At 48.8% G+C, this 65052-nt stretch overlaps 3 protein-coding genes across 8 annotated transcripts; 1 reads left to right on the forward strand and 2 right to left on the reverse strand.

The window, feature by feature from the left end:
* Positions 1-1307: 1307 nt before the first annotated feature.
* Rtn4rl2 (reticulon 4 receptor like 2) lies at positions 1308-18403 on the forward strand. Its single transcript, XM_020167636.2, has 3 exons — positions 1308-1713; positions 7685-8166; positions 15022-18403. Exons 1-3 carry the CDS (start codon positions 1683-1685, stop codon positions 15769-15771), a joined length of 1263 nt encoding a protein of 420 aa, XP_020023225.1. The 5' UTR covers positions 1308-1682; the 3' UTR covers positions 15772-18403.
* A 4014-nt stretch (positions 18404-22417) lies between these two features.
* On the reverse strand, positions 22418-44609 carry Slc43a1 (solute carrier family 43 member 1). 5 transcript variants are annotated; one of them, XM_074045827.1, is made up of 16 exons: positions 44169-44599; positions 43536-43693; positions 42726-42892; positions 35754-35931; positions 35599-35654; positions 35398-35474; positions 33157-33249; positions 31222-31355; positions 30135-30316; positions 28730-28876; positions 28608-28643; positions 28266-28404; positions 26755-26896; positions 26369-26442; positions 24334-24457; positions 22419-23196 (listed from the first exon to the last, which is right to left on the reverse strand). In XM_074045827.1, exons 3-16 carry the CDS (start codon positions 42877-42879, stop codon positions 23050-23052), a joined length of 1683 nt encoding a protein of 560 aa, XP_073901928.1. In that variant the 5' UTR covers positions 42880-42892; positions 43536-43693; positions 44169-44599; the 3' UTR covers positions 22419-23049. The 5 variants fall into 5 exon arrangements, with proteins under 5 accessions (XP_020023221.1, XP_073901939.1, XP_073901928.1 ...); XM_020167632.2 differs by having other exon boundaries at positions 22418-23196; positions 42726-43693; positions 44169-44601; XM_020167634.2 differs by lacking the exon at positions 43536-43693 and having other exon boundaries at positions 44169-44598.
* A 10157-nt stretch (positions 44610-54766) lies between these two features.
* On the reverse strand, positions 54767-57419 carry Timm10 (translocase of inner mitochondrial membrane 10). Of its 2 annotated transcripts, none has more exons than XM_020167617.2 (3): positions 57267-57419; positions 56709-56821; positions 54767-55053 (listed from the first exon to the last, which is right to left on the reverse strand). In XM_020167617.2, exons 2-3 carry the CDS (start codon positions 56777-56779, stop codon positions 54852-54854), a joined length of 273 nt encoding a protein of 90 aa, XP_020023206.1. In that variant the 5' UTR covers positions 56780-56821; positions 57267-57419; the 3' UTR covers positions 54767-54851. The 2 variants fall into 2 exon arrangements, with proteins under 2 accessions (XP_020023206.1, XP_020023207.1); XM_020167618.2 differs by having other exon boundaries at positions 57207-57374.
* Positions 57420-65052: the final 7633 nt, after the last annotated feature.

Here is a 65052-nt window from a genome sequence, read left to right on the forward strand (position 1 = left end):
AATGAGAGATTATGGTAGGAGCAGAGAATGAATGGGAAGAATGAGACCAGCATTTACAAAGCGCCAACTGTATGCCATGCCCTGCATTGGACCCCTGGCACAGATAAGAAAGGAGCCAGGGAATGAGGCCGTGGGGCGAGGGACCCCTCTGCTTCGCTCGTGGGAGTGGCCGCTCAAGGCTCGCGTGCTGCGGCGGGCCGGGTCCCACTGCGGGCAGATGGCCCTGGCATCCGCCGCACCAGCAGACCCAGCCCTGCCGGCGCCGCTTGGCGACGGTCTCCCAAGCGACCCTCTCGAGGGTCCCACGCTTATCGTCCGCCGGAATGGCTCTCAAGGGCCGAACGCTAAGCACCTTGGGCTGGGTCAAGACTAACACAAATGGCAACGAGCCTCTGTAAGGAGGCGCTTAGGTCACGGATTGGCTGACATCGCCCAGAAAGAGGCCGCTAGGGGCGCGAGGGGCCCCTGTGAAACCAAAATCCACCCCTCTAAAAGAGGTAGAAGTTCGCGAGAAGCTAACAGCCTCCTTTCCATCTTTGGGTCCTCTCTTGACTTTCGCGTGAAATGAGACATCCCCTCTTGGACACATCACATAAACACACACAAATTTGCACGCGTGCCCAAACTTAACCTGTTTGCAAATGCTTTAAGAGGCACGCACATACTGGGGCGCGTATACCCTTGCCGCCCATCCCAAGCTCGCGCGCGCACAATTTCTTTCGCACAGCGTTTCCTAGACACGCACGCTGGCGGACACTCGGCGGCTCACCAGCGCACACACTCACGTGCCCCTCCTCCCCTCGCTTTTCTGGGCCAGTATAAAAGCTTTCGTGCCATCACTTAGGAGTCACACCTGCACAAGTGCACGTGCACGCTCTTGTGCTCTTGATCTTGCTCACACAAACTCTTGTATATACTATTCTTATAGTCGTACGCTCTGGGTTCGAGGTCTGGGGACCGAAAGGAAGGAGGAATCTTGGAGCTTTCCCAGGGGAGAGGGACAACGGAGAGGAACTTCACAAAGGTGGGGGGTGGGGCGACGGGAAATGACCCAGGAACCCATCTCCTCCTGGAAAGTTGGGTGGGTAAAACCGCAGAAGTCCATGAGGTTCCGTAACACTTACGCACCGCCTCAAGAAAGGTTTTCTCTAGTAGCATGGTGCCGCAAAAGCAATGTAGCACAGCCCTTAGGATCCACCAGGGTTGGTAGGGGACCGGAATGGAGTGGGCTAAAGAACCTCTCCCGCCTCCTAGTAGCCAGCAAAGGGTTAAGCCGGCAAGCTAGCAAGCGAGGGAGGAGCCAGCGAGTGCGGGAAGGAGGGGGCGGGTAGCGCTTCCTCGCTGTCCCCACTCTCCCTCGGCGAGCCGCTGGGACGCACGGACTGACTGACCGCTCCCTGCGGGCCGCGCTGCGGAGGGGGTGCGGATACCCGGCGTCCAAGGCCAGCCCCAGCCCTCCCCATCCAGTCGCGCCCCGCCCCGTCCCGTCGGGGCCGATGGCTCCTCCCGAGGCCCGCAGCCCGGGGGGCGCAGGGTAGAGCGCCGCGGCCAGGTCACTCAGCCCGGGGACTCCCGGGCCCTCCCGGAGCCCCGCGGAGTCCCCGCCGTCCGTTCGGCGGGCTAAAGGAGCGGTTGGGAGCGCTCTCCCCCCCGCCGCCCCCTCCCCCGAGCGTCGAGACAAGATGCTGCCCGGGCTCCGGCGCCTGCTGCAAGGTAGGGACCCCAGTCCGCGGAAAAGCGGGAGAGGGCATCCTGGAGAGGGGAACCCGGCGCCCCTTTCCCTGGGCGTGAGGGTGGGGCAGCTGAGGGGGTGGGGCGGCCTGGAGAGAAGAAAAGAGAGCAGGGGCCGCGCCTCCGCCCCCAGGGCTGCTCGCTGGAGGAGGGCACCCGACTTGAGCCCTCCTGGAGTGTGCCAGGAGCTCGTGACGAGGGGGGACGCGGGGGGCAGGCGGATCGGGCCAGAGTGGGGTAGGAGGCTCAGGTTCCGCTGTCCCGGCTCCACCTGCTCTGGGGGACGCTGAGGACTCGGGCCGGCTGGGGAAGCGCCGACTCAGCAACTCCTCGTGGCCGGTGTCTCAGCACTTTCCAGTCACCTGGGAGGACGAGCGATATGGGTAGGGGGCTGTCTGGGAAGGTAGAGAGCACCGAGGGAAATCCAAATGGCCCTCCCCGGTAGGACAGATGGAGGGGCTAGAAAGAGGGTCCTTCCAAGGATTGAGTAACAGACAAGGGTGTGGGCCAAAGACTGGGGGAAGGGTGGGCAGGGGTCCGAAGGAGGAGAATAGGGAAGGAAACTCAAAGAAAGAGAAAGTGTCTAGGGAAGTGATTGGGGGTGGGGGTGAGGGGAGGGATGGGGGAAGGGCAGAAGGAATAAAGGTTAGATGGAAAAGCTTTGAGGAAAATGGCATCCAGAGGAAGACCCAGGAAGGGAAAGGAGAGGGGAGATCAGATCAGAGGAGATCAGATCAGGGAAGGGGTGCATAGAGGACTAGGGACAGGCACCTAGAATGGGAGTACAGAGATAACGGGAAAGAGTGAAGGCAGGGGCCCTGGAGACCAGAATGGAATGGGGAGACCAGAAACCAGAGAAAGCTTGGAGATATGGATAGTGATGGGGTGTCAGAAACAGGGTAAGATGGTCAAGGGTGAGAGTCAGGATTAGGGACAGGAAACCACAGATGGGAGAACTAGGGATGGATCCGGATGTTAACAGAGGCTGGAGAGGAGGAAAAGAGAGAAGGGAGAGGGATGAGAGGGGTGGGGGCTGCCCAGGATGAGACAAAGAGGCTTCTGGTAACCACTTCCACGTGGGAAGTCCTCCATTCCAAAGAGCATGCCTGTCACATCCCTTCTCTCTCAGGGAGTGGCTGGTTGGGCCAGCCCCAGGACTTAGTTCAAGGCTTTAGGGCAACTGTGAAGAAAGGAGGGTGAGGACGTTCCAGCAGGGTGGTAGCCTCCTAGGGTGGGCACCCTAGTTGGCTCGGTGCTGCCATTTATATCCCAAAGCTCCGTCGTCGGATCCTTCCGCCCCACAGTGGCTGCTTATTTTGGGGTGTTACATTCTGGCAGAGTGAGAAGCTGTTTGCAGCAGCTTTAAACCTTCAGTCACTGGGCGTCAGTGCCTCCCCAGTCCCCTGCGTCAATGGCATCTCCACCACCTCCATCCTGCTCCCCAGCACCCATCTCCTCAGCCTTTGCCCCCTTCGCATCTGCCTGACAAGCCCTTGCTCCTCTCTGAAGCCGCCTATGAGGTGTGAAGATGTTGCTTCTCTCTGGGACTCTCCTTCCAGAGCTGAGGTCTGTCATCTTTCCTAGGGTCGCTGTACACCTGCTACTCTACACATGCATGGGCAGCCTGGCTCCTGCCCACCAGCTGCTCCACCTCCTTCTGCTCATGTTCTTCCCCTGAGGCCTCTGGTCTAATGGGTGTCACAGACTGAGAACTTTGTCTCAGAGCCCTGCTACTCTGATAGCCCAGTCCCTCCATGAATGAATACTTTTTGGCTGTGGGCACTTCAGCCTTCCAGGATCAATACCCTGTTCTGGCCTCTCTCCACTGGCCAGTTCTGGCCATATCTCTTCTTGATTCCCACATGTGTGGTCTCCTAGAGCAACCACAGCCTGCAGCCCAAAAGCCTGGGTCCCTTACTTAACCTCCACTCTGACCAGCCAAATAGCCAGCACTGTGATTGGCCTAGGCCTGGGCACCTGGATGCAATGTCCATCCTCCCTTTACCTCTAGGGTAGCATCTCTCATGTCCAGGGTGTTTTCTGTGGATGTTGTGAGAAAGGTCAGATTCTCTTCTGACATGAACTTGGCACCTGTGCCTTCTGATCTGGGTCCCACATTGTAACTAGCTACATGACCTGAGGCAACTCAGCATGACTCTAGCCTCCTTCCTTCCTTGTGAGATCATTGTGCTACTGATCTGATATGTTGTGATATGTGATATGTTGTATTCTATAGTTAAAGAAGTTAGTGTGTACAAGTACAGTGCCTGGCACACAGTAGGTGCTTACTATCAGTTAGTTTCCTCCCTTCCTGGCTCCACACTGCTTTGCAACTCTGGGCTCACCTGCTGAGTTGGGAGGGAAGTAGTGGGCAGACGGTAAGGGAGGGTGTCAGAAAGGGCTTTCCCCTTTCCTCTGCCTGGAAAGCAATGAGGGAAGAAATGAACACTTCTGAGAAAGGCACGTGGTCACTCAGAAACTTACCCTTTTGCTCCCCAACCCTCAATCTTGTTACCTGTGAAATGAGGGGTTTCCTGTAGATGTCTGTGGAGGTATCTCCCATTCCAGTTCTGATGCTTTATGCAGCTTGCCCCAGTCTCTGCCAGGAATTCACAGAGCTAGGACCAGGAGTGGAGCTGTGGTCCTCAGGGAGAGAGGAGGAGGTATGTCCTGGAGGGAAGGAGTGGCCTGGAAGAGGTGTGAGAAGCAGTGGGTGGGAAGGGGACATGGGGAAAGAAAAAGGACACACACACCACAGGAGGCAGGATAGAGGGCTGGGTAGGACAGAAAGGCCTCCCAGCCCCCACCTCGCCTCTGCCCACCCGCCCAGCCTGGGAGCAGAGAAGCCTGAGCCCCCCCCACCTTCCCCTCCTCCTTGCCTCCAGTGAGAGTGCAGTCTGAATTATGGATGAGGCTCCTTGGGTTACAGCTGCTTTGCATGGCAGTGAGGGCCAGAAATGGCAACAGAGTCACTGTTACGCAGCAGCTGTCATGGAGGGCCCCTGGCTCAGGGTCCCTCCTCAAAGAGCCTGCAGGGAATACCACAGAGGCTAGGGGAGGTAGACCATGGTTGGGGGAAGAGACAGGGACAACAGGGAGGCAGTATGAGGAAAGAGGAGTGGAGTGTCAAATGTGAGCAAGTAGAGAATGGGAGAGGCATGAGGACCTGGGCAGTCAAGGGCGAAAAGGATGGCAAGGGGCTGGCCAGCCCTGCAAAGCTTTGCCTCAGGCTGAAAGAGTCCCTGGTGACCCCTGAATCTGGGGCCTTCTGGGCTTGTGGACTTTCCCTCTGTCTCTCCAGCGATGGCAGTCAGCTCTGGAGGTTAGAGGGGACTGGTAGCCATCATAACTCACAGTCTTGTGAGTTTGTGGATAAGGCAGGATTAGGGGATCAGAGAAGAATTTGGCTTCCTTTGGTGTCCAGTTCTTGGAGACGCAGAGCTCAGAGGGTGACTCTGACAGGAAGGGAAGTGGCCTGCCTAGGCATCAGGAAAATCTTTTTCTGGTCCTTGCCCTGCACCACTGTTATGACCTTGGGTGACTGGTTTGCCTCTCTTGAGCCCCAGTTGCCACTTCTATAAAACAGAGGCCTAAACTACATGAACCTGGAGTCTTGGCATCTCTGGACCATCCAATTCTAAGGCCCAAACCTCAACACTCAGGAAACCAACCAGCGTCCTCCACTGTGCTCCCACAACCCACTCCTGCCTGGTTCGTATCAAGGGTGAGAGATATGCTTCTCCACCCCACGTGGTTCTGAAAGAAAAACTCGAGGAGAAAGTAATCGTGAAACGCCGCACGGGGGAGGGGGTGAGAAGGGCCGAGAAATGTGGAGGTGGTGTGAACGAATGGAACAGCCGCGCTGTGTCACCGAGTATTACATCACACCCAGCCTACACACGCACGGGGCCCGGCACTCACACACACGCGGAGGAAGGCCCTTCCCGCACACGCTCACACGCACTGTGCACAGTGCCGGGAGGGGCCTGGGCTGTACTAGGTGGTACAAGGAGCGAGAAACTGCACACGGGGCACGGGGTTCCCCACTCTGCATCCGTGTGCTGGCCCTGGGGAGGAGGCACATCCCAGCATCTGTGGTGCCAACGCTGCATGCGGGCCTGTCGTTGCTGCGCCGTGCGCACACACCTGGCTGCTCAGCACCTCCTGTAGTGAGCACCTGGCTCACACCATCACCCCAAATCACACACAGGCATGCATTCATACACACAGCAGCCTCGGGAGCGTGAGACATCGCACTCAAAACCACCTGAGTATGTGCAGTTCACAACCTCAGAGGTCTCACACCCAAAGTCACCCACCCCTCAGCCTTCCCCAGGGTCTCAACCTCAGAGGTTCTGGGGAACAGTAGGCCTTCTTCCTTTTGCCTTCCAAGGTCTAGTGTATTTATTGCTTGAAGCTGTAAGTGTTCCGTTGCTGTGTGCCCAGAGAATGGCTGCCTGGCTTTAGGGGTGCAGGCTCCCCTCTCTCAAGGGAAAGCTGCCAGAAGAAAATCCCAGAAACCATCTAGGAATGGTGATAGAGGTCAGTCTAGCTCCAGCCCAAACTGTTATGCTGCAGTGAGGGCAGGAAGGCCAGGGAAGGGATGGAGGAGGGGGCCCACTCTCCTTGCTATAGCACGGAAGTACAGGCACATACCTTCAACACTTAAGGCCCCTGCACCTTAGCTGGCATCTGTGTCATAAGAAGAATGAAACAGATCCAACCTTTAAAAATTACTTTGGGATGGATGTGATGTCTCAAGCCTATAATCCTAGCTACTTGGGAGGCAGAGATCTGGAGGATCTCCATTCAAGATCAGCCAGGCAAAGTTCAAAAGACCCCATCTCAACCAATGCCTGGGTGCAGGGGTGTGTGCTTGTCATCCCAGCTATAATACTGGGAATCACAGACAGGAAGATCACTGTCCAGGCCTGTCCAGGCATAAAACAAGACCCTATTTCAAAAATAACCAATAGGAGAAGAGCTGGAGGCATGGCTCAAGAGGGAGAGCACCTGCCTAGTAAGTTCGAGATCCTGAGTTCAACCCCAGATACTGAGAGCGAGGACTTTTAAAGGTGACTTTGGGAAGAACCTGCAGTATAGAATGCATATTCCCAGCCCCCTCTACCCTGAGAATCTGATTTGCTTTGCACATGTGGGGTCTTGGAGCTGCATTCTCTCCATGGCCCCAGCTGATCTGTTGCCTGCGGCTAGGGGCCCAAAGCAGAGACCTACTTTCCCCTGGTCCCTACAGACCCTCCCAGAGCAGAGAGGCTCCAGTTCTTCCCTGGTGAGGGAGGAGGACTGTAGCCACCAGTGGGCTGGGCAAGGCTGGACCCCCAGGTATCCAGAGGGTCATTTCACACTGGCCTTAGATTCACAGAGAATCTCAAGTTAGTCTCATCCTCGAGTGGGTGGGCTTTGCTCCTCAGAGGACATTTGGAAATGTCTGGAGACATTTTGGTTGTCACAACTGGGGGCAGGGTGCTGCTGGCATCTGGTGGAAGGAAGGCAGAGCCCTGCTAAACACCCTACAAAGGGCTTCCTCCACAACAAGGAGCTCCCCAACCCTTCATTACCAAGAGACAGAAACTCTCACCATTAGTTTTTTGACACTAACCTCAAAACAAGGTCAAACATACAACAGAAATGACAAGACACTCGCTGAACAAACACCTTTAAATGTGTCACAGTGCTTTCTACAGTGTCCTCTTGGTATTATTTTTTAATATACCTCAAAAAAGGAAGTTTGCAAACCTCAAAGGAGCCTGGAAAGTAAAGTGATGTGACCAGGCCTCTGGACACTCTGAGGTTGCATCTGAAAGCCCCTAGGTATCCTGGCACCAAGACTCCAGGCCTTAGCGGGTGAGTAACAGCCCCTGGCCAACACTCCTGCCTCACAGCCCACCCAGCAACCACCTCCTGGGGAGCCTTCACTTCCCTCTCCTGACAGGTCCTGCCTCAGCTTGCCTGCTGCTGATGCTCCTGGCCCTGCACCCGGCGGCCCCCAGCTGCCCCATGCTCTGCACCTGCTACTCGTCCCCACCCACCGTGAGCTGCCAGGCCAACAACTTCTCTTCAGTGCCGCTGTCCCTACCGCCCAGCACACAGCGACTCTTCTTGCAGAACAACCTCATCCGCACACTGCGGCCTGGCACCTTTGGGCCCAACCTGCTCACCCTGTGGCTCTTTTCCAACAATCTCTCCACCATCTACCCGGGCACCTTCCGCCACCTGCAGGCCCTGGAGGAGCTGGACCTCGGTGACAATCGGCACCTGCGCTCCCTGGAGCCTGACACCTTCCAGGGCCTGGAGCGGCTGCAGTCCTTGCATCTGTACCGCTGCCAGCTCAGCAGCTTGCCAGGCAACATCTTCAGAGGCCTCATCAGCCTGCAGTACCTCTACCTCCAGGAGAACAGCCTACTCCACCTACAGGTGAGTCCCTCCACCCCTCACCCCAGTCCCCAGCTGGACTCTCTCTCTGCTGCTGTGTCTATGTGTCCTTCCACTCTCCCCAGGCCACTTTCCCTGTCTCAGCATCTCCACCTCTCTGTTTCTCTATCCCATTCCTAAATGTCTGACCCTCACACATTCTCCAGAGTCTTTACTTTGTCTGTCTTTCCCTTCCTGTCCCTCTGCCTCTCTCCCTAACTTGCCTCCCCCATCTGTCTCCCTCTGCCTCTTCTGTCTGTCTCCCTTCACACACCCACTCTGCACACTCCCCCATGTCTGTCTGGGTGTGTGTGTGTTTCTTTCTGTGGTCTCTCCTTTCCCCATGTTTGCATTCTAGGGCCTCTGCCTTTCCCCAGCCCCCTGCCCCCAAGGCCTTTTCAAATGCTCTTCTCATCCACCCCAGAGCCTGCCCACCTCAAAGGCAAGCAGAGCAAGAGAGCAGAGCCACTGTAACAGGGGTCTCACAGAATGTTCCACCTTTTACAGCTCACTGGGTAATGGGACAAGGGAAAACCCTACCCTTTTTAGATTTCCATTCCCCACACCTGTCATCTCAGTGCAAGGGAATGCAGAAAAAAGGACCAAACTCTGTAATACAGCTGGAAAATGGATGTTTTCAAAACTACCAAAGGAGTAACAGTAATTGTTATTTATTGTTATTATTATTGATCTAACTTTTGTTTATTATTGTTGTTATGCTGACTGACAGTCAAATCCTCCCATTCCATTTCCCCAGGAAGCAGTAACACACCCTCTAAACCACCCAAGGAGAAAGCCTTCCTTGGTTTCACAGTCTCTGACTGGAAAGTGGCAAGGATTTTTCAGTCTCCACACCATCTTAGCCCCAACCCCCACCCACCCCACCTGGAGGGCATTGCCTCCTCCCCACCCAGGGCTGATTCCTAATGGTCACCAATCTGCTGGCTGGAAAATCAGGTTCATGTAGATTATGCTCATGATAATAGAAATTGTGATCATTTAACACACATTTATTGAGCACCCGGATGTACATGTACTTGGTGCTAGGAATATAGAAGCAGACAGAACACTCCCTGCCTTCACAGGAATTGAATGCTAATGGAGAAGGCAGGCAGTAAAATGCATAGTGTGTTGGAGTTACATTGCATAAGCAGTGATCATAACTGAAGCAGCACTAGCATTTAGTGGGCACACAGTGTGTCCAATACTGTGCTGATCACCTGATAGGTATTAACCCTGACACTTCCAAGTGTGTGACATTTTTAACTGGGTCCTCAGTTTCCCATCTGTAAAATGGGGATAATAAGAGCACCCATCTCCTAGGGATTTTATAAGCATTAAGTGCATGAATAATTTGTGAAGCACTTAGAATAGTGCCTGGCATACGTTAAGCACTATATAAATGCTTGTTAAAATACTGTTTAGAAAAAAAAGAAATGACCTTATTTAACACTGGTCTCAGTGAAGTGCCCTGTCTTGAACTTCATCCTAGAGATCTGGGTCAAGTTCAAGGATTATACTGAAGCCATGGGTGGGTTCCAGAACACCTTCCCTTCCTGTTCTTCTTAAACTTACCTAGAAACACCTGGTGTACCAAGTGCACACACCATCTCATCTCATTCCTATTGTTTTCGCCTCACTGTTAACAATCAAGAAGGGAGGCTGGGCATCTTGAGGACTTTGTAGATATGGCCCTAAATATAAATCTCCAGGGGAATGCTACCCCACAATACAGTTGAGTGAGCTGGGGTTTGGGGAGATTTTGTTTTGTTTTGTGGTGCTGGGGTTTAAACTCAGGGCTCTGCGCTTGCAAGGCAGGCACTCTACCACTTGAGCCAAGCCTTTAGCCAGAGTGGGCTTGTTTTTGACAACACATGCTTTGCAGTCTGCCAGACCAAGGTTCAAATCCTGTCTCCTGACTGGCTCTGGAAAAATTCCTGCCTCAATCTCCATGTCCTCATCGGTTAGTTGTCAATCACAGTAGCACTTAATAATACTTATTTAGAAGTTTTTTCAAGGATTAAAATAGAGGGCAATCAGCACAAGGCCACACTCCAAGATGTGGGCACTTTAGTTATATTACAAGTTGAGTGCTCTTATGAAATGCCGGGGAACAGAAGTATTTCAGGTTTCAGAGATTTTCAGACTTTGGAATATTTGTACAACATCACAAGATATCTTGGGGATGGGACACGAGTCTGAGCACAAAATTATTTATGTTTCATATACACCTGTAATACAGCCTGAAGACAGTTTTACACATTTTAATAATTTTGTTCATGAAACAAAGTTTTGTGTTGTGGGATTCTCCACTTGTGGCATTGTATCCATGTCCCAAATGTTTCGAATTTTGGAGCATTTCTGATTTCAGATTTTTGATTAGGGATCCTCAACCTGTATTTTCTTTCTTTTTTTTTTGTGGGATTGGGGTTCATGCTTGCAAAGCAGGTGCTCTACCGCTTGAGCCACACCTCCATTCCATTTTGCTCTGGTTACTTTTTGGTTTGAACCCAGCTTCACACTTGCTAAGCAGGTGCTCTACCATTTGAGCCACTCTGCTAGCCCCTACTCTAGTTATTTTGGAGATAGGATCTCACAGACTGTCTGCCTGAGCTGGCCTCAAACCATGATCCTCTCAATCTCAGCCTCCCAAATAGCCAGGATTACAGGCATGAGCCACTGCGCCCAGTTCCACCTGAATTTTTATTACTACCACTACTGCTACCAGTGTGTGTGTGTGTGTGTGTGTGTGTGCGCATGTGTGTGTGTGTGTGTATGCTGCTCATTATTTAACTTTAGGTAAGTGGTTTTCCCTCTTAGGACATCAGTTTCCTCTTCCATAAACTGGGAATAATAAAAACAACTTTCCATAAAGAGTGGCTGTAAGGAGGAGATGAGTTAGTGTGTGTGAAGCACAGAACTCAGTGCTGAATAAATTATGTTATCAAGACCTGGCATACATCTGCTCTTGGGCCATGAACAGAGATCCAGGCCTGAGGTCAGCAAAGACCCAAACTGAGGGGGTCCCTAGTGGCTACTGGGGTCTTCTGAACTAGGAAGCATTTTTTTCTGCACACCCTTGGCATGAGTGGTACTGGGTATCATGGGAAGGAAACATCTTCACACCTGGCCCTTTATAGAAAAGGAAAGAGACAGCCTCCTCCTGTGAACTGCCTGGCGGAACTAGGCTGGGAGATGCCACAGGTAGGTGAGGAAACGTGGGCTGCAGTGAGATCCACAGGGTGTAGATGTGACCCAAGACAGGACCAGGCCTGCCCTAAGAAGGAAGCATTGGAGGAGGCTCCCTGAGGGGTTGTGGCAGGGAGATAGAAATGGGGTGGGGTGGAGGTTCTCACATGCTGTCTTCTGCGTGCCAGGCACTGTGCCAGGTGAGTTCATTCACCAACAGATATTTACTGAGCACCTATTTCATGCCAGGCAGTGTGCAGGATGCCAGGGATTTGGGGGTGAACAAAAACAGTATCCCTGCTCTGCTGGAACCTATTTCCTGCTGGAGGGCAGCCAGATGATAAAGATGCTCATTCTTTCTTTTAGTCATCACAGTGGCCTGCGTAGTGTTTAAGAGCAATCCCTGTGCTCAGACAGATCTGAGTTTGAATCCCAGCCCCACCACTGATTTGCTGTGTGGCTTTGGATAAGTTACTTAACCACTCTGCACCTCCATGGATTCATTTGTGAAACAGAAATAATGGCCTGTCCCTTGGGACAGGGGTGTGTAAGGATTAAAGGAGACGCTACTTGGAAAGGGCTCAGTCCATTGTCCAGTACAGAGTTGATATGCAATGAATGGCAACATCACTGATCACTTAGCAGCAAAGTTAAGGCCAGTTTGAGGTTACCAGCTAGTAAGGAACACAGCCTAGAATTGGCCCAGATCTGGCTGGCTGCAGAATGCTGTTGTTCAGAGCCCTCTCTGGAGTCCATGTTCCACTTCTGTTAGCTGTTGGGCTCTGGGCAAGTTACTTCCCCTCTTGTAGCCTACCGCTCCTAATCCAAAATGAAGATAATCATAGCATCTATCTCATGGGGCTGTGATGATTAAGCTGCTATACAGGATATGTGCAGCACAGGGCTTGGAACATAGTGAAAGCCGGGTAAGTCATCTGCCTGATGCTGCTGACGCCAGTGGTGATGATGATACCCACCATGGACGGGTAAGCCCCATGAGTGGAGGTGCTTGGCACAGAGCATGCACGCATGACAGCTTTGCTGAATGAATGAGGTCCATTCCAATGCTCACCAACTCATAAATAGCAGATGCTGAGGGGACCTTAAAGATCAACCACCCCCACGGCACTTGTTTCACAGATGAACGCACTGAGGCCCAGACAGGTGCCAGGAGCTATGCGAGGTCATACAGCCTGGCTGCTCTACTAGGGCCAGGAGCTAGAAGGTTGAAGGGAGGCAAGGTTAAGAACAGGATGCTGTCCAGGGAAGAGGAAGGTGGGGGGCAGGGATGCTGCGTTAAGATTCCAAATGGATGCAGAGAGCTATGAACCATCCAGGCGGGAGGTGAGGGAGATGTGGTTTTTGAAATGGAAGAGGATGACTTTAGCAGAAGCTCTCAGCCCAGAGGGAGGGAGGGAGAGCAAGAGGGTGATGGGGGAGGGCTAGGGCTGTGAAAGTCAAAAGCTTATTAATGCACAGGAGGAAGGACCGGATTTAAGAGCTGCAGCCCAGGAAGGGTGATGGGATTTGGCAACAGCTTAAATGGGGGAAGGAAGGGAGTGGATCCCAAAGCTGAGGCTCAGGGAGGGGAGGGGCAGAACAGTTTGTAGAGAAACAAAGAGGAGAGATAAAATTTGGGGCTATGGATCAAAAGCACCTGAGATCCCTAGGGTGCCTGAACCTTAGGTCTTCCCTTCCTGATCTCTTGGGAGTCCCCAAAGGGCTGACCACCCCTCTTCCCTTTCCCATATTGATCCTCTGACCATATAGTTCTGGTGCATCTTCCACTTGCTGGCACTCTATGAAAAAGAGAAATCCTAAGTAGGTATTTGAGTGGAAGGATTCAGAGTCCACTCTGGGTGGTCCTGAAAGAGAAAGACAAGGGCACCAGACTAAAGATGAGCAAGGCTGAGGCTAGGGAGGAGCAGGGAGCCATTTGAAGTGGAATTCTAGATGGTGGTGTGGTGGAAGGTTGGGGGATAGCTGGTGTCAGAGGCAGTGAGAAGGTTGAGGGGGACGGATCTCAATGTGGCCAAGTGGAGGGCTCTTGGCAGGCTCAGTTCCTATAGCAGAGAGGGCGGAAGCCAGATGGGAGGGGGCGAGAGCACAAAGGAGCACAGGAAGGTGGAGGCTGTGGGTGTGGGCTGGGACTCAGTGCCCTCCCCCCACCTAAGGCCTCCGACCAGGCTCCTGGGTGATGTGTGGAGATGATCTCCCCAGGCAGTGGAAAGAAGAAGGGAGAGCTACAGTAAGGTAACAGGACTCCAGGTCACCTGGCATAAGCATGGAGCATGCCCACATCCCTGAGAGTCAGACATCCTGGGACCTAAAGAAAGGGATGGGATGAGGGAGGGCCCTCAAGGCAGGCAAGCCCTTCATTCTTTTGGACCTCACTGTACTCTGTTGAAAATAGGTTGAGCTAGAGGATCCCAAAGAACTAGCTCCCAAGTCAGCTGATCATTTAGAATTCCTGGCAGAGTCCACCCCTACCTCGGGTCACACCCGCACACCTGTTAATTCTAAACCATAATTCTGTGGTCTTTCCCGAACTCACCAGACTCCTCCACCCCAGGAAGGTCAGACAGCTTCTCTAAGGAGGCTAGTAGTGATGCAGGGTATCCAACAAATCAGCTTCTTCTCTCCCTGCTGCCTCTGGTGGGGGAGGAGAGGTGGAGCTGACACCTGGTCCCCTAAATAACCCAGCCCAATAGGAGAACTTCTGGTCCCCAGGGAACTCCTCTTTTAGAGGAAAAGAAATGGGACCTAATTCTAACTGAGCCCCTACTGTCCTGACAACCATGAGTTATTGATGGTTGGCTAAGCTTCTGTCAGATAGTATACCTTCAACAGCATGGTATCATCTAACCCTCTATTAGGGAGGCATTTTTCCTCGTTAAATATACTAAGGAAACTGAGATTCCATGAGGTTAAATAGGATGCCCAGCAGCTAGGGAAAAGGCAAGCTGAACTTTGAACCAGCACTCCAACTCCAACTTCATCACTGAAATGAATATGTGTTCCACAGGTCCTGTACTTAGTACCTCACTCATGTAAACTTTATATTAACTGCTATCCTGATTCTCAGAACAGACTCATGAAGGAGGTACACTCATCACCACCTAAAAATGAGGAGACAGACTTCCAGAGATTACTGACTAGGCTAAGCTAACAAGAACGGCCAAAGTAGAATGCCAGCCACATGGAAACTTCTTCCAAGCACCCTAATACACGATGCTTCAACTGATCTCCACATTTTACAGATAAGAAAACTGAGACACAGAAACAGAGTGCGTTATCCAAGGTGGCACAGTTAATGGAGGATCTAGGATCTGAAATCAGAAAGTCTGGCTCCCCAGTCGGCATGCTTAACCAAATCAGAGATTCTCATTCTCAAAGTTCGGTCCATTAGACAATCCCACCAGCATCATCTGGGAGCTTGGAAACACGTGCAGATTCTCAGGCTGCACCCTAGACCTGCCAGATCAGAAGCACTGGGCAGCACTCAGGGATCTTAAGAACCACTGACTGTATAGCTTTTCCTTCAGCAAACAGATTAGAGGAGGCAGGATTGAAATACAGGGCTTTCCCCTTCCTCTCCTCACCCAGACCCCGGGATGGAGTCCCCACTCTGCCTCAGTACTGCTCTCTTCTTTTCCTTTCCCCACCCAGGATGACCTGTTCGCGGACCTGGCCAACCTGAGCCACCTCTTCCTCCACGGGAACCGCCTGCGGCTGCTCACAGAGCACGTGTTCCGCGGCCTAGGCAGCCTGGACCGGCTACTCCTGCATGGGAACCGACTGCAGGGCGTGCACCGCGCGGCCTTCCGCGGCCTCAGCCGCCTCACCATCCTCTACCTGTTCAACAACAGCCTGGCCTCGCTGCCGGGCGAGGCGCTGGCCGACCTGCCCGCGCTCGAGTTCCTGCGGCTCAACGCCAACCCCTGGGCGTGCGACTGCCGCGCGCGGCCGCTCTGGGCCTGGTTCCAGCGCGCGCGCGTGTCCAGCTCCGACGTGACCTGCGCCACCCCGCCCGAGCGTCAGGGCCGAGACCTGCGCGCACTCCGCGAGGCCGACTTCCAGTCGTGCCCACCCGCGGCGCCCACGCGGCCCGGCAGCCGCGCCCGAGGCAACAGCTCCTCCAACCACCTGTACGGGGTAGCTGAGGCTGGCGCGCCCCCCGCCGACCCCTCCACCCTCTACCGAGACCTGCCCGCCGAGGACTCGCGGGGGCGCCAGGGCGGGGACGCGCCCACCGAGGACGACTACTGGGGGGGATACGGGGGCGAGGACCAGCGAGGGGAGCAGACGTGCCCCGGGGCTGCGTGCCAGGCGCCCGTGGACTCACGTGGCCCCGCGCTCTGTGCCCGGCTCTCCACCCCTCTGCTTTGCCTCCTGCTTCTAGCGCCCCATCACCTCTGACTGCGGTGCTGAGACTGAAGAGGCCAGTGTTCAGTATCCCCTTCTCTCCAGGCTGAGCTGCGGCTCTGGCCCCATCCTCATCCCCATCCCCACCCACCACCCCTAGCCTGCTGACTTTTTTTTTGCCCTCCTTACTCCTCTCCTCCCTGGGATCAGGCAGCCTCTCCTTGCCTTCTGGGCTCTTCTTGGCAGTCCCAAGAGGGTGTGTATGGTGACTCGGTTTTACTCACCCTAATTCTAGCCATTAACTCTTCATCCCCATCCCAAAGCTGGGATGGGATACCCCAGGCAGCCGCTGACCCCCTCTCTCTAGGACCCACAGTGGACTCAGAGGGGCTTTGTCTGCAGAGCATCTTCCACCAGCAGAGCCTTTGGAAGCTCCCCCCAGGGGAGCCCCACCCAGGACCCTTCGGAGGGATGCCTCAGCGAGGGCCAGGCTGACCGTGGTCCCTGCTTATCCTGGTCCCCTCAGCCTCCTGACACTGGAGGAATACTTTTCTCCTAAGTCTACCCAGGACATTTTTTAGGGCGCCTGGAGAGTGGGTTCCTCTCCATCATGGCCCCTGTGTGGTGAAGATCAAAAGAAATTGTTTGGGAAAAAAATTTATTAAAAAATTCTATTATTTTATCTCCTGTAAGATCTTTTGGCTCAAGATCTCAAAAGTGGGATGAGGGCTTAGAACTGTAAGGATTTCAGGGCTGAAGGGCTAGAGAAGGAAGAACCATATCAGGCCATCCAAGAGCCGCCTGCTCGTTGGAGCTGGTGTTTGAGCTCCTGTTTGACAAGAAGTGGAAACCTGGAGAAGATTAGTGTGACCCCCGTGTTCCAGCAAGGTAAAGTCTGACAGCCAAGGATGTGTGCTGATAGCACCTCATCTCATTTGTCCAGGAGAAGCAGCCATAGTCAATCCTGAAGTATCTGGTGGCTGAGGAACTGAGCCTGGAATGGGCCACCAGCCTGGCTAATGGCACCTTCAGGAAAGAACGGTTCTCAAAGAGAAGTAACTTAGATACCCACAGGCACAGCCAACCCAAACAAGGCTTGGGCAAATCTGGAGAAGGCGTCTCTTCCTCAGGAGAACACAGTCACACACCAGAGCAAACACCTTAGTGAGGAGACTGGATTTCAGCTTGCATTTACCCTCTCAGCTGAGTGTCCTTGTACAGTGCACAACCTGAACAGGTATACACAGTGGTCTGGTAGACATCTAGTCTCTCTCCATTAGTTCCTGTGGTATAGAAGCTACTAGAGATGGACCAGGTGAGAGAAACAAGGTTAAAAAAGAGGTCAAGGGGTGAGGATAATCAGAGGGACAAGAATCCTAAATTAAGGTGCCTTGCTAGCTTGAGTTGTGATGTTTTGTCTTTTCTGCATTGTGAAGGAGAAGCTGAGGACCAGGAAGAGAACAGGCTAAGAAAGAGTAGGTATTCAGGTTTGGACTTGAATCATCAGTCAGAATCAACTGAAGCTTAGTGGTTGGAATTTAGGGTTAAGGGTCTAGCTTGGGAGGTGGGAATGGTAAGGCAGAGAGATGTGGGTGCTTAGTAGATGCCAAGATTCTGTGACTGAGGATGGTGAAAAGAGAACATGAAAACAGAAGTTAGCCTCTAAGGCCTGAGGCAGGTGGACTTTGAATATGGGTACAGGGTAAATGAAGGGCTAGTGAGGTTCAGGAGTGAGTCTGGGGTATTTTGGGGGACTATGTCAGGCCAGCTTTGAGGAGACCCAGGAGTAGGATTGGAGGGCAAGCCAGGCTACAGTTCTGATGGAGGAGGGGCTGCTAAGCCTGGGCAGGGTGAGGGAGATGCTGGTAAATCAGAGGCAGGCTGTCCAGGTCACAGAATTATCGTTGTGAAATATTCATGGGCCTTGCAAGGGTCCAGATGCTATTTCAGAACAGTGAGAGCAGGAGGAGTGTGTGAGCCTCAGGAAGAAGCCTAGAGCAATGCTGCTCTCCACCAGCCCCCACCGCTGCCACCACCAGTCCAGACAGACCCACGGACGCCCATCACGTGCACACCCACACTCTCCAGCTCCCACTAGCACACACTCATACTAAGCGGAGCTACGCAGCACGTGTAGGCATGCCAGCCACCCACGGTTCCCACAGACAGATGCACCCCAGATATGGACATACATGCATACCCTCTCAACCAGGACCCAGCACGGAGACCACCCCCAAAGATCTCACATGCACAGACCCCCACCCTCTCCAGACAACCCAGATTTACAACTTTGAGCCACACACCCTGAAATAGAAGGGACGTTCAAGGCCATCCCATTCAACCCCCACTAATGCTCCAGTGGTGAAATTGAGAGAGGAGAAGGGACTTGTCCAACACTCTCCTACCTCCTGAAAGAAACAAAATTCATTCACCTCCCCCGTTCTGGGAGGGTGCCCCGTTCTGCATTATTTTCCTCTGCCAGACGCCTAGTCTAGTTGTAGTTAACGCCTCCCTTTCTCTAATCTCCTGGATCTACTTGATTACCCAATGCTCTTCCTGGCCCTAGTCCATCCTCTCCTTCCTATTCCCCCCACCAGCTCCCTGCCCCACTACTCATTACCTCATGCCTAGAATATAAAAGAAAATAGCATTAATCTCATTGCTGGTTTTCTTGCACTCAACTCTCCCACCCACCCAACCTGCCCATCATGACCAATTCATCTGCCAAAATTTGCATTATGTCACTATGTCACTCCCTCAGGAACCCCTAATGGCTCCCTGTTGCCTACAGGTTGAAGATAAAATGCCTTAGGAAAGCATCAGAGATCTTTCAGAGTCCAGAACCAACTGCTTTTTTCACCTCTTCTCTCATGGCCACAAACAAAGCCTAATCTCCAGTTAGAATGAGTGGGTCCAACTGGCCACCAGTTATTACACACTTGAAACCCACAAACCTACTTTGAAAGCTCTCTAAAGTTCCTTAATCTCGCCCAAACTAGGAAACCTCTCCCCACTTTCCTCAGAAGGGCTCCAGAGCCCTTCTCCGGGGCCAAGACTGCATCTCCCTGACCAGACACTGGGATTCTTTACTGTCCTTCAAAGCAACAGACAGAAGCAGGGCTCTGGCTCCCTCCAAGTAGCCACCTGCTCCCTAGTGGCCACCTTGGAAAGCACAGCAAGCTTTCAGCCATCCTAAACTGAGAGTGAGCATCTAGCCGCCTGGGGAGAGGGATAGAAGGACGCCAGATGACAAGGTTTATAAGCCCTTAAGCCTGTAAGGTTCTTACACCCAGGGGGGTGGGGGGGAGGGTTCTCAGCCTGGCTTTCTGAGCGACTGGCTCCTCACTTCACATCACTAATCTGTGAGAGGACTCCTCGCCTATGAAATACAAAGACCTCCGACATCAGGACATTTGCCCACCAGATTCTGAAAGGCCAGAAGGCAGGGACAGTCCAGGTGGCAGGCCCGTGGTCCAGCTGGGGTCAGGTTTCTACATGAATTTTTAATGCCAACCAGACCTGTCAGATGTTCTGAAACCTGAGCATCCATCTCCTTTCATTTCTGTAAAAGACGCCCTCCCTCATCCCACTGCCCCTGGGGGGAGGGAATAGGGAGATTAGACCTGGACAGCTATCCAGTGGCCTTTGGAGAAATAGCTTGAGGGAGTGGACCAGTTAAGATCCAATTATTCTCTCATTTACTGTGTGACCTTGGGCAAGTTACTTAACTTCTCTGAACATCTAGCTTTAGGTTTTATTTGCTTCCAAAACTGGGGGCAACAGTGCCTGCCTAAAAGAGCCCATGGAAAAATGACTTACATGTTTGTCATTATTGTCTTTCCTTAAGTCCTGCTTCTTTCCTGTTTTCTTTCACCCCCACAGGTGTCTTTGGCTCTTTGTTTTGAAGGTGGGGACTTCAGTTGTTTCTGCCATCCCCTCCCAGGCCCAAATGGACTATTCCAAAATCCTTCCTGGAACTACAGAAGAGGAAGGAAGAAGGGAGGTTAATAGAGCAAGAGAGAAAATAGATGAGGAAGCTAGGGGAGGGGGAGGGAACTGACAGGGAGAAAGGAAAGGGAAAACCCTGCTCAGAAAGAGAAGAGCCAGGTGCACTCCTTTATCTTCCTTCCATGCTTGCTTCCTTCCTTCCTTCCACCTTCTCCATGCTTGGTACCATCACACCAGAAACAGAGAAGCCATACTGTACAGAGCGAACAGGGTGAGGCTTGGGGCGGAAGGAGCTGTGAGAAGTGCCCCCCACGCCGCGCCCCGTTTTTCCAGCCCATCCATCCCTTGCCCGGTGATTCTAAAAATAAGTGGTAGGCTCATTCCTGAGCCCCTCAACCCTTCTGAATCAGACTGCTGGTGGCCCTGGAATCTGTATTCCAACCAATAAGGTGGGTTATGAGCACTCCATAAAGTTTGAGAAATATCTGCTCAAAGATGGGGTGGTCGGTGGGGGCAGACAGGAAAGAAAGAAAAGGGAGAAAAGTTAAATCACCCTCCCCCAACTAGCGCACTTGGTGGAAATTGTACAGCCCCGTTGCATGAAAAGGCTGAAGCTAGGGTGGGAATAAAGGATGGAAGAAGCAAACAGGACCAAGCCCCATAGGGGATGGGTCACAGCCAAGCGGAAGCAGACACCTGCAGGGTGCGCCCTCTGCTCGCTTGGTAGCGACGTGAGACGCTGCAGTCCCGGACCCCAGAGGCGGAGTCCCCAGGTGGGTCCCACACCCCGTTTCTGGGGCAGAGGGTCAGAAATGAAGCTTCTCATCCCCAGAGACTAGCGATCCTCCAGGAGGTTCATCGCAGGCCTATGTGGGTCTACATGCACCACTCCCTACCTTGCCAGAGCCCTCCACCCTTGCCCTTGGAACTCAGTCCAGCACCCTTCTAACCTGCTCTCTCCCTCTAACCCCAACCCCCAGTCCCAGCTCATCTGCATAAAGTTCCAATTAACACGTTTTTCCTTAGCTATTTGTAATCCCTGAATTCGCTCTCAACCTAGGGCCCGCCTCCCACCGCCCTCTCGTCCTTGCATCAAGGCTCCCGTTAACCCCTGCGCCCCGGGTGGGGGGCACCCTGAGCCTCGGGCCCGCCAGCCTGCGGGGCCAAGGGCGCCAGCGGGGGAGGGGCGCGCGGGGGCGGCGGCTGCGCACGAGGGTCTGGGGTCTGCCAGAGCCCGGGGCTCTGTGGGGGGGGTGGGTTTGGGGGTGGGGGGGCAGCCACTTGTCCGCCCCTTCTTCTGGGAAGAGATAGGGAGGAGGGCTTCTCCTGAGAGTCTCAGGGCGTCGAAATTCCTCGTTCTTCATCCTCCGGCCCCCGCACCCCTCCTCCTCCCCACCACGCACCCTCTTCCCCTCCCCAGCCATCTGTTCCTCTCGGCAGCGCCGCGACAAACACGGCTCCAGCTCGCTTCCGCCCCTGCCCAGCCCCCTCCCCAAACTCCCCCCTCTCCGGGAGTGGGAAAGTGATGACACCCCTTTCCTAGCAATCCCACATGTCTGCCTCTATCTCCTACCCGGTCCCAAGCTCAACTGGGACAGGTTAGACGTCGAGACCCCCCTCCTTCCATGGAGGGGTCGGTGGGGCTGAATATAACGCTTGGAAGCTGGGGGGACGGGTCGGGGAAAGACTGGGGAGACATCAAAAGAGGGGCAGGGCAAGCCTAGGTGGTGTTCTGGAGGCCAAAACCCCAGAGTGTGAGGAGACACAAGGGGGTTTCCCTCCAGGTCGCGGTCCCCAGCCCTGGTCCCAGGCTGAGCCACCCGCAGACACGCAGCGCCGCCTGCTGGCCACACCGATCACCCGGCGCGCGCGGGCTTGGCTTCCTGCGCCTGCCCTCGCCCTAAATCTGGTGGGATCTGATAGATCGCTGGAGGTCAACCTACTCCAGACTTTTAGAAAAGAGAGTGAGGCACAGAGGATACAGTGACATCAGGGCAAGGCCTCTGCGAGTGGGCTGAAGCCGCTGGTGGCTGTTGTCCAATTCTGAGTTTGTATTGTGTGAAAAAGGCTGTGTTGAGAGTCCGGAATAGGTTCAAATCTCTGTAAACCTCTCGGCAGTTTTCTCATTTGAAAATGGGTCAGTCTGTTAGTTACTAAGTCCTCAATAGCACCTATAACAAAGGGAGAGAATATGGCTTATATGGAACGCTGGACTTAAGCATTAGCATTTGGAGGTCCTCCACTGGACAGGGACAGTGAGGAGGATGGATCAAGCCATTAGAGACCACTCTAGCTCTGAGAACTTGGAAGAAGGCTGGGACCTACTTTCTGCCACTTATGTTAAGTGTAAATATTTAATTTTAACATTAAGCTCAAAATTTGCATGAAGTTGGAAGACAGGGGACTACAAATAGGTGTTGCCTTCTGCAGACCTAAGATGCTCTTGTGGGAAAGTTTAAGTCATTTCTTTGCATTTTCTTCAGTATCCTACCCGTCCCCCGCCCCATACAGAGAAAGGCCAATTTCCTGATCTATCCCAAACCCTGGGAATGGGGGCAGGATTTAGTCTTCCTCTAGGCTCTAAGGTAGGGGAGCACATAATTGAGAACAGAGAGCTAGCCAGACAACCAGATCAGAGCATACTGGCACCCCAAGCATCCCACTTAACAGCGAGCTGAGCCCTGATGAGGAAGAGGGATTGGGAGAGAGGGGAGAAAATGATGCTTTCTGTCTCCACACACCCAAGGCACAGGAACACACCAGCAAGATTCTCATTTCCCTTTTTATTTTCTCTAAGACATGTAAATGGCAGCAGGAGTGCAGAAACCCACCTTCCAACCTCTAGAAGGGGCTTCACTCCCTCCAAGGGACTTGAACCCTCCCACACACCCCATCCAGGACACTGCCAGCACCAGCCCCTTCCTTCTGAGGGGAAGGTTGTCTCACACACACACACACACACACACACACACACACGTATGCATGCAAGCACCACACACTCTTGGCAGCTAGAACCTCAGGGTAACCTGGTCCGGTGACCAGCCCTTTGGAGGCACCAGAAGGCAGTTCCGTGAGACCTCTGGGACAAAGGCCTAAAGAAAGGGCAGCTCTGCCCCCTGGTCTCCTCCAATCCAAGGAAGGAGGATCAATCCTGCTAGCACAGTCGCTGTCCTCAGTCAATGGAGGGTTGCTTTTGGGGGATTTTTTTAAAAGAGTACTTTTTTTTCTTTTTGCAAGTCCCTACAAAAATAGAACTCCTCTTAGTATTTATAAATGCATGGCCCCTGGCTCTGCACACGTTACAGGTAGAAAGCCATCTGGGGCATTCCCTTTGGTTGCTCTGGCATTGGTTGCCTGTCATCTAGTTCCTTTAGTCTCAGGAGTCTATGTAGCCATCTTGGGGCCACTGAGCACCTTCTGTGGGCCTGGCCAGTTGTTGGCGAACTCCCTCTGGAGCCGGGCACGGTAGTAGAAGAGGTAGGAAGGTAGCAGGAATCCCAGAAGTGAAAGTAACAGGAGGCCCATGTTCACCTTTAGAGCAAGGAAAGATAAAGAAAGTCAAATGGGTGCTGGTTTGCCCTCATCCTCCTCAGGATCCTATCCTAGACTCCAACAGAGGAGAAGGCAGCCATTTCTTCTCCAGCTCCACAGCCAGAATGAGAAATACAAGCCAGCAGGTGGTGGGCACACTGTAACACCAGCATCTTATTAATGTTCGGCAGCCTGGCAAAGTGTCTGAGATAAGAAGGCAGGGTCTAGAAAACAGCAGAACCTAGTTGGTGCCCACATGACATGGCACTCTCTGGAAGGCAACAGCACTTGCACGTCTGGGCTGGTCAAGCTGCCTTTAAGACAGGACCTGCAGGGCTGGCAGATGTTGGCCAGTGGGACCCCATTCAGGAGGGCGAAAAGAGGTTCTCAGGCATGCTTAAAGAGCTGAGCTGGATGTACAGCCTGGAGGACAGATGACTTGCAGGACCCAGTGTGGTGGCCCTCTTAGGCTCACTCAGTTCACACCTCACTCCACATGACTCATAGTGTGACTTGGGGCAAGGAATCTCAACTCTAAATCACTCCTCACAACCACTGTAGCAAAGATTAAGTGAAAAAAGGCACAAGGTGGGCTTGGCACACAGTGACTGCTAGCTGAGCAGGAGTGGTTAATTCATCACAGTTCTCATGGAAAGAGGACTCTTGGTGAGGGTAGCCCCACAGGGCAAAGAGAAGATCAGTGTTAGGGAGGCAGACATCAGTTCAATGCAAGGAAAAGTGCTGCCTCCTGTACAGGTGGGTGACCTACCACTGAGGGCTCTGGACTAAGAGAAGAGAAACCCCTTTGAGGAGCACTGGAGAGGGTTGCCTGCATTAGGTTGACATGAATGGGACCAGTAGTTTCTGAACCCAGACCCAAAGATCATGCCTGGTCCACTGCACAACACCCAGAAGCTTATTCAAAAAACAGACCCTTAGGGCCAGGCCAAGAGAGGCTGATTCAAAGGTGGGGGTCCTGTGTTTTTAACACTCTGCAATGGGTTCTGATGGGTATTTAGTTTGGGAACTGGGACAACACAAGTGAGGGGTTCTATCACATGTAAGCCCCTGCCCTGCCTCTCCCCCTGTACCGAGGAAAGTAACTCTTGTTCTCCCCACACCAAGTCCAGCTCTCACCCAGAAGGGCTCTCCCTGCAGGGGTCCCACCATGGCCATGAAGAGTGGCTGCTGGAGCAGAGCAACCACAGCGCTGATGAGGGACTGCAGGCCCGTCAGTGTCCCAAAGTGGTTGGATGGGAACCTGTCCAAAGAGGAGAGGCAGAAAATCAGGGGCATGTGGTCCCCTCCTTGGACATCGCTCTGCGTCAGCTAGGTAGAGTGGTGTTTAGAATTCAGGCTCAGCATGTGCTCCTTGGTCCCTGTCCTTGAGTGTGTGTGCCATGACTTCAGGGCCAGTGAGCTGAGTTCTGGCACCTCCTGACTATCGATACTGATACTACCCAGTAGCTCAACCTCTCTGGGCCCCACTTCCTCCACTTACAATGGGGACAGCATGAACCTCACTAGTCTGCTCACTTTCTTCTTCCCATGTGTACTGAGCTACTACTATGTGCCAGGCTCTGCTCTAGGTGCTGTGATAAGGCAATGAGCCAAAAGGATACCTCCTGAAGGTGGCATTCAGATAGAGTGGTGGCAGTCAGACAAGAAGCAACATAAATGCATAGTCTGTTAGACATTTGCTAAGAGCTGGGGAGAAAAGCTAAGTAGAGAAGGGTGGGGGAAGGGGTTGCAAGTATAGACAGGATGGCCAGGGAAAGCCTTGGCAAAAAGAGGACAGCAAGGTAAAGACCTGGAGAAAGTGAGAAGGCCCTGAGCAGGGAACATGCTTGGGGTTTCTGAGGTACAAGGTGACCAGTGTAGCTGAAACACAATGAAGGATGTGGAAGAAAGGAAGGAACAGGGCAGAAAGATTCTGGGGCCAGATTTTATAGGGCCTTTTAGTCCACAGTAAATCCTTAAAGCCTTTGGGCTTTACTGAGTGAAAGGAGATGGAAAGTCACAGACTAATGAAGAGATTTAGATCATAAGTGGTGACCCAGCCCCTATGTTAAAGATAGACTGGCAGTAGGGCTGGACATATAGTTCAGTTGTAGACCACTTACCTAGCATGTGCAAGGCCATGGGTTTGATCCCCAGCATTGCAAATCAAAAAATAAATGAATAAATAAAAATAGCCAGGCACCGGTGGCTCACACTTGTAATCTTAGCTACTCAGGAGGCAGAGATTAGCCAGCCCAGGCAAAGAGTTCACAAGACCCCCATCTTGGAAAACCCTTCACAAAAATAGGGCTGGTGGGGTGGCTCAAGGTGAAGGCCCTGAGTTCAAGCCCCAGTATCGAAAATAAATAAGACAGAAGGGGCAAGAGCAGACTTGGAGACCGTTTAGAGGCTACTACAATGACATGGTGACAATGGCCTGGAGTGAGGTTGCAGCAGGAAAGAAGGGCAGGAGTCAGAGTTGGAGCTAGTGGAGACTGCTAATGAACTGCATGTGGAGTGTGAGGAAAGAAGAATCAAGGATACTGAGAAGTGATGGCTTGAACAGTGAAAGAATTGAAGGAGCCGTCCTCTGCCAGGATGGCTGCAGTGAGGTTTATACAGGTGTGGGGAGAGAAGAATGGGGGCTGGAGTGTTCCTGCCAGTGAGGAGGCCTTGGTAATAGTTAAGATTTTCTCATCACTACTGTAATCGCCTTTTTGACTCCCTCACCCACGCAGGGGAGTCCCTTAGCAGTGCCTGGCAGTGGAAACTAGGAGAAAAAAGGAACAGGGATCTGTCCAATGTGGGGAAGGAAGTCATCAGGAAGACTGCCACTGGGACATTCCTATCAGGCAGGCATGGGTAGGGAAGGAGGGCAGACAGCAGATACAGGTCCAAAGTGTCATCAGACCAAATATTCCAGCTTCCTCCAGGGAAGATGTCCTCACAGTGGAGTCTTCCTGCAGGGTCGTGGGCAGCCTGGAGGAAGTGACCTGCCCCCCATTAGTGGGGCTCTAAGAGAGGAGTGGACTAGCCAGCTTCCAAGATCCCCACTAGCTCTGAGATGTCAGCACTCAAGGCAGGGACTGGATAAGTGCATTCAGGGCATCCGGTCCTTTCAGCTCTGCTACGGGGCAAAGCTCAGGAAGGTGGCTCAGCCCAAATGACTCACACTGCAGCATAGAGCCCTCCACAGGCTGAGTGGAAGAAACCTCGCACCATGGTGTGCAGGACAAAGGTTACCAACTGAAACAAAAGAGAATGAAGAGATTAAGAAAAGGTGTCAAGGCAGGAGGGAGGGTGGACAGGGGAAGAGGGATATGGCCTCGATGGGTCACCTACACATTCCTACGCCTAGTCCATCACCCATCAACCCATTCGACTAGGAATACCTCCTAGGGAACCCGAAAGACAGTCAGATCCAGAGCAGCAGATAAAAACCATGCTTCCATGAGCTGGTGGAGTGGCTCAAATGGTAAAGCTCCTGCCATACAAGCGTGAGACCCTGGGTGAACTGTCCCCAGGGAGGAGTCCTCGGGTGGTAGGGAGAGTGAGTACCTGGAGGTGCAAGTTGTTGATGAGGCAGGTGATACCAAAACCCATGAGCAGAAAGTTGGTCAGGGTGAAGGCGTTGATGGCGTTAGTGAGCTTCTGGATCTTGAGGTAGCGTGGTCTAGTAGGCTTGGTGGCAGCCCCATCCCTGAGAAGAACAGGCAGTCACCAGCCACTGCCTCAACCTCCCTGTTTCCCAGCCTGGCCCCACTCTCTGCTGATATGCCTTCTGTTGGGACATCAGAAAAGGCAGAAAATTGTTTCTCCAGCTCTGTTTCTCAAAGTGTGGTTCCCCCAACCAACTACGCAAGCATCAACCGGGAGCCTTCTTAAAATTCAGATTCACAGGCCCAATCCCAGACCTCCTCAGAATCTCAAGAGTAAGGTCCAGGGAATCTGCATGAAAAATGCTCTGAGCATCTCATGCACACTGAAGCTTGAAATCAGTGTGCATGAGGATGAAATGGAAGGTAGAAAAATGGAGTCTCACGCCTCTCCCAGCAACCTGAACAAAAGAAGACACCATTCCAGAGATGGCTTGGCCCCTGTCTGCCCAGTAGTCTTTCTGGCATGATCAAGAACTCTGAGGCCAGCCCAGGAGAGAGGTCAGTAGGCTAGGGTAAGGGCACATGGCCCATGTGTCCTAGATAGATGGGCTCTGCCATCAGGAGCAGAGGGTAAAAGGGGAAAGCTGTGGCACCACTGGCAGAGAAGGAAGCCACTGGACTGTTTCTTAGATGCCTTCTCTCCTGGTCTTCCCCTTTCTCTCTGCATAAATAGGACTGGTTTGGATTAATGCAAAAACAGCAGAAGCAGCCAGAAGACCTGGGTTCAAGAAGATCCCTATTCCCACCTTTGTGTCATCTCCTACCCCATTATACCAGGCTTACTCTGTGTGATGGGCAGACTGTGAGAGAAGTGATGGTGTGTTACTTGTAAGATTATGTTATGAAATACAATGCAGTTTGCCTTCATCTGTCTCTCATCTCTCTTCCTCTCAGGAAAGCCAGCTACCATTTCACGAGCAGCCCTGAGAGACCAAGTAGGGACCTGGATCCCCTGCCCCCAGCCACACGACTGAGCTTGGAAATCACTCTCAAACCCCAGGCAATACTTCAGATGAGGCAGTCCTGGCCGACAGCTAGACCACAATCTTATGAGACCCCAAGTCAGAACCACCCAGCTAAGTCATTCCCAGAGTCGCAGCTCTTGGCAACCATAGGAGATGACACTGTTTAAAGATGGGGTGATTGCTGCACAAAGATTCCTAACATATCAGTTGTCCCTCCCACCACCCTAAGAAGGCTTTGGAGTATACCTTTTGTGACAGGAGTTCTGGAGCCTGCTATATGATCTTACACAGGTTTCTTAACTGTGTAACCCTGGGTCTCAGCCTCCTCATCTGCCAAGTGAGGACAATCCACCTCAGAAAGCTACTGTGGAACTGATAAGATCGCGCAAGAGAAAATGAAAAACACTGACTGTCTACTTGCAGTCACCATCACTATGTGGATCACCTGGCATCTCCAAGGGCAGTCCCCTCAGTCGGGGTGTCTACGCAGTCCTTGATCCGCCAGTCCATGATGTAGCCGATGAGGGGGCAGGTAAGAAGGCACAGCAACTGCATAGCCCCAAAGATGGAGGAGTAGAACCCGACTGAGCAGGAAGAGAAATGGGGTCAGGATACTAGCATCCCAATGGGTACAGCCACCCACTTCCAGCAGAGGACAGACAGGGCCAAAATTGCCTCCCTCTGATGAATGTTCTCAGATGCCCAGAGCTACGAGGTGGGTCCAGCCCCTGAGGAAAGGGCAGGGGTGGGGTGGATATGGGCCAGGGCCCTGCTTCCATCTCCCTACCTGTCTCTGCCACCTTTTGTCTCAGCTCATTCGTCTCTGTGGATGAAGGAGAGACATAATGAAGAGAGCTCAACCAGGTGAGCCGCCTACGTCCTCATGCCAGTGTCTCAGCAGAGCCTCACCGTGCTTCTGGCCTCGTGTGATGAGGTACTCCAGCATCTTGTTCATGGCGGCCATGTAGAAGATAACCCGCAACTGGGTCATGCCCATAGTGAGGAGACTCCACAGGAAAATGGGGGAACAGAGGCTCTTGCGGAAGGGGACAGACTCTGAGGAGACAGCACAGGGTACTCCCGAGCTCTAAATCTTCCACTTCCCCAACTGTCCCAGCTCATGAAGGTCTAATGGGGCTCTGACACTATGTGACTTTGGATGAAGTAGTGGTGTTTTGAGCAAGTATTATTATTATTGTTGTGGTACTGGGGTTTGAACTCAGGGCCTCAAGCTTGCTAGGCCTGTGCTCTACCACTTGAGCCACTCCACCAGCACTGTGCAACTTTAGTTTTTTCAGAGAAGGGAAGGTTCAGTCTTACTCCCTCCAAGCTCTGTAACTTTCTCCACAGAGCATTTTTAGGTGACCTCTGGGTATGTGCCCTATGCTTCATAAGGCAATAATAACAACAACCTTCTCTTTATGACTTTTTTTTTTTTTTTGAGACAGGGTCTCACTATGTTGCCTAAGCTGGGCTCAAGTGATCCTCCCGCCTTAACCTCCGAAGTAGTTGGGATTACAGGTGCACACCACTGAGTCCAGCTTTTTACCATATTTTATAGGTGAGGAAACTGCAGCTCAGAAAGACAAAAATGCCACAGGGTTGCAAGTGGCAGGTAGGTCTGACTCAGGCTACTATGGAGATGGGCAGCTGGGATAACTGCCTCAAGACTGGACCTGTTTTACTCCACACAAAGAGCTCTGGTGTCTGTGACATTCATCATCCAACTGTCACAACTATTCCTGTTGGGTGGGCGTAATTAGTGCTAGTTTAATTTTGGTGGGTGCTATTTGTGATGAGGAAGGCAGGAGCAACGGAAAGTGATCTACCCAAGCCACATAGCTTATAGATGGGAAGCAGGATTCAAACCCTATCTTCAAACTCTTAAGTCTATCCTCCTTCCCCTAACTGTGGAGCTGATCAGTCCCAGGATCTATAGCACCTTAGGAGGTGGCCCAGCAGGTGGTTGCAGCTCATTCTTCAGCCAGCAAAGGGTGCGACCCAGCCAGTAGATGCAAGGTTCAGCCTGCAGACTCCCTGGCCTGGCTGAGCCTGATGCAACAGATTGGGACATTGCTCCACAGGCCAGGGACCCTGCCCCATGCTGGAAGCTCCTCCTGCTCCTGCCCCACCCAGGGAATCCAGCAGGGTACCCTGAATCTGAATTACCCAGAATTCTTTGAGTGCTGACATCCCCCTCTCCCCATAAATAGGGAGTATGCCCACCACCTGTGCATGAGTATTGTGAGACCAGGGGAGAGACAAGAATGTATGGCCCTGGCCCCCAAGACTGGCATCTTAACCAGTCACTCACTCTCAGGAAGATTTTCTGATGTGCCACGAACATCTTGAGATGAGATGAAGGTGTCAGCCCCCTCCTCCAGGCTGGGGGCTTTCTGGCTCAGCCGCTGGCCTACATTGGTCACGTGGGTATAAAAGCGGTCACCTGTGACCTTGTGGTCCAAGGCCAGCCCGATAAGCTTGATCTTCTTCCTGCTGGCAGCCAGGCCAGAGCATGTGGGAATTAGCCACACAGAGTATGCATTCAACCTCTAGGCAGCTGTTCCAGTTTGTCCCAGGGGTCTCAAACACCCCTTATCTAGCATTGATAATAAGCTCCCTAGGTCAGGGCTCATCTCTGTTGCTCATAGTATCACTCAACAAAGACCCAGTAAATAAATGGCAGATGAATGGTTTTCACTTGGGCCATTCCCATGAAAGAGGCATCATTAAGAATTTAGTTTCTATGTCACCCTGACTCCAACCTTAGATTTCACCCCTTTTCAATAGTATGACTTTCAGAAAGTCAGCTTGTTCTCTGGACCTTTGTGATTAATGGAGTTAAAAACAATTTACATCATACAATTATTTGAGAATAGTGTGGGGGTTAAATACTGTGCGTGGCATCAGCAGGCACTGGATAAATGCCAGCTGTGTAGATATCACCCTATGCACATGGTCCTGGAGCATCATCCCTAGCTGCTTGCAGAACTGAAACAGGGTTAGGAAAAGCTGGCATTCAAGTTGCCCCACAAAAGGTCATATGCTTGATTCATTTGCATTCTCCCTTTTGGGTCCACATGGCATCTGATGCTATGGCCAAAGTGCCTCCTACTCTGATTTCCCTGCCAAACCCAGAAAGAATAATAATAATAGTAACCACGTTTTGACCACCTGTCATGTGCCAGCTCTATTATTTAAAAAACACCTGTGAGCAGGTGGGATCAGGTCCACTGTACAGACAAGAAAGCAGAGCTCAGATAACTGAGGCAATTTGCAAAGCTGAGCTCCAAATTCAGGTTTGACTCCAAAGTTGCTTCTCTTCCTCAAATCACCACAGCCCTGCCTTGCCCTCTGTAGCAAGGTGAGTTCCCTTCCCACCCAAAATCCCCCTCACTCACGTGTAGTTGACTTCCTCGGGGGCAGGAAAGGCTTCTGTGGGCCAGTTGAGGGCACAGTTCAGAAAGATAAGGCAAGCCAGGCCAGACCAGGTGAACATGATGACCATGAAGGGCACACCAGCGTCATAGATCAGCTGTTGGGGAGGGACAGGCTGGAAGAGTCTGACTGGTCCTAGACCCCACCGAGGTAGAACCCTGGCCTTAGAGGCCATAAAAGCCTCTTCTACCCTATTCCTTGTGCCCAATTTCCAGATAAGGGAACACAAACCAGAAATTAAAAGACCCAGAAACTCACAATTCCTCTCCCTCTTTTAACAAAGCTTCTCTAAAGAAGTGTGGAATGGTTCCCACAACAGCTTAAGCTGCTGCCACTCACTCAAATGCCTTGGAAATCTCAACTGTTGCCTTGACAAGGCACACACATTTGGTCTATGACTTCATAAACGCTCATGATTATTCTCACCCCAAAGTGTCATTTCATATTACGTACGAAGAAAATAAATGCGCCAGGTTTACCAGGTCCAACTGTGTTTATCCTGTCCCTTGCTGGTATGGCCCTGGAGGAAAGGTAAGTCCTGTCTGAGACGCCTCATCTCACCTTTTTGGTATTGCAGGTGCTGTGCCTAAGGCCTCCTAACCCCAAAATAAGTAAGCTCTGACTTGACTGAGATTCTGTGCAAATGTATTAGCCCCTATGATGGCAGAAGCTCAATGTAGAAATGAATATGGCTCTCTTGCCCTTCCCGGCAAGCTGTAACTGGGATAAGTGGTGTCTGCCCTGTCAACCCCCTGCTCAGAGCTCCAGTCACTGCCGGGGAAAACCTTTGTTCCTCCTTAGCTCTTTTCTCCCTAGAAGCAGGACAGAACTCCAAAGGACCATGCCCCGAATGTGTGGAGTTAAGATCTGGCTCTGCAAGCTCACCAATGCACTCCCAAGTGAACAAAAGTGTCCTTGAAAATAATGAATTAACTACCCAGGTTGGAGTTGGAGAGACATGTCATCACTCAGTGGAAAGAGCACTTTGATATCATTTGACAGAGGAAGAAACAGAGATCTCCAGATTGCTCTGAGCTAAAATTCTGGGAGCCTCCTGGCTCCTAGATCCACTAGGCTGGCCTATCCATGATCTACTCTGGCACAGGTTTGCTTTGTGACCTTGGACCAAGTCACTCAGCCTCTCTGGAAGGGAGGTATAACCCAAAAGGTTAGATGAGGATGTGAGGGCGATCTGGCTGCGACATCTGTCACCCCATTGATCGCCAGGGTTGATTCGGCTGATCTGGCTGGCTAGGCGGGTGTCCCCTTCCTCCCTCACCGCTCCATGTGCGTCCCCTCCCGAAGCTGTGCGCTCGGTGGAAGAGGACGACCATCCCCGATAGAGGAGGACTGTTCTTCAGTCAAGGGTATAGAGTAGCTGCGCTCCCCTGCTAGAACCTCCAAACAAGCTCTCAAAAGGTTAGATGAAACCAGAGTCAAGCACCTCAAACACCTGTGAGGAGTTGATTGATTCTGAAGGCAAAGCAAAAAACCACTGAAGGTTTTCCAGAGAGTTTTGTGAGCTAGTGCACCCTCTAACATCACCTTGAAAGTCCTGTGAATGCGGATTAGAAAAAGATCAGAGCGGGAAGAACAGGTGAAAAAGCTTGACTTGGCCTAGGAGAGAGGAGGAAAACCTGCACTGGCACATCCGCAAAGGAAGGGAGGAAAGTGAAGTCAGACCCATAGATCAGCAGCAGGGGTGGGGCTGTCCACCCATGGGAATGGCTCCACCCCTGCTGTTTCAATGCTTTTTCCCATGATAGTGGGAACTGACCTCTCATGGCAGGAACTGGCTCACTGAACATAAAGCTACCATCAAGCAGCTCCACCCAGTTCTTGTGTCAAGGCGAAACGACAACCCAGGTAACCTCACTGGCCCTACAAGAGTTCCATACCTTGATTCCTGGGAACGTGATGGCAGAAGAGGCATAGGAGCCAATCATGAGGGCCATGAATGTGGATCGCAGGTTCCCGAACATGTTGGGCAGCTGAGGGAGAAAAGCAGTACTCATGAGCAGGGGACATCCTGACATTGCCTAGGCCTGCCTTTTCCAGCACCTCAGAAAAGGCTTGGAAGCTCCAACCTGGCATTCTCAAAGTGTGCTCCAGGAAAGACCCAGGAGACACAACAGAAAGCCCCAAGGCAAAAACCAATGTGGGAAACTGCATTTTGACCCCCTCTAACATACTCACAATGTACTTTCACACCTACAAGGTTCCCAGAAGTGACCTCAAAAAGAAATTTCATGAATTTTGCTTAATCCCAGAGTTGCCTAAGTTTGTTGTTCATGGAGCCCTTTATCGTGTGACACCTCTGAATACCCGATGGAACAGTTAAACACTGATCTGGTCATAGATAAGAAAACTGAAGCTAAAGGGAAAGAAAAGGACTCAAGTTCACAGAGTGTGTTAAAGACTTTCTCCGCTGTCCAGCCTATCAAGTACCAATGGCTGACCCTGTAACACAATGGTGCTTTTAACCCTCTCAGTGGCTCCAAACATCCCAGCTTACAGTTTCTACTGCACCAAAACAAATCATAGGAAGGGCCAGGGAGGTCAGGTCACCAGAGGAGGTGGCCCTGAAGTACAGAGCAGTCCCAGAATTCAACATTAGTAAAGAATTGATTGTATGTTCTGTTCACTGGCCTGAGCCAGGCCCTCAGGGAAAGGGAAAGCAAAGTCCTTGACCCCCTTTGTGTACACCGCTTTTGACCCCATCATCCTCCCCTGGTCACCAGGTTCCATAGCTGGGTGGAATCTCAGATGCCAGGCAGAAACTAAACCCTTTCCACAGAGTGGAAAATTGAGGCTCGGTAGAGAAGCCTCAAAGAGCTGAGAAGGAAGGTGTTTAAACAAAGAACTGATTTGTCCTCCCCCTCCCCTAAAGTGAATCCAGAAAGACTGAGGCCAAGTTGGCCCCCACTTGAGCAGAGGTTTTGCTGGCACCCTTTATCTGTGAGGCAAACTGCCAAGGACACCAGGGAAGGTGCCAGGGCTAAAGACCCCTGCCCCTCAAGAGTCCAAGAGCACTGTCTCGGTCCCACATTGTGGGGTGGGCAGCGCGGCTAACCACAAGCTGACCAGACTGGAGGGCTGGGAGCTTGCGGGGAACAGCCGCCTTTCTGCTGCAAGCAGGAGTCCCGGCAATTGCAGAGCTGGGGTGGGGCAGGCTCCAGGCCCTACCATTGGCTGGAGATTGCAGGGGCGACGAAGCGTAGGAACAGCCAAGCCCCCTAGGCTGGCTAGTTGAGGATCTGAGGTCAAGCCTCACACCCCAACCCAGGGGAGAAGAGATTTAGCGACCTGAGCCAAGCTGCACAGCGGGGAAGGGGCTGCGGTGGATAGGAAGGGATCAGCTTCCTAGAGAGTTGTGAAATGTCCCCAGCTGGAATTAAAGGCGGCTGCTGGGGTGAGGAGAAATTCAGCCAAAACACCCAGTTTGGCTGCATGAGAGATAAACAACCAGAAGTGGGCCAGGAAAAGCCTCCCCCCCTCCCCCAGTAAGCCTTTAACCTTATACTCACCCACATACATAAACACATACTCTTAGAAAAACACATACACAACACACACACACATATTTAACAGGTTGAGCCATGTGAAAAAGCCAGTTTTGTAGGGCAAGCAACACCAAATGTTGGCAATTTCACATAATTCAACCTCACAAATACATTTACCCATCCATGTCCTTTTACACAGACAGCCTCCATTCCACCACCACCCCTACAGCATGTTGCACAGGCTTTCAGCTGCTCCTTCCCCCACACTATCACATTACCCAGTTTAATTTTTCTTCCCGGCACTTATGACTACTGATATAACTTATTAGTTTACTTGCTGACTGGATTCTCTGTTCTCTCCTAATCTCCAAACGGAACTTCCTGGAAGATGACTCCTGTTGGGACTGTAGCCCCAGTTAGAACAGAGCCCAAGAGCCATGCATGGTCTTGGAACACACACTCATACACACGCACACATACGAACAGCCCTTGACCCACCCTCAGCTCCCACCTGTGAGATCCAGCTCACACATATGTGCTGGATCTTTACCTGTGTAACCCCTCCCCACCTCACTCACCTCTAACCCCACCCCACTCCCAGGTGTCCTACTGCCAAGCCAGGCCTGTCATACTCACAGTGAGTGAAGTGAACGTCAAGCAGATGCCAGCAAACCCATTCAGGGACAGTGCCAGGAATATCAATGGAGACAGAACTGGAAAGGGGGAGAGGAGCAGACAAAGAGAGCTGGGAGAGGCCAAGGACAGGAGCTGGGTAAATGTCCATCTTCACCCTACCCATTCTTTTCCTGTGGAAGCATAAGAAGCCGGAAAGCTCACCTTCAGTGTCCCGAGAGGCCAAGGCTATGAGGGTGCAGGATGCAGCAAAGCAGGCACTGTGAGGACACAGGGAAAGGGGAAGGGCCTGACCTGTAAGCCTCCACTCCCCCGCAGTTCTTCCCAGCCCTCTAGCTGCCACAGCACAGCCACCTCACCTGCCAACCAGCCGCAGTGGCCGGGGACCAAAGCGGTCCATGAGGATCCCCAGAGGCAGGGTGGTGGCACTGAGCAGAAAGGATCCAATGGTGAAGCCCAGATTGAGCATATTGTCCTGCTGGTCACAGCTTGGCCACTGGTGTTGCCCATCCTGGGTGGTATTGGTCCTGTTCTTAGCTGAGAAGAGGGAAGACTCAGCACATGACATTAAGAGTAGCCACACACAGGAGAGAGCAGCCCAATTCTGGTTGAGGTCCTGCCTCCAAATCCCAGGCCTTTGACTTGAACCAATCAGGTGCCTCTGGGGTTATCGTGGAGTCGTGTTTATTAAGTTTGGGTGGGAGGTGGTCCACAAAGGACAGCATTTAGTATCTGACCCTGGGAGAGTCACATATACCCTCCACCTGAGGCTTTCACTAGCTCAAATGAGATAATAGACATCAAATTGCTAACCAAGTTGTAACAGTTACCCAATGTCCAGGCTTAGGGAGTTGTGGATCCCCAATGGGGAGCATCCACCAATAGAGAGACAAAATCAGTGAGTGGTGCTCTAATGCATGCAAAAAGAATTCACTTAAAACGTACAGGAAGCTTTCCCTATAAATGACATTCTGCTAAAATAATAGTAGTAAGTATTTACTGAACGCTTAACTATGGTCCACGCACTGTTCTAAACAGTCCCTGTATTATCTCACAACAGCCCTTAAGTCAGTTAATAAAGTACCCCATCCTCCAGATGATGAAACTGAGACACTGCCCTCCAGTACCCTTCAGAAATTCACCTGGAGGGCTTCTCCTCGAGGTGACCTGCCAACCTGGAGTTGTGACAAAGCAATGAGAAAGGATAGCATGGGAGAGGAGGGGATTTCATTGAACTCTGTGCACACTGAGTCATGAGGTGGCTGCCCCCCCTGCCTCCAATTTGTTACTGGGCAATCCTGCCAAGATAAACAGTCTGTACCTGGGAGGCAGGCAGAACAGGGTCTCCATTCCCACCATCAGCCTTACTAACTGTGCAGTCTTGGACAGGGAACTGCCTGGTTTGCCTTTCAGGCACCTTGTCTGTACACAGGAGCAGAGAATGAATGGCTAAGCCACAGGCGCTCTGGAGGAGACCTCAACTGGAGACAGTGAACAGAGCGCTGTGTACAGGTATGGCCTAAGGGAGATGCTCCTGAAACAGCTGACAAATGAAGAAAGGAGCACAGTCTCTGGGTGCTGCAGATCCCACAGTAATGAAGACAGGAAGCTCTCAGGCTCTCCAGGGGCTTACATTAGGTGATAGGACACAAAAGAATGCTGACTTAAAGTGGCAAGTGCTTCAAAGACAACAAAACAGAGGGATGCCATAGTGCCTGGATCCAAGGGAAGAGGGTAGAAATGACCCCTGACTGCAGATAACCTAGGGTAACCAAAGGGCATGCAGGCAGCACAAGGTAATTGGATCTGTGTGTTAAGATCAGAAAGAACATGAAGAGCTGTCAGATGATGAGTGCCAGCCACTCATGGAAAGGACTGCCTTGGGCAACAGGGAGCTCCCCACTGCTGCCAGCTGCTAAAGGGGCCAAAGAAAGTGCTGAGGCACCTGGAAGAAGTGGTTAGCGGGTTAGACCACACAGCTCTTGGGGTTCATGCTAGCCCTCTAATTTAGCAATCCTTATGATCACTGGTCGTTTCTCCACCAGGTTTGTCTGCATGGGTTTATTCACACTACACCCACGTATTGGACGTTTACTATATGCCAGCACTGTGTTGGGACAATGGGTTAAGCAAGAAGAAATGGAAAGATAGTTAAGACCAGCACTGACCCCAACCACGTTCAGCTTGGCTGGCAGTGTTGGCTATTAAGAGTACTGTAAGTTGCATGGGAGGGCCACTTTAAAATCAGGAGTTGACACATAAAAATCCAGATTGCTGGCTTATTAAAAATTTGGAAGATCGACAGTAGGCACCTATAGCCCCAGCTACTCAGGAAGCTGTTGCAGGATTGCTTAAATCCAGGAATTCCCAAAACTAGCCTGGGGAACATAGTAAGACCTCATCTCAAAAAATAAATAAATAAAATAAAATAAAACTGGAAGATCCAGCCACTACTGAAACTGAATGGAGGCCTCCCTTTTTTCCAGGAATTGCCTTCTCAAAATCACATACAGACAGACATTTAGCTCCCAGACAGACATTTGCTGTCTTATACTTGCCTTGATTTACTCAGTTATTATCATCTACCTTACCTTTACTGGCATTTGAATTGGCAACCCCTGAATTCGAACTTGTCCCTGCTCCTAAGTCTTTCACAATCACGTGACAATTTCCCTAAACAACAATCCCATTAGCTTGCAATTAATACCTACTTTTTAAATAGAATCTCAATTAATTCTTACAACAACCTAAAAACTTAACATAATGGTCCCCATTACAGATGATGAGGCTCCCAGAAACAAAGCCACGCAGTTACCCAGCTTCTTACACGTGAGCATGAAAGAAAGGCTTAAGTGGTACATGGCATGGTTTCTGAGGTCTCATAGTTATCAGTTATCTGAATGTGCATTAGAAACCTCATGTACATATGTAAGTATTAGAAACAAATATATGAATAGGTGTGTGTGTGACATCAAACCCAAGATTTTAAGGATATTAAACTTTAAATGATAGTACCTCTGGCACACAGAAATAGCAAAATCATGAAGGTGGACTGCAAATGACTAAGTCTGAGAAACACCAGGACTGGGGGGTCAAGGTTAAACATGCACTCATCTCTCATCAAATCCTGACTCCACTAACTGTGCTGCTGAAACTCTCTAAGGTGCTGTGATTCCATCTGTGAAATGGGGACAGTGGTCTGAACTATGAGAGGCTAGCTCTAAGGACCGTCACATGCACCTGGAGCAAACACAAAATGACTCCCTGATGCTTCACTTTCCTGCAACTGACATGGTCACATTCACCAAACACACCTTAGTCTGAGCTCTAGCTGGTATCTTGACTATGGCTGGACTCCCCCAGTTGAACCCAGAGCTGTTGGAGGTCAGGGATATCAATGCATTCCCATGAGGCCCAGCAAGAAGGTTCTGGGGTTAGAAGTGAAGTTGAATCCTCACTTTGCTCTCCTCCCTCCCAGTGCTGGGCATGCAACCAGGGCCTCACGCATGCGAGGGAAATGCTCTACATTGAGCTACATCCCCAGCCCAGCCCTCACTCTGCTCCTTATTAGCTGGGTGGCCTTGGCAAGTTACTTAGCATCTCTCAGTTTCAGGTTTGTCTTCTGTAAATGAAATTACAATAATACCTACAGCACAGATTTGCAATAAGGACTAAAGATCTAACTCAAGCCAGGTGCCAGTTGCTCATGCCTGTAATCCTAGCTACTTGAGAGGCTGAGATCAGGAGGATCTCTCTTTGAGGCCAGCCCTGGCAAACCATTCAAGAGACCGCATCTCCAAAATAACCAGAGCAAAATGGACTGGAGGTGTGGCTCAAACAGTACAGCATTTGCTTTGCAAGTGCAAAGCCCTGAATTCAAATGCCAGTCCCACCAAAAAAGAAAATTTAACTAGCAAACAGTAAAGGCTTAATGAACATTAGTGGTTGTTACTTTGGCACTTACACTGGACTTATACTAGCATATGATGAACTGAAATGCCCCTGCCTAAATTCTAAATAACACGTCATTAACTGTGATGCCCCAGGGTATAGAACAAAGCCCTGAAAACGGACAGTGTGGCCAGAGAACCCCAAAGCCTACACTAACAAAAATTTCAATAATGAGCTCCACATTTGTTGAACTCTTTCAATATTCATTAAATGACATCATTTGATTCTCACATCATTGTTCTGTGGCAGCAAGGTAACAACTGTCTACTCCTTTTTACAGATTTGGAAAGAAATAGAGACTCAGAGAGGAAAGTGACTTGCCTAAAGTCACACAGCAAATGATGGCAAAGCTGGACCCAAACATCACAACTACCCCCATCTGCAGCCTAAAATTTGGCCTGCTTGCTCTCGTTTCATTTTCACAATTGGGTTTATTGGTTCCATTTTACATATGGGGTAATTGGATCAAAACAGGAAACCAACATATACAAAGTTGTACTCCAAGATGCCTGTCTCTTTCTACAAGGAGGACACTGATTCCTGGCCTTGTTTGGGGGATACTGTAGAGAGAGGTGAAGACTCACAACGAATGAAGTTCCAAGAAGCAGAAAGTCATCAAGTGTGGTAGAGCACACTTGTAATCCCAGCACTTGGGAGAGTGAGCCAGGAGGATAGTGACTTTGAGGCTAGCCTGGGCTAGCAAGACCTGCTACATAGCGGGAGGGGAAAAAAACATTTTTATCAGAAAACATGAGTGAGACCGAACAGAAAACAGCATTTCCAGTTTTCCTTCCACAGTCTCTTGCTTGAATGGGAGAGAGGCTGAGGAAGAGGCATGTTGTACCCTGCTTTCCAAGAATGGAGAAGTAAGAAAAAGGAGAAAAGTTAGCTTTGGTCACCTCCAGTGATCCCAAATAGCACCTCAAAATACCAAGTCGGTACCTCATACCATATACAAAAATTAACTCAAAATGGACCAAGGATTGAAATAAGAGCTAAAACTATAAGAACAGGAAAACACAGGTATAAATCTTTGTGACTTTAGATTAGGCAATGGTTTCTTAAACATAACACCAGAACAAGAGTGGCAGAAAAATAGGTAAATTGGACTTCAATATTCATAAGTGTTATTATGTACCAAAAGACCCCATGAAGTGAAAAGACAACCCATGGTGGAAGAAAATTTTTTGTGAATCATGTATCTGAGAAGGAACTTGTATTTAGAGTATGAAGATCTCTTACAATTCAATAAAAAGGGCTGAGAGTATAGCTCAGTGGCAGAGTGTATGTATGTCTAGCATGTGCAAAGCTCCAAAATAAACAATCATTAATAATAAAAAGACAACTCAATTTTAAAATAGATAGGCAAAGGATATGAATAGGCATTTTTCCAAAGACATACCAATGGCACATGAAAAAACATTTACCTCCATTAGCCATTAGAAAAAATTTTAAAAGATACCACTTTATATCCAGTAGAATAGTTGTAATAATAGTAATAAGAGCAATAACAAATGTTAATGATGTAGAGAAGCTAGGACCCTCATACACTACTGGTGGGAATATAAAATGGTGTAGACATGTTAGAAAACAGTCTGGCAGCTCTTCAAAATGTTACCCTCATGGCAACTTTAAGAAAAATAAAAACATATGTCCATACAAAAACTTGTACGCTTGTTCTTAGCATTATTCATAATAGCCAAAAAGTGGAAACAACCCAAATGTCCATCAATAGCTGAAGGAATAAATAAAATAGGATGGATCCACATAATGGAGTATTATTCAGCTATAAAAAGAAGGTGCACTGGAGATGTGGCTCAGTGGTAGACCACTTGACTACCATGTGCAAGGCTCTGGGTTCAATCCCTGGCACTGCAAAAAAAAAAGTTCTAATATATGGTAGAACAAGGATGAACCTTGAAAACAGTATTCTAAATGAAAGAAGCCAGTTACAAAAGACAAGATTCCATTTATAGAAAATGTTCAGAACAGGTAAATCTAATTTTTGTCATAGGCAAACCTATGACAGAAAGATGAATGGTGGCCTAGTGCATGGGGGTAGGTTCTGCTAATGGGTACAAGGTTACTATTGGGGGTAAAGAAAATGTTCTAAAAATTGATTGTGGGGATGACTGCATAACTGCATTCTAAAACCTACAGAACTGTATACTTTAAGTGAGAGAGTTGTAAGGTATATGAATTATATCTTAATAAAGTTGTTTTACAATTTTTTAAAAGCACGGGTGGAAGGATGGGCTCTTAAGAGGAGTTTTGGGGGTGACAGAAATGTTTTGAATATTTCCTGGAATATGGAAATTTGTCAAATATGAAAATGTATGATGCAAATTAATCTTCAGTAAAGTTGATTTAGAAAAACACCACCACCCCCAAGTGCAGAAGATAAGAAGCTACTGTAGAGGCATTGAGACCCTCAGGCAGCAAACTCCAGGTTCTTTTCAGACTCCAGGAGAAGCTCAGAGGGCACTTGGGCATGGTATGGATCTCCTAGTGCCCCACACACACTTTCGTCCTCTTGGCCATCCTGAAGCGTCTATCATTTCATCTCAGGCCTCCTCCTCAACGGACCCGCCCTGCCTTTCTCAGCCAGCACCAACTCCACCTCCCCAGCCCCCAGCCCTCAGTATGTGGGGCCAGAAGGCCTGGGCAAGTTGCCCTCTCTTAGTGCCACCTGTTGCTTCTTTACAGATAACCCTGACAGGGGTGGGGCAGCCCCCCAGGGTGGAGCAACTGCTGTTAGAACAGAGATCAAGACCTCTCTCCTCCACCCCCAAAGAAGTGGTTCCCTCCCACAGCCATAACAAGATGCTGTGAGGCAAGGAGTTGATTGAGGAGCCAGAAGAAGCACTGTTGAGTCTTATGGCACTCCCAAGGGACAGATACTATTGTTCTCATTCTGGTGACCAGATAACTGACTGCTCAGTGTTTAAGGAACTCACTAATGTCACCCAGCTAGTAAAAGTGGTGGAAGCTGGAACTCAAATCCAAGCTGCCTTTCTTCCATGCTTGTTCCACCACATGGAGAAGGGAAAAGGGAATGAGAGGGGGAGGGGCCCTCACCCAGCTATGTCCTGCTGTAGACTAGAGTCTGTCAAAGGCATAAGATTGTTCAACAGTCCCAGGATACCTGGCATTCAGTGACCACTGGATTAGATAATCCTAGTGGAGTGGGCTGAATGCCACCCATTCTCCAGGTAAACTTTAAAGAGGTAAGGAAGTAGGCTGACTCCTGGCCATCCCGTGCTCCCATCTGGAGCATCCCTACTTTATAACCATCTGATCACCTGTCCTTTTTCCAGTTTCCATGGCCACCCTCTGCCGTGCCTCCCCCCCCAAACCACCCAGTCCCTTCTCAGGTATACCTGGGCACAAGCTGGAATAGAAGCCCTCTTTCTTGAGCATGATCAGCAGGGAGCCCCAGCCCAGGAGCACCGCAGAGAAGAAGAGGTTCTCCAGCACAGCAGTGCAGGCCATCCACCAGCGCCTGTTATAAGCCTGCTTCAGCGTGGGGGCCATGCTGGCCGAGATACTGCAAAGAAAGAGAGCACTGAGCGAAGGACCTCCCAGCGGCCCCTGGGAAGGGTACCGCATCATGTTGGCTACTGAGAGCCCTGGGGCCAACCCGCGATGGAGTCTTCATGGAGGTCCCACAGCGCCCTGGACTTCCCAGCTGGTGCGGCTGAGCTGGCTCCCTGCGCTCTGGTAGTGCCAAGGGCGCACGCGGCGCTGGGCTCCTGCCGGGCCACTATCGGAAACAAGAAAGGTCCTGTCTGCGCGCAGAAGCTTCCTGGCGCGTGGCCGGGCTTTCCCACCCAGGCCAGGGCGCGCGGAGCCCGCTCTTGGGGGCGGGGGGGGGGGAATCCCGAACTTCTCCAAGTCTCCAAAGGTCATTAATGCCACTAATCTTTACTCTGATGCCACTGCTGGTCCATGTCAGCCTCTTGTGTCCGGGAGGACCCCCAGAAGCAGCCAGGAGGAGGACAGGGAAGACCCCACCGCCCCCATTCTTTTGCCCGGCTCAGTCCACTCCTCTCTGGGGCCAGAGGAAAGTCCTCCCCCTTTCCACACCAGGCGACCCGTGTCCCTACGGTCTCATGGGCCAATCCAACAACTGCCACGTGGAGAGAGACCCTGCGCAGGCCCTGAGGCGCCCTCGCGCGCCCCTCTCTTACTTTCTTGGCGCCCAGCACTACGCGCGCCTCGGAGCCTGCCAGCCCCACGGTCCCTAGGAAGGGGCTTGGGCTCCGGCAGGAAGTCCGGTGGTTGCTGACTTTATAAGGGCAGTGGCGGCGGCTGGATTCGAGGTCCGGCGGCTGGGTGTTTATCAGAGCTAGGGAAGGAGCGGGAGCTCGTCGCACGCGCGGTCACTACAGCCGCCGCTGGAGGCGATCGGACGCGAGCCGTGCGGGGGCGAAGAGACACAGGGAATGGGGGTGGGGAGGGAGATGTAGAAAAGAGCAGAGGACAGGGAAAGGAAAAAAAAAAAGGCCAAGAGCAAGGGCAGTGAAGCACGAGTCACTTCTCCCGGGGCCTCAGTACCCTCATCTGTGAAATGGGGCTTTGGATTTAGAACTTCCGGAGGTCCGGGTGCTGACAAGTGCTGCTCTAAACAGAGGAAACACAGCAAGAGGGGGCCCTAGACGAAAAGGAGAGTCAGAGGGGCCAGAGAAAGGAGGAGGGAGGGAATGCGCTAGGATCCACTGGCTCAGGTTGCCAGCACTTCTTGGAGAGCTTGACCAATGTGTGTCGGTGGGAGCCTGCGGGCAGCTGAGGACCCCAACCCCCCCGCCCCGATGCTCACTCACCTCGGGTCGGGGGCAAACGGGCCTCCTGCAGCCGCTGACGTCCCGGAGATGGCAGAGCCTTCGCGGCGTGTCCACACTGTGGGCGTCCCGGGTCCCGCGGGCCCAGCCCTGTGCCGCGCCCACACTGGGGTCTTCTCTACGCGCGGAATCTAGGCAGCCTCAGAGCTTCAACCCCCTCGGAAGAATTGGCCGAGCTGGGAACCCAGCGGGCGCCACGGACCGGTGAAGCGGGACATGGACAACACGATCTACCGAGTCGGTAGTTGTATTTACAGGCGTCCGGAGTTGCGCCCCGAGGTGGGGGCGGGGGATCCCTTCCCTTCCCCTCCCCCTAGGTCGAGTTTTACGTGCACGTGACTCGCCCTCTGGTCCCTACACTCTTCTCCCTCTCCCCCAACCCCTCGCACACGCCCAAGCGCCTAAATTTTCACCCCTGACTCCCTACTTTCTCCCTTGCCCCCTGTCCCAGACTAGTGTCAGGCAGCGCCCTCTGCATCCTTAGCCAAAACAAAGAACTATTTGGCTAGAATGTCTTCAATGCTAAGCAGGCTTGGGTGGGGTCTTGAACTGTGCAGTTAGAAAGTAGTGTTTTCTGAGAGGCAGAATGACATAGGTTTCTTTGGGGTTGCTCTAGGCGAGGTCCGAGTCTCGACTTTGAAAGGGACTAGCTTGGATTACTTTGGGCAACTTACTTAACCTCTCTGAGTCTCAGTTTCCTTCTCCGTAAACTTGGGTGACAGTTGATTTTACCTACCTACAGAGGAATCGGGAATTTGATGGTGCTGTAGTGCTGGGTACAACACTTGGCTTCTTAATTGTTCATTGTTGTTGCTGTCAGTATTTCACAAGATCTAGTGATCAGAGTTTTCCCGACTCTAAATGGTTGATTTCAGGTAAATAGCTCAGCCTGGGTTTCCGCATCTGTGAAAGAGAGGGGGTGTCACTACTTGGACCGTGTCACTACTTGGACCGTAGCACTAGTGAGATGATAATGCCAAAGGCAAACACAAAAGTGGATTTTGATGCTGTGTGTTCAGAGTGAAATTGTGATACAGGTGATACCCACAACGCTCTTGAGGACTGTGAACAACTGCCCAGAAGGTTCCAAAAAGGCCTCAGACAAGAGGCAAGATCAAACTCTTTACCTCGGGCCAAGAGGCCTAGAGTAAATGTTCTAACTCAAGAGTATCATGGATCCCTTTGAGAATGCAATAACATGTTGTTAGTCCACTGTCTATGATAGTGCTGTGTGAACATAAACACACACAGTTGCTCTCAAATTTCAGGGGTTTTTATTATTTTATTAGCATATAATAGTTCTACAGAATACATTGTTGTATTTACCTATGTGCTTAAAATATATCTTAGTTGGATTTACCCCTTCCATCCTTCTCCCTCCCCACCTTAAATTTCAGGAGTTTTGTAGCCCCCTCCATTGGATTCTGGTAGTCCATGGATCCCTGTGACAGAAAGGCTTGCCCTTTCTCATCCCAACCTTATTTTCCCTGTTGTGAACTGCCAGCTTCATGAAGGCAAGGGTCTGTCTGCTGTGTTCACTGCTTTCATATACCCAGCACCTGGCACTTAAGAAGCACTCAGTGAGCAGATGTACAATGAAGAGTCCAGCCAGCTGGTTTTGCACCTTCCTGCCTTTGCAGCTGCTATTCCTTGTAAGAGCGACACATTCCATTCTTCAGTTTCTGATGTACGTATCCTTCACAACTCAGCTCAAGTTTCATTTCTGTCCAAAAGTTGTCTGTCCTCCTAGGCTGGGTTAAGTGCCTTGCCCACACACTCCCCCCTAAATCCTGTGCTAACGTCTGTTGAATCCCCGCACTGATCATGTTCTTATTCAAATAAATGGGATGTGGGGAGAGCCACCACATTGTCGGTAGTCATGTGCCTACTGCCTATCACAAGACCTGGCAGTAACAAGCCCATGGTAAACATTTGTTGAATAAATGAAAAGCGAGTGGTGGAAAATAAAGCTGGAAAGGTAGGCTAGGATCACCTTGGAATGACCTCTGTGAGACCAAGGACTTCCAGTGTTGTGAGGTATGTAACAGGGAACTCCTGGGTTTTGTTGTCTTGTTTTCTTTGGGTTTTGTTTGTTTCTGATGAAGGAGGATAGACATGGTTGAGTTTGTATGCTTTATGAATGGAGAATATATTGGAAAGGAGACCTTAAAGCAATTAAGAGGCCATTGTATGTATCAAGTGGTGAAGTGCTTGTCTAGCAAGCACAAAGCCCTGAATTCAAGCCCCAGTATCACAAAATAAATAAATAAAATAGATAAATAAGTAGAAACAAAGAAAGAAAAGAAAAAAAGAGGCCATTGTAATAGTTTATATATATATATATATATATGGGCGATTAAAGAGAGAGATCTAAGATATACTTTTGTAACAGAAGTAGGATGTATTAACCTGTTTCTTCCCCTGCCTCTGAAAGTAAGGCCCCTTCCTGGACTCTGGTCTCCTGGCAGTGCCACAGCAGAAGTATAACAGCATTATCACATCGGATCGAATGTGGGCTTCCGGCTGGAGCTGCTTCACAGTTCAGCGGACAAGAGCACTGTCTCAGGAGTCAGGCTGCATCCAAATCTTGGCTCTGCAGCTGATGAGTCCTGTGATTTTGCCCAAGTTGCCTAATCTCCTGAGACTCACTCTTGTTGTCTCATACAGGAAATTACTTCTTCAGCCTAACAAACACACATTATGAATATCGTGTAAGAAATGTAGATAAAATGGTACAGCCAGTTTGGAAAACCCTTTGGCAGTTCCTCAAATTTAAACATAGCCTTAGCATTATAACCAAGCATTTCCACTCCTAGAAACATACCCAAAAGAACTGAGATCATATGTTGACACAAAAATTTGTACATGATTGCTCAGAGTCATAGTATTCAATCACCGAAAAGTACAAACAACCCACTATCCATCAACTGATGGAGAAACAAAATGTAGAATTGCCCATGCAGTGTAATATTATTTGACATAAGAGGGAATTAAGTGTTATATACATATATACATATAGAAAGAGAGAACATGATTGTAGTAGTGGGCCTGTCTGAAGGAATCGGAGAGCGGGAGAGGAAAAGAGATGACTAAAAGTCAATAATATCAAAATACATTGTATCTGTGTTTGAAGATAATATAATGAAATGCACTGAAAGCTGTTCAATAATAAGGTAACAGGGCAATAGAGAAAGAGTAAGAAATAGAGGAGGTTAATCTGATTAAAGTACAATTTATGTATGTGTAAAATTCCACAGCAAAACCCCCGTGAACAATTTAAAAAAATGGACAGAAAGGTAAAACAAGTCCTGTCTGGGGGGGTGGGTACCAGTGGGAAGAAGGAAGGCAAAAGGAGGAGGTGAAAGAGGGCAAATATGGTGGATGCACTTTGTATGTGTATATGAAAATAGAACAATAAAACCTGTGGAAGTTGTTCTAAGATGGGGATAAAGGAGAATGATGGAAGGGGTGAATCTAATTAAGATACATTGTAAGCACATGTGTAAATGTCATAATAAACCACCCCCTGCAACTAATATATGTGCTTAAAAATATAATGTTTAAAAATAAAAAGAAGGAATGAAGTACTGATGCATATGATAACATAGTGAATCTTGAAAACATTATGCTAAGTGAAAGAAGTCAGACACAAAAAGCCACAATTACATTTATATGAAATGCCCAGAATAAGCAAATCCATAGAGACAGAGTAGATTAGTGGTTGTCAGAAAATAGAGGAGGGGGCTATAGAAAATGGCTGCTAATGGATATGGGGTTTCTTTTTAGAGCAATGAAAATGTGCAATTAGTGGTGATGGTTGTGAATATGCTGCAATACACTGTACACTTTAAAAGAGTGAATTTTATGATGTGTGAATTATATCTCAATTAAAAACCCCCAAACCTTTGCATGAATCAAGCACTTGGGACTGGATGGTAAGTAAGATACAGGTACTACCTTCAGAGAACAGAAAGCCAGTGGAAGAAAGGCTTAAGTGAGTCAAACACATTAAATGTAATTCATCTATGGGCAATGCCATGGAGGGGAGGGACATACATACTGCTATGGGAACATATAATTGGGGAGGGAGTTTCATCTAGAGGAGAGGTCAGGGAGCAATCTTTAAGGTGATGTGTATGCTAAGTTCTGAATATAGCTTTCTAGGACAGAATCAGTAGAATTTACAACCCCCAAGAGAGGACAGATCCTATGCCAGGAGGACACCTGAGGTTTGAGGTAGCTGAACAAGAGCAATCATGGATGAAGCACACAGGATGAGGGAGACTGTGGTGTGAGGTTGCAGCTAGAAATGTTGATACAAGATCCTGTTGAATTTTGTAAAACTATTAGGATTGGTCCCTAATCTCAAACAACCAAAACTGACCTTCCTCCTCCCTTCTTTGCTCCTCTTCCATTGTTGCCTATGTCAGTAACAGCAACACCCTCCACCTAGGGCTTAGTCCACAAAACTAGAGCCATCCTAGACTATGCTTCCTGCCTCCCTCTCCATGTTGAACCTGCCAGTGAGCCCGTGGTTCCTATCTTCTAAAGACCTCCTGTCACCATCCATTGTACACCCTGGTCACTGCCACCCACTAAGCCTAGATCACTACCAGCTCCAGACTAGACTCTTGGCACCCTTCCGACCTAGCTTTCCTAATCCCACCCCTGTATGTGACCCCAACATCAGCCAGCATGGTCTACTGGAAATGCAGATTTGTTCAGGTCATTTCCTTTGAAATGTTTCCTGTGACCCTTGGAGAAATGTAGATTTGAATAATGGTCCCTGAGTCCTGCTGCTGCTCTAAGCCTCCTTCCTAGCCTCTCTTCTGTGTTTTTACCATGGTAACTCCCTTCACATTAATACTTTATGCTCTCTCCATCAAGCCTGGAACATCTCCCCCCACTCCCCCAGTAGCTAACCAGATCTTGACTTAATGTTCACTTCCTTTAAATGTCTGACTTCTCGCAAAAACTTGTCTGACTAGCAATAAATCCTTTTGCTATGTGACCTATATAATATCTGATTTTCTCTTTGATTAAATCCATCAAGATGTGTCTATTTCCTCTGATGGACTATGTGGCTCACAGAGCAGTCACCTGTACTCATCTTCTTCCATAGTTCTATCCACCAGGTCCTCTGCTTAGCAAATTCCCACCCATCCTCCAAATCTCACTCACCTATCATTTTCTGAGAGGCACCTTACTGAACACCCAGAGGAGGGAGCACATTCCTTTATATAGCCTCACACCCCTGAACATCTTTTGTAACACTCATCACAACTATAAGAGCACCTGGTTTTATTTTTTATTTATTTATTTATTTTCTTTTATTATTCATATGTGCATACAAGGCTTGGGTCATTTCTCCCCCCTGCCCCCACCCCCTCTCTTACCACCCACTCCGCCCCATCCCACTCCCCCCCACCCCCTCAATACCCAGCAGAAACTATTTTGCCCTTATTTCTAATTTTGTTGTAGAGAGAGTATAAGCAATAATAGGAAGGAACAAGGGTTTTTGCTGGTTGAGATAAGGATAGCTATACAGGGCATTGACTCACATTGATTTCCTGTGCATGTGTGTTACCTTCTAGGTTAATTCTTTTTTATCTAATCTTTTCTCTAGTTCCTGGTCCCCTTTTCCTATTGGCCTCAGTTGCTTTTAAGGTATCTGCTTTAGTTTCTCTGCGTTAAGGGCAACAAATGCTAGCTAGTTTTTTGGGTGTCTTACCTATCCTCACCCCTCCCTTGTGTGCTCTCTCTTTTATCATGTGCTCAAAGTCCAATCCCATTGTTGTGTTTGCCCTTGATCTAATGTCCACATATGAGGGAGAACATACGATTTTTGGTCTTTTGGGCCAGGCTAACCTCACTCAGAATGATGTTCTCCAGTTCCATCCATTTACCAGCGAATGATAACATTTTGTTCTTCTTCATGGCTGCATAAAATTCCATTGTGTATAGATACCACATTTTCTTAATCCATTCGTCAGTGGTGGGGCATCTTGGCTGTTTCCATAACTTGGCTATTGTGAATAGTGCCGCAATAAACATGGGTGTGCAGGTGCCTCTGGAGTAACCTGTGTCACAGTGTTTTGGGTATATCCCCAAGAGCGGTATGAGCACCTGGTTTTAATAAAACTGTCTCTTCCACTAGATTTTTTTTTTAATCTCATTCCTCTTTGCCCAGGCACCTAAAACAATGCTTGTCATAAGATTCCTCTGGTCACCTTGAAAGTGCTCTTACGGAAATCTCTGAAATTGCTCGCAAAATTCTATGCACATTGGGAAAACAGTCCATAGCTTTTATCAGATTTTTAAAGGGGTCTAAGACCCAAAAGAGACTTTGAACCTTTCCTCAGATGCTGAAGTAGCTGTCTTCCCTTTAGAACAGCACAACTAGACTTGTATGTGAAGCCATCCCCCTAGAATATAAATTCTAACAGGGCAAATATCTTTATCTGTTTTGTTCATTAATAAATTCCAAGTGCCTAGAATGGTGCCTGACACATTCTAGGTGTAGGTGTGAGATGATCAAACAGACTCAGACAACTGCATCAGTTGTCTAGACTGTATGTATATGAGCTATCCATTCCTAAGTTACAAATTACCCTAAACACTTTTTTGAGGCAGGGTCTTGCTATGTAGCCCAGGCTGGCTGCAAACTCATGATCTTTCTTTTCTCAGCCTCCCTGAGTACTGGGATTACAGGCATGTACCATCACACAAAACAGTGTCTTAAAACTCAGGGCCTCAAGAATGTTAGGCAAGAGCACTAACAGTGAGTGACACTCCCACCCCTTAAAACATTTATCATGTTTCTCTAGGTTGACAGGGTGCAGCTTAACTGGATCCTGTACTTCAGGGTCTCTCATGGAGTGCACAGAATGGGATGCAGTCATCTAAAAGTTCGTCAAGGGAAGGATCTGCTTCCAGACTCACAGCAATTCCTTGCTGGCTGTTGACTGAAGCCTGCCCTCTAATCCTTACCACATGGGACTTTTTAATAGGTCAGTTCACAACATGGAAGCTCACTTCATCAGAGTAAGCAAGGGAAGAAGGGAGAGAAAGGGAGGGACTAACAGACATTGCATCTCAGCATCCCACCACCTTTGCTGCGTCTTTGCTGTGTTGTTCATTAGAAGCAAGTCTCTAGATCTACTGCACACTCAAGGAGGGGATTATACAAGAGCATGAATACCAGGAGGCACACTAGAGGCACCAGTGATCTTACAGGCTGCCTGCCAAGGACACTTGTTTTTTTTTTTTGTTTTGTTTTGTTTTGATTTGGCTTGGTTTGGTTTTTGAGACAGGGTCTCACTGTGTAGCCAGACTGGCCTTAAACTTGCTATATAGCCCAGGCTGACCTTCTACTCCAGATCCTCCTGCCTCTGCCTCTTCAGTGCCGGGATTACAGTTGTATATCACCACTCCTAGCTATCTACATGTTTCTTATGTAGTACCTACTTCCTCTCAATATCAGACCACAAGCAGATGAAGATAAGGGAAGAAATTAGTGGTGGGAGGTTTGGTGGATAGCTGAGCCTCTGCTCATCTTCCAGTTGACTGTTAGCAGCCAGGAAGGCAGGCTGACTGGATCACATCTTTTTGAAAAAAACTTAAGTTCAGATTTTCATGAGATATTTCCTGACTTTTAAACCAGGATAAATCAAGCAAAAACACATCTGGGGATTAGCAATTTATGACTCCTCCCTATGACTGAAAGGCCCTAATTCTTTTTTCTTACTCCTTTTGAATGTGTGCATTGATCTCTCCCATCTTCTACCCCACCCCACTTGCTTATTGGAGGTGGGGACCTAGCTAACTTGCTTTGGGCATTTTCCTTAGTACTTTGCACGTAGCAAACCAATGATAAATACTGCCAAGTGAAATGTGAAACTGCTGACAGATAACCTTAGGGTTTATTCCCCTCAATCCTGGAACAGTGGTTAGACGTGGTCTCTTGTGTCTACAGTCCCAGCTCTGCCTCGTTTCCTACATAAGATTAGGCAGATTACTAACTTCTGAGACCATGAGCTTCATCATATGTAAAATGAGAACAACTGTACCTGCCTCAGAGGTGTTATAAGGTTAAATGAAATAATATACTTGAGGCACTTATCACAGAGATTACCATACCACAGCAACTCAGCACATGTGAGCTACTCTTACATCACCCTTTTCTCTCCTCATAGCCTCCTTGCTCCTCCTCTTAGTCCATTACCCAACATTTACCACTGTCTAACCTGGCTGGCAGTGAGAGTGAGCCTGTAAAATGCAAACATGTCTTTGCATTGAAGAGTTTAAATCCTACAAGTTTCCTGCTGCCTTTAGTAGGACAAAATCCAAACTCCTTAACAAAGCCCACTCACAAGGCTCTTTTGGAGCTGCACCACCCCAGCCTTCAGGCCTCATCTCTCAGCTCTACCTCTCTTCACACTCAGCCCTCCAGTCATACTTTAGTTGTTTCCTGAGTGCTCCACACTTTTCTGCCATTTCAAAGACCTTCCAAGTATTAGTCTCTCCAGCTCCTGGAACCTCTCCTCCCTGCTTCTACCATGCTATTTGTTCTAGCTATGTAACTGGAACTTCAAGAATTGATGTTCCTTGCTAAACCTGAAGACAGGTACAATATCTAATTTCCTCCCCACTCCCCTCTGTGCCAAACAACTGGCACTGGAAGAAAATGAGCAAATGATAAAACACTTACACCTGTAATCCTAGCTACTTAGGGGGCAGAGATCAGGAGGATCGTGGCTTGAAGCCAGCCCAGGCAAATAATTCCACAAAAAAACCCTTGACACATGCACACACCCACAAAAAAAAGGACTGGTGGAATGGCCCAAGGTGTAACCCTGAGTTCAAGCCCCAGTACCGCAAAAAAAAAAAAGTGCAATGGCAGGACATACCTGTAAGCAGACAGCGCCACCTATTGACTCAAGTCTGCACTTCAGCACCTAGCAAGGAACCTTAATAGTCTTAAGTAGAATAATTTTGAAATTTTACAGGAGTCCATTGGGTGCTTCTATCTCCAACCAAACTTTTTTTTTTTTTTTTCTAAAGCAGCACTGGGGTTTGAACTCAGGGCCTCACACCTGCTAGGCAGGTGCTCTTACCAGGCCACTCCACCAGGCCCCTCCCACCAAATTTAGCAATATAAAGAGCTAATGTTATTAAGTACTTAATGTATGCCAGGCATGTCCACAAGCTCTTTAGTTATTAACAGTTAATTTTCACAATGACCCAGTGAGGCAAGTACCTTTAGTGCAACTTTATGGATGGGGCAACTGAGGCACAGAATGTCACTCAAGATCACACAGCTAGAAAATCTGAGTCAAAACTCAAATCCAGGGCTGGTGGAGTGGCTTAAGTGGTAAAGCGCCTGCCTAGCAAGCGTGAGGTCAATTTCAAACCCCAGTGCTGCCAAAAAAAAAAAACACCAACCAATCAGTCTGGCTTGGCTTGAACCTGCACTTGTAAACCCCAAACTCTGCCTCTATTATCATTTACTCCATCTCCAGTGACCTACTGCTGTCCTAGACACCTCCACCAGAGGCCCACTTTGAAGATACTGCCATTAGCGGCTTAAGTGTCAACCAAAATGCCATCTGGAATGACCCACACATTCTGAAAACTGCAGAGTACCCAAAGGCACTCCTCAGACAGGACTTGTACTTGGTCCCTTTGCAGTGAGACAGCAAATGCAGCATAGCATTGGCTTCCATGTTAAGGCTCCTCTTCTGTGACCTCCAGAAAGCAGCCCCCTTTTTGAGTCTTCAGCTCAGATGGGTTAGCTTGGATAGTGCAAGAAAATAAGGAGCAGTCTGTTAGGTGAACATCGATGGTAGCAGCTATCACTCAGGCCCTTTCCTGGACCACTTTCCAGGGAGCTGGGCCACTTCACTCTTGACACTGCCATCTAGATCCAAGAACCAAGCTACTTACATTTCACATACCACCTACTTTTCACCCCTTCTCCAAGTCACTTCTTTCTATCATTTGTGGAAATGCCTTTTTGCCTCCACTCAATTTCAAGTTATTTTGTATATATTTACTTAAGGCTTCCTATACCTGTCACTATGCTATCTGACAAAGCATTTCAATGTGCCTTAATATTAACTCATTTAATCCTCACAATAGCTCAACATCCTTATTTTACAGATGAGGACACTAAAGCAGAAAGGTGCCACATTTGGGGTCACAGAACAAGTGGCACACCCCAGGGGCAAACCTAAGTTGTCTTCTGTCTGTACTTTTTTTTTTTGGCAATACTGGAGTTTGAACTCAGGGCTTCACGCTTGCTAGGCAGATGCTTTACCACTTGAGCCAAACCTCCAGCACCCCACCACCACCACCAAGATCCCTCTCCAGGTAGGGTAGAGAGTATGTTTGATTCTTTACTCCCAAATGCTAAACACACTGGTTTGCACACAGTAGGAATCAGCAACAAACTTGTTTTAATACACACACACACGCATACAAAGTCACATACCAGTGTGACAAATACCCCTTCGTCAACCAAGAGCGGGCTCTACCACACTCGAGCTCCTGGCGATGCTCCAAAAAGGAGTACGGCAGTCTTCACATATGACACCCAAAGGGGGCACTTTTATTAGACAAGTGGGAAGGGGCAAGGTGCACCCAGGGTGTATACTGTCTAGGGCCTCACGCAGGTCCAGAACTCTGCTGCACTCTCTTCATCAGCTCTTCATCCTGCATAGACAACTCTGTCAACTTTTTGCCCATCCGCTCATGGATGTCCAGGTACTTGGAGACACATCGGTCCAGGCATACAGACTCGCCCTTAGACAGCTCTGCTTCTTTGTAGTGGGGAGGCACACATTTCCGGTGGCAGGCACTGGTCATTCTGGGGAGAAGGACAAGGTTGTGACAGCAGCATTATGTAGCATCCCAGGAGCCTTTAACCATTTCTGCCCTGCTATACTGATTTTACCATCCCCCAAAAAGCAGTGCAAATCCAATTTGTACCTCAAACATGGAGCAAGGTTCTCAAGTTCTTGTTTGAGTCTATGTACAATAACTAATTAAATACTGTCCATGTGCCAGGCATCAGTCTAAGTGCTTTACATGGATTTTGTTAGGCAATCCTTAACAATTAGGGGATTTTGTGGGGAAGGCACAATCATTATCCATTTTACAGATGAGGAAATGAAAGCACAGAAAGGCTCAGTAACTTTCTAAATATCACACAGAGCCAGGTAGTCTGACTTCATAGCCTATATTTAAGAATAATTCTAACTTGCCATCTCCAAGACAAATCAACTAACCAAGAGAATGTCCACTGATAAGAACAGGAGATATCTGACTGTTTCCTACGTGTTGGGCTTGATACTAAGGGAATTTATACTAAGTATTTATAATGTCTCTCTCAGGTGGGAGAGGAAATCAATTACCAAAGAGTTCAAGTAACTTGCCCAAAGATATACTGCTGGTGTGGTACTGGGGATTGAATTCTGGGCCTTACACTTGCTGGGCAGGTGTTCTACCACTTAAGCCACTCTATCAGCCCAGTCATTTAACTTCTAGAAGTCTCAGTTCCCTTATTTAATGAACTAGTAGAATTAACCCACCGGATTTTTTTTAAGGAGGGGGCAGTATTAGGGTTTGAACTCAGAGTCTTACATTTGCTAAATAGGCACTCTAACTTGAGCCATGCCCCCAGCCCTTTTTTGCTTGTTATTTTTTGAAGGAGGGCTCTTGTTTATGCCCAGTGGCTGGACCATGATGTTCCTATTTACACTTCCCACATCAGTGGGATGACAGGCTCACACCACCATGCCCAGCTCCTGAATATTTTGCCTGGGCTGGCCTTGAATGGAAATTCTCCTGATCTCCACCTTGCAAGTAGCTAGGATTCCAGGAGTGCAGCAAGGCACTGGCCCCATGGATTATTTTGAGGATTAAAAAAAGATAATGCACACACAATGTTTGGCAAGTGCCTGACAGAGTAAAAGTTAAAGAAATGTTAACTTCTAGTCCGGTGCAGTGGTGCATACCCATTAATCTCAGCACCTGGGAGGTTGAGACAGAAGGATAACAACTTTGAGGCCAGACTGAGCTGCATAGCAAGACCTTGTCTCAGAACACCAAAGAGGACTGATGGAGTGGCTCAAGTGATAGAGTGCCTGCCTAGCAAGAGTGAGACCCTGAGTTCAAGCCCCAGTACCGCCAAAAAAAAAAAAAAAAAGAAAGAAAGAAAGAAAGAAAAATATGTTAACTACAAAATAGGCTATTTTTCAAAAAGCAAGTGGACAGCTATTCTTAGACACTAGCCAGAACCTGGATTGGGGCTTCTCTTCTTGCTGGGCTCCTTCCATCCCCACCTAAACACCCAAGTCCTTCTAAATTAGCGCCAATTTACAGTTGGGGGTGAGGAGGGTAGGCGTGGGTCTCAGACTCTTCTATACTGAGGAAAGCACATTAGAAGGCATTCATTTATCTTTGGTAAGGGCGACCGACGCTAATTTTCAAAGACAGCGTAGCTCGGAGTGGGTCTGTTACCTGTTGTACATGTCAGCCATCATCTCCACCTCCAGCTCCGCTGCCAGTTGTTGGGCCCTGAGCGGATCCATCTCAGCCCAACACCTTGAAGGGAACCTCCGGATCGTCTAGTTCTGGGAGCAGACAGCACCATCAATATCGACCCCTCCCGTTCACCTTCCTACCCAGGACCTACAGGATGCGGAGAAATTCTAGAATGTCAGACCAGCAGGGGCCACTGGCCTCAGTGAGCTTAGCATTCCTATCACACATGTGGAAACTGAGGCCCTAAAGTCACCACTGTGTAGCCCAAGCTCACTCAGGAAGTCATGGGCGGAGGGAGGGGCGCTGGAAATCGAGCCCCGGAGCCTTGACGCCCCAGTACCTCGGGGTCACTCTTATCCAGAAGATCGAGAGACCTGGGCAGAACTCTCAAAACCGCGGGCCTGAACTTCTGGGGCCCGGGGAATTCGACCCCACGCTGAACCGAGTCGCCCGGAGCCGGCCCAAAGACTGCACCTCTGAAATGGCGATCCATCACCAGGGTCACCTTGAGGTGAGAGGCCGTGGCTTACTCACCACACCCCGGAGCGAGTAACGGTGTCCCCAACGTCGCCAACTTCGGAAAAATACTAAAAACTTGCCGGGTGCCCAGGTAGACGACAGCTGATGCACGTGGGTCACTTCCGGGAGGGAAGTCCCGCCTCTTCCTTGATCCGGAAGGAAATACCAACGAGACGCGCTAGGAAATCGGCTACCATAGAGACAGAGCCACAGGCTGGCGGAGGAGGACGCGACTTTCAAATGCTAGAGGGGTACATCACAAGACCATAGAGGCCTGCACCGAGTGCCGAAAGCCTCCAGCCTCGTTAGCACGCAAATCCCCTGCGTTGTCATGGATACGCGTGAGTTTATTTTGGCGTAATAAGGGGCATAACGACCTCACCCACACTCTGGAGAGCAGACGCCGGGGCGAAAATCACTGGTGGAAAAGGAAGAACGCCCCCAATCGGCGCCTTTCAGTTTTTCCACTTTAAAACCACCTGGGATGCTTCAAAAAATCTCAAGTGCCCAGGCCTCATCTCATCCCAATTAAATGAAAATCCGTGAGCAGGACGCAGGCATCGGAGAAATTTAAAGTTCCGCAGGTGAACGCGTGTAGAGCCACGGCGTGGCACGGCGTGCGAGTGGCCCGCCGGGTCTGCGAAGATGCGCGAGTACCTTTCACTCGACTTGGTTCGACGCCCCGAGAGAAAAAGGGTGAATAGGAGTAATTCCGGGGGCCACCAGAGCTAACTCACTGCATCTGAGTGAGGGAGAAGGCGGGTACAAAGATCCTGCCATCTATGCGCACACCGCCCCACAACCACTACCAAAAAAAAATCCTCCAACTCTTGATTTTTCCGCAGAATTTCTCAGCAAACTGAGTTTGCAATCTGTAAATTAATGACAATAATACATTACCTACATTGGAGAAAGTAGACTGGTTATCACCATAGGTTTGTAATTGTCCGAAACAGGCCTGATTTAGGGGGAGTGGGAGGTGCTGGGTTGAACCGAAGGCCTCACACACGTTAAGCCTGGTCTGCACCACTGAGCTACATCAGGCCTCATTATTTGGTAACAACTCATCTTTGTCAAAGCCTATGCCTTTCATTCATGTAAGATTGCTGAGAATCAAACCCAGGATTGAACATTTATGCAGCTAAGAGTGTAAAACACACGAATCTTGAGTTTCGTTTTATTCATTTTTTTGTGGTACCTGGGATTGAACCGGGGGCCTCTCACGTGCTAGGCAAGAACTCTACCACTATTCCCCTAGCCCCATTAAAATTAATTTTATATATGTACATTCAAATAGCCTAGGTGCCCATCAATTAATGAATGGATAAAGAAACTTTAGGATGGAGTATTATTCAGTCATAAAGAACAAAAATTATGTCATTTGCAGGAAAATGGATGGAACTGGAGATCATAATGTTAAGTGAAATAAACGACTCAGAAAAACAAAATTACATGTTTTCTCTCAAATGTAGAATCCAGATTTTTAAAAAGACATAAAAGTAGAAGGGGGACTATTTGGGAAAGGGACTAGTGGGAGGGGGTATGGAGACAAGAGAGGGTGATGGGGGTTTGACTGTAATCCAAGTACATTATATACATGTGTAAAAATGTCATAATGAAACCCTGTATTTTGTACAATTAATTAAAAAATGGGAAACAGCCATAACAACACCCAGATCAAGATATAAAATACTTTCTGCACTCCAAAAAGTGGCCTCATGTTCCTTTCAAATTAGTACCCCCTCCGTGGAAGTTACCCAGTATTCTGACTTCTGTCACCATTAATTGATTTTTGCCTGTTCTTGAATTTCATATAAATGGAATTATGAGATTTCATTCATACTTTTGTGTGTATGTTTTTAGTGGGTTTTTGTTGGTTTGTTTTATTTTTTCTTGTTTGCAGTGCTGGAAATTAAACCCAGAGCTTCACAAACGCTAAGGTAAGTGCTCTGCCACTGAGATATACCACAGCCTAAATCCATTCTTGAGGGACGGGGATTCTGGGGCTTGAACTCAAGGCCTCATGCTTGCTAGGCAGGCACTGTACCACTTGGGCCACTCCCATTCCCACAGCCCTTTTTTGTGTTGGATATTTTTGAGATGGGACTAGCTAGCTATTTGCCTGGGCTAACTTCTGAATCATAATCCTCTTAATCTCTGCCTCCTGAGTAGCTAGGATTATAGGCATTAGTCACTGTTGCCGGGCTCCCATTCTTTTATTATTATTATTATTATTATTATTATTGCTGTCTAGTGTTTGATTGTGTGAATATACCATACTTCATTTATCCATTCCCCTATTGATGGACATTTAGGTGTTTTCCAGTTTAGGACTATTATGAATAATGTTACTGTGATATTACTGTAAAGATTTTTGGAGTAGGGAGTTGCTGGGCTTAAACCCAGAGTCCCCACCCCCCAGTATAGATGTTTTAGTGGACTTGCCTTGATACTTCCTTTTGAAAATACAGTCAACATATTATGAGTGGAAGAAGTAAAGGGATTCTTATAAGAGGAATCTGCCTCTTTTGTGTTTTGGGGTTTTTTTTTTTTTGGTGGCACTGGAGTTTGAACTCAGGGCCTCATGCTTGCTTGGCAGGTGCTCTTGCTGTTTGAGCCATTCCACCAGCAAGGGACTGGGATTTGAACTCAGGGCTTTGTGCTTGCAAAGCAGGCACTCTACCACTTGAGCCACACCTCCAGTCCAGGAATCTACCTCTTAAATGGGATGTTTTTAAATTACTCATTTATTCACATGTGTATACATTGTTTGGGTCATTTCTCCCCCCTGCCCCCCCTCCCCCCCTTCCCCCCCTCAGTTCTAGGCAGGTCCTGTTCTGCCTTTATCACTAATTTTGTTGAAGAAAAGACACAAGCCTAATAAGGAAGAAAAAACATTTTTGCTAGTTGAGTTAAGGATAGCTATACAGAAATATTGGAAGAAACTTGTAATATCTACTGCCTCCTGGGTGGGGGTAGACTCTGAAATGGAGAAAAATAAATACTATGAAGGTGAAAAAAAGGGATATTTACTGGATATTATGAAAGATTTCATATGTATGATTCCACTTAAACAGCTTTCTCAAAATGACAAAATTACCAAGATGGAGAAGAGACTGGTGGTTGCCTGGGGTTAGGATTGGTAGAGGAAGGGAACTGTAGGTAGCACAAGGGAGATCTTTGTGGTGGTGGTGTGGTTTCCTTATCCTGAGTATGGTGGAAGTTGCAAAAAGCTGCACTTGAGATAAAATGGGGTAGGACTAGGCACACACATTATACTGATATCAGTTCCTGGCTTTGATATTGTAGCTAGTTAACATATGATTTACTTTTAGTGGAAGCCAGTTGAAGGGTATTCAGTATTCAGGGCCTCTCTGTATTATTTATGCAACTTCCTACGAGCCTATAATTATTCAAAAATAAAAAGGTAAAAAAAGTCACTACAAAAAAGAAAACAAAGGCTCAGAAGACCAAAAATCGCATGTTCTCCCTCATATGTGGATTATAGACCTAAAACAAATACAGTAATATTATTGGGCATGAGTCACACACTAAAGGGAGATTGTGCACGGGAGGAATAGGGAAAGGGAAGGAAACCAAAAACTTGAATGTAGTCGATACGCTCACTGTATAAAAGTGAATAAAGTAATCTTAAACTGGGAAGGGGACCAGGAAGTAGTGAAGAGTTCTTGTAGAGCATGCAATACACATGTGCGTGGAAGCAATGCTAGGAATCTCTCCATATAGCTATCTTTATCTCAAACTAGCAAAAAACTCTATGTTTTTCTTATCTCTTATGTTTTCTCTTCAACAACATCAGAGAACGAGGGCGGAACAGGTTCTGCCTGGAAGTGGGGTGGGGAGGGGAGGTGGCCTAAGTAATGTATACACATGTAAGTACATGTAAAAACAATAACATAAAAATTAAAATTTAAAAATTCCATGTCCATGTTTTCTCAAAAGAGAAAACAACAACAACAACAAAAAAAAACAGCACAAGGAAAGCATTTAGCCCATGATAGATACTCAAAAAGAAGTCATTATTCTTATTTTTGTAAGCCTTTTTAGGGAGATGGTTGGTACCGGGGATTGAAACCAAGGCCTCATGCATGCTAGGTCAATGCTGTACCACTTGAGCTACCCCCAGCCCTTTTTAAGATTCTTATTAGGGTGAATTGGTAATATAAATAAAGGTAGAGGGCGCAATCCACGCTTCCATGTATTTATCACCAGGATTAAGCAATTATTAACATTTGGCCGTATTTCTTTCATCTATATTTATCCTTGACAGATGAAAGATTTTTTTCAAAGTGCTATTTTCATATCCTCAAAATTATAGTAATTTTTTTTCCAGTAATTTCTCTTTTTTTCCCCCTTTTTTTGCAGTGCTGAAGATTTAATCCAGGGCCTCATGCATTCTAGGGAAGCACTCTTATCACTGAGATACACTTCCAGCCCCATAGACTAACTTCATGTAATCTAGTGCAAATATTCTACTTTCTCCAGTCTCTCAAAAAGGCCTTTTAAAAAGTTATGATAAGAGCACTAAACATGATCTCGTGTATAATATACTATTGTTATCTATATACACAATATTGTACAGCAGATCTCTAGATCTTGCACAACTGAAATTTTATATACATTGGTTTTTTTATTTGTTTATTCATATGTGCATACATTGTTTGGGCCATTTCTCCTCCATAACCCCGGCCCCCTCCTTCTCCCCCCCACCCCCTCTCGCTTCCAGACAGAACCTGTTCTGCCCTTATCTCTAATTTTGTTGAAGAGAAGACATAAGCATAATAAGAAAGACAAAGCATTTTTGCTAGTTGAGATAAGGATAGCTATACAGAGAGATTCCTAGTGTTGCTTCCATGTACAAACGTTTTACAACCCAAGTTGATTCATCTTTACCTGACCTTGTCACTAATTCCTGATCCCCTTCCCATATTGACCTCTGTCGCTTTAAGGTTTCTGTGTTAGTTCCTCTGCAGTGGGGACATCAAATACTATCATATTTTGGGTTTCTTAGCTATTCCCATACCTCCCATTTGTGTTCCCTCCTTATCATGTGACCCAAGTCCAATAACATTGCTGTATTTGCCCTAGATCTAAAGACCGCATATGAGGGAGAACATACAGTTTTTGGTCTTCTGAGCCTGGCTAACCTCACTCAGAATGATGTTCTCCAGTTCCATCCATTTACTTGTGAATGATAAGATTTCATTCTTCTTCATGGCTGAGTAAAATTCCATTGTGTATAAATACCACATTTTCTTAATCCATTCGTCAATGGTGGGGCATCTTGGCTGTTTCCATAACTTGGCTATTGTGAATAGTGCTGCAATAAACATGGGTGTGCAACTACCTGGAGTAACCTGTGTCACATTTCTTTGGGTATATTCCCGGGAGTGGGATTGCTGGATCATATGGCAGATCTATGTTTTGATCTTTAAGAAGCCTCCAAATTTTTTTCCAGAGTGGTTGTACTAGTTTGCATTCCCACCAGCAGTGTAAGAGGGTTCCTTTTTCCCCACATCCTCACCAACACTTGTTGTTAGTGGTGTTTCTAGTGATGGCCATTCTAACAGGGGTGAGGTGGAATCTTAGTGTTGTTTTGATTTGCATTTCCTTTATGGACAGAGATGGTGAGCATTTTTTCATGTGTTTTTTGGCCATTTTAATTTCTTCTTTTGAGAAAGTTCTGTTTAGTTCAGTTGCCCATGTCTTAGTTGGTTCATTGATTTTAGGAGAGTTTAATTTCTTAAGTTTCCTGTATATTCTGGTTATCAGTCCCTTGTCTGATGTATAGCTGGCAAATATTTTCTCCCACTCTGTGGGTGGCCTTTTCACTTTAGAGACCATTTCTTTTGTTGTGCAGATTTTTAGTTTTATCAAGTCCCATTTGTCCATCCTTTCTCTTAGTTACTGAGCTGCTGGGTTTCTATTGAGGAAGTCCTTGCCTATACCTATTACTTCTAGAGTGTTTCCTACTCCTTCCTGAACCAACTTTAGAGATACTTTATGTACATTGAGCAGCAGCTCCCCACTTCATCTTCCTCTCAGCCCTTGAAAAATCAGTTTTTTATTGATGACAATGGTATTATCATTATTATTATGAGATCCTATCTTTCTCCTATACTTACACAGCTGGTCATTCCTGCAAGTTGAAATCTCCAATTGTCCCCATTGAGTTTATTCTTGTAAAAGACAGCTTAAATAGCTTTAGCTTTGCATCTTTTTATTTCTTTGTTTATTGGCAATACTGGAGTTTGAACTCAGGCCCTCGCCGTTATAGGCAGGCATTCTACCACTTAAGCCACTCGGCCAGTCCTTTTCTTTCTTCCTTCCTTCCTTCCTTTCCTCCTTCCTCTCTCTCTCTCTCTCTCTCTCTCTCTCTCTCTCTCTCTCTCTCTCTCTCTCTCTCTTTCTCTCTGGTACTGGGGTTTGAATTCAGGGCCTCATTTTTAGGCATTTACTAGGCAGGTACTCTACTGCTTTAGCCACACCACAAGTTCCAGCCCTTGTTTCTTTGAAACAGGGTCTTGTATGTAGCTCAGGCTAGCCTCAAGCTTTAAAGCCTCCTGTCTACATCTCCAGAATGCTGGGATTCCAGGTGTATGCCACCATGCCAGGCTAGCTTCACTTTTGAAGTTATTGTTAGAGTCCAGCTGTGTCATCCAAATTGCTGATCTCTGTCAGCACCATGCTGAAAACCCCTCACTTTACCCTACATCCTATCCCTTCCCAGCCTTGCAGGGGAGAGTTGTATATTTGTCACTCATCTGGGTGAGTATTGTCTGCTTAGATGAGACAATAGCCCCAAAGGAAAGGAGGCAAGATTGTCACCCAGAATCTCCTCACTGGAGGACAGAGAATACAAAGATAGGTGTCTCCCCTGGTCTGCCCTGAAATTAGCAGGAGGTGAGAAAATATTCCATTAGCTTAAAGAGAAAGCTATCCCAGACTTTGTCACTGTCTCCACTTTGTTCCTCACCACTTCTCCTCTCCTCTACTGATGACACTCTGGCCCAAGACACATATCTTTTACCTGGGTCACTAAGTTAGTCTTCTGGCTGGTCTGCCCAGTTTTGCCCCATGCTTCCCCATTAGACTGTCCTCAAAAGACCAGTCCAAGTGATGTCAAAAACTAAAGTTAGACCATATAACTTCACAACCTAAAATACTCCATTGGCTTCCAGTCATAGAGCAAAAGTCAAAGTCCTCTCCATGCCCTGTAAGGCCCCATATGATTTGCCACTCACCCTAATAGTGCATTTTATCTCTAATTATTTTCCTGACCCAATACTCTGCCCAGTCATGCTGGCCTTCTCCCTATCCATCAATCACACGAAACACACTTCCTCTTTCCAAGTGCTGTTCCCTCTGCCTGGGGTACTTTCTCCCCAGATTGTCACTTGCTTCAGTCTCTCACTTCCTTCAGGTCTTCACTCCAATATCACCTTCTCTGTGATGTATTCCTTGATCATTCTATCTAAAAGTGTATCATCTGCCCAAAGGGAGAAAAGGGACACCCCCTCATCCTCCATCCTGCTTCATTTTTTTCTCTGTAGCACCTGTCACCATCTAATATATCATCTAATATCTAATGTTTTATTGATCGATTTATCTGCTTACTATCGCTCCATACTAAAATGACCTGGTTTTGCCTATTTCCTCTTGTGTTCAGTGCTGTGTCCCCAGCATATACTAGGTGTTCACAAAGCATATAATCAAAGAATAAAAGAATTATCTAAGAGAAGTTTTGATGAATGATGCTATGATCTTCTATTTGCTATTT

Source organism: Castor canadensis, chromosome 1, assembly GCF_047511655.1.
Source record: "Castor canadensis chromosome 1, mCasCan1.hap1v2, whole genome shotgun sequence".
In the NCBI taxonomy this organism is placed as follows: domain Eukaryota; kingdom Metazoa; phylum Chordata; class Mammalia; order Rodentia; family Castoridae; genus Castor; species Castor canadensis.

Coding starts and splice junctions, on each gene's coding strand:
- Timm10 (XM_020167617.2), bottom strand. CDS start 56,779: ATGGATCCGCTCAGGGCCCAACAACTGGCAGCGGAGCTGGAGGTGGAG. Junction 55,054..56,708: donor ATGGCTGACATGTACAACAG/GTAACAGACCCA, acceptor CCTTCTCCCCAG/AATGACCAGTGCCTGCCACC.
- Rtn4rl2 (XM_020167636.2), top strand. CDS start 1,683: ATGCTGCCCGGGCTCCGGCGCCTGCTGCAAG. Junction 1,714..7,684: donor GCTCCGGCGCCTGCTGCAAG/GTAGGGACCCCA, acceptor CTCTCCTGACAG/GTCCTGCCTCAGCTTGCCTG. Junction 8,167..15,021: donor ACAGCCTACTCCACCTACAG/GTGAGTCCCTCC, acceptor TTCCCCACCCAG/GATGACCTGTTCGCGGACCT.
- Slc43a1 (XM_020167632.2), bottom strand. CDS start 42,957: ATGATGCGGTACCCTTCCCAGGGGCCGCTGGGAGGTCCTTCGCTCAGT. Junction 35,475..35,598: donor GGCCTCTCGGGACACTGAAG/GTGAGCTTTCCG, acceptor CCCCCTTTCCAG/TTCTGTCTCCATTGATATTC. Junction 28,644..28,729: donor CACACGAGGCCAGAAGCACG/GTGAGGCTCTGC, acceptor CTTCATCCACAG/AGACGAATGAGCTGAGACAA.